The sequence below is a fragment of the Rattus norvegicus genome, chromosome 10 (assembly GCF_036323735.1).
Source record: "Rattus norvegicus strain BN/NHsdMcwi chromosome 10, GRCr8, whole genome shotgun sequence".
Classification (NCBI taxonomy): Eukaryota; Metazoa; Chordata; class Mammalia; order Rodentia; family Muridae; genus Rattus; species Rattus norvegicus.
Window position 1 is genome coordinate 82,589,293 of NC_086028.1, and position 70,085 is coordinate 82,659,377.

At 50.0% G+C, this 70,085-nt stretch overlaps 3 protein-coding genes across 10 annotated transcripts in view; all 3 read right to left on the reverse strand.

Moving 5' to 3' along the window:
• Positions 1–5,961, reverse strand: part of Tbx21 (T-box transcription factor 21) — a 16,503-nt gene extending 10,542 nt beyond the window's left edge. The window contains exon 1 of the mRNA NM_001107043.1: positions 5,330–5,961. Coding sequence (NP_001100513.1) covers positions 5,330–5,817 — 488 coding nt within the window. The 5' untranslated portion in view covers positions 5,818–5,961. The remainder of the gene's footprint in view (positions 1–5,329) is intronic.
• Positions 5,962–27,685: 21,724 nt separating this feature from the next.
• Tbkbp1 (TBK1 binding protein 1) lies at positions 27,686–42,877 on the reverse strand. 8 transcript variants are annotated; one of them, XM_039085315.1, is made up of 10 exons: positions 42,746–42,877; positions 40,722–40,975; positions 40,287–40,409; positions 39,972–40,076; positions 38,782–38,962; positions 37,869–38,047; positions 37,718–37,779; positions 30,981–31,099; positions 30,116–30,834; positions 27,686–29,164 (listed from the first exon to the last, which is right to left on the reverse strand). In XM_039085315.1, exons 2-10 carry the CDS (start codon positions 40,944–40,946, stop codon positions 29,036–29,038), a joined length of 1,842 nt encoding a protein of 613 aa, XP_038941243.1. In that variant the 5' UTR covers positions 40,947–40,975; positions 42,746–42,877; the 3' UTR covers positions 27,686–29,035. The 8 variants fall into 8 exon arrangements, with proteins under 8 accessions (XP_038941243.1, XP_063124564.1, XP_063124565.1 ...); XM_063268494.1 differs by having other exon boundaries at positions 40,287–40,466; XM_063268495.1 differs by lacking the exon at positions 42,746–42,877 and adding an exon at positions 42,338–42,509 and having other exon boundaries at positions 40,287–40,466.
• Positions 42,878–52,789: 9,912 nt separating this feature from the next.
• Kpnb1 (karyopherin subunit beta 1) overlaps positions 52,790–70,085 on the reverse strand; it is a 28,775-nt gene continuing 11,479 nt past the window's right edge. The window contains exons 9-22 of the mRNA NM_017063.2: positions 69,562–69,663; positions 66,467–66,691; positions 64,400–64,591; positions 62,683–62,813; positions 61,950–62,097; positions 61,632–61,703; positions 59,717–59,861; positions 58,113–58,195; positions 57,478–57,585; positions 57,030–57,173; positions 56,810–56,915; positions 56,009–56,123; positions 54,581–54,742; positions 52,790–53,695 (exon numbers count right to left, since the gene is read on the reverse strand). Of these exons, the coding sequence (NP_058759.2) occupies position 53,695; positions 54,581–54,742; positions 56,009–56,123; positions 56,810–56,915; positions 57,030–57,173; positions 57,478–57,585; positions 58,113–58,195; positions 59,717–59,861; positions 61,632–61,703; positions 61,950–62,097; positions 62,683–62,813; positions 64,400–64,591; positions 66,467–66,691; positions 69,562–69,663 (1,734 nt within the window). The 3' untranslated portion in view covers positions 52,790–53,694. The remainder of the gene's footprint in view (positions 53,696–54,580; positions 54,743–56,008; positions 56,124–56,809; positions 56,916–57,029; positions 57,174–57,477; positions 57,586–58,112; positions 58,196–59,716; positions 59,862–61,631; positions 61,704–61,949; positions 62,098–62,682; positions 62,814–64,399; positions 64,592–66,466; positions 66,692–69,561; positions 69,664–70,085) is intronic.

The window sequence follows — 70,085 nt, forward strand, 5'->3', positions numbered from 1 at the left end:
TCGAGTGTTTGTTTGTTTGTTTGTTTGTTTTTAAAGTATTATATTTAAAAGGGTTGGGGATTTAGCTCAGTGGTAGAGCACTTGCCTAGCAAGCACAAGGCCCTGGGTTCAGTCCCCAGCTCCGAAAAAAAAAAAAAAAAAAAAAAAGAAAAAGAAAGTATTATATTTAATAGAAAGGTTGTGGGGCACACCTTTAATCCCAGGACTCTCGAGGCAGAGGCAGGCAGATGTCTGAGTTCAAGGCCAGCCTGGTCTACAGAGAGAGTTCCAGGGCTACTCAGAGAAACCCTGTCTCCAAATCCCTGTCCCCCTCAAGGGGGTGTGAGGACCAATGAAAAAGACAAACATTACATTTTATTATTTTTACTTTGTACGTGTGTGTATGTCTGTGTGTCGGGGTAACCTACTCCACAGGGGCTTGTGGAGGGATCCGAACTTGGTCTGTCAGGATTAGAAGGAAACACCCTGACTCACCTCAGACTCTTCTTATTCTCAATTTCCCTCTCTGAGCCCCACTTGAACCACCGTCAGCAGGCATCCTCCACCCTGCTCGTCACTCAAAACCAAAAGCCTCACTACCACTGATCCCTACTAGTGGGTGAGCCCAGGGTGGGTGGGAGAGGAGGGACCAGGGACAGACTGAGTCAGCCCAGGAACAACGGCTGAGGGGCTGTGGCTAGATCTGGGATGGAAGAATTTTTCAGAAAGAAAGAAGGCCGTGGGTGATGTGGTAGTGACTTACAGGTCACTGAAACCCACAGAGGGACAGGCCAGTTTGTCAAAGCAGGAGGACTGAAAGGAGCCCAAAACTCTACAGCAAAAGGAAACACCCCAAGACCTCCCAGATCACTGGAGCTCAAACTGAGAAGAGACAGAGACCACCTGGTTTCGTGGGACTGAATTGACGGTGGTACGCCCTGTCTTCTTTCCAGGATGGGACCGTGGGATCTGATCTGAAGAGAGGCATCAAAGGGAATGATGGGGAGTCACTGCTCCATCCCACAGGGACCCAATGTCATGCAGTGTGTCTTAGGATCCAAAATGTGAGGATTGCCCCTACACACACACACACACACACACACACACACACACACACACACACACACACACCATGCTAGCATACTCTTATAAAACACTCAGAAGGCATTTAGGAATTTCTCTTTCACGTGTGTGCGTGTATGCACTTGCATGTATGCATGTATGTCCATGTCAATGTAAAAGCCAGAGGACAACCTGAGATATCATTTCTCATTTCTCATGCACTGTCTGTCTGTCTGTCTCAACACAAAGAAAGGGCTTTCATCAGCCTACAGGTCTCTGATTATCCTAAGCTGGCTGGCCAGGGATTAAAAACACCACCACTTCTGTCTCATTGGCTAATTTTCTTTTGCTTTTTTTTGTTTTTTGTTTTTGTGGTTTGTTTTTTGAGACATTTCTCTGTGTAGCCCTGGCTGTCCTGGAACTCACTCTGTAGACCTGGCCTCGAACTCACAGAGATCTGCCCGTCTGCCTCTGCCTCCTAAATGTCCCAGGTCCTCATGTTGGCAAAGCAAGAATTTCATTGACTGAGCCATCTCTCCAACCCTGATTGATTTTTTTTTTTTTTGGTTGTTTGGTTGTTGCTGTTGTTTTCTGGCTTTTAATTTTTCCCCACCAGATGCTGGAGGCCATACACACATGTCCAGTGTATGTTTGGAGTTCAGAGAACAATCTATTGGAGTCGGTTCTCTCCTTCAACCATTTGGGCCCTGGCAATCAAACCCACAGGTCAATCAAACCCAGGTTGTCAGGTGTGGCAGCAAGCGCATTTACCCACTGAGCCATCCTGCCAGCCCATTACTTTTTTTTTTTTTTTTTTTTTTGTTATTTTTTTTCGGAGCTGGGGACCGAACCCAGGGCCTTGCGCTTCCTAGGTAAGCGCTCTACCACTGAGCTAAATCCCCAGCCCCATACTTTTTTAAGTTCCCCTTTTAAGCCAAGCATGGTTACAGTGCACACTTGTAATCCCAGCATTCCGAGGGTGAAGCAGGTGGGTTGAGAATTCCAGGCTAGCCTGGGATACATGAATAAAGATCCTCTCTCAACCAAACCAAACAACCAAAATTCATTTTCAGAGAAACACAAAGATTCAAAGCAGGAAGATCGCCAATTGCAGGCCAGTTCTGATGGCACGGCAAGATCCTATCTTGACATACCCACAATGTGGCAAACGCCCTTAATGGCATCACTCAGGAGCCAACAGCAAACAAATCTCTATAAACCTGAGGTCAGGCCCATCTACATAGTGAGTTCCAGGCCAGCTGAGGCTGTATGGTGAGGCCCTGACTCAAAAAGAAAACAAAAACCAAACAAAATAACTCCCAACAAAAAAGACCAGATCAATACTGAACAGTTTTGAAGCCGATATATTTTTATATCTTTATATATTTATTTATTTTTGGTTTTTGGGGTTTTTTGTTTGTTTATTTGTTTGATGTTTTTCAAGACAGAGTTTCTCAGTGTAGCCCTGGATGTCCTGGAACTCACTTTGTAGACCAGGCTGGCCTTGAACTCACCGAGTTCTGCCTGCCTCTGCCTCGAGAGCTGGGATTGAATGTGCCACCATGCCTGGCCTTTTATTTTTATTTAGTGGGATTTGTCATAATAAAAAGTCGGTTAAGGAGGTTGGGGATTTGGCTCAGTGGTAGAGCGCTTGCCTAGCAAGCACAAGGCCCTGGATTCGGTCCCCAGCTCCGAAAAAAAAGAATAGGACCAAAAAAAAAAAAAAAAAGTCGGTTAAGGGTGCGTCAGCAGCAGAGTGCCTGTGTGTGCTGAGATAGTTACAATAGTAGCACGGGGGAGGCAGAGGTAGGAAGATCTGGAGTTCAAAGGAAGCCTTTGCTATATAGCAAAGAGAAAGAAAGGGCAGCGGTTCTGGGGATGACGACTTACTATGTAGCACAGGCTAGTTTCCAATTATGGGCGTCACAGGGGTGCATTACCGCAGCTGGTTTTAAAAAAAAAATATTAAAAGTCTAGCATACGGGGTTGGGGATTTAGCTCAGTGGTAGAGCGCTTGCCTAGCAAGCACAAGGCCCTGGGTTCGGTCCCCAGCTCCAGAAAAAAAAAAAAAGAAAAAAGAAAAAAGAAGTCTAGCATACACTAGTCCCCAGCTGCAGCACTAAAGCCAAAAGAGAGAAATGGGAAGAAGGCAGGGGTGCAAAGGGGAGAGAACAAAAGTGGTCACAGGAAAACATCCAGCAGGAACACACAGGAGAGGAGGCCACAGAGTCAGATATAGGTAGAGTGTGTCCCTCTGAATGCCTCCCCTAGCAGCCCTCAGACAGACAGGCCCCAGCCCGGCTCAGCCATGGCTGAGGTTGTAGCTGATATTCTCTCTGACTGGAGGGAGGAGCTGAGGCCTGCAAGACATTGAGAAGTCTGGCCAGGCCCCAGGATGAGAGGGCCTCCTGTTGCTAACACACTAGGAAGCCCCACAGTTAGAGGCCCCACCTAGTCTGCTTTAGGACAGAGCCTAAGCCACCGGCTATCCCAGCACCTCAGTGTTTGTGGTATAAAATGAGGGAGGAGAAGGCCAGGCCTGCCTGGCTCACCATGGAGTAATGGAAGCGAAAGCACATGGGTCCACCACGCAGGGTTTCCAGACAGTGTAGGTGGCTGTGGAGCCTGGAGAAAGAGGAGCAGACAGGTGCCTGGTCCCAGCTGTGGAAACCTCAGAAGAGTCCCTTACTGTCTCCGGGTCTGTTTCTCTCTCTATGCAGTGAGAGACAGGAACTTCTAGATCCTTCCAGTTCAGCCATACTCTAGGATCAGAAACCTGGCCGGTGCCAGAGACACTCAGAGAAGGGTTGGGGGAGCAGAGGAGAATGCTCAGAAGTCTTTGGAGATAAAGAGTGAGCCAAAACCAATGGTATGGCTCAGCCTCATCTCATTCCTGTGAAGAACCACTCAGTAGGCTTGAGGCAAGCCGTAGCTAGCAGCTATCTGCTCTGCACCCTCCATGATACCCCAGTGTCATCTGGAGGGACTATAGTCTAATGCCTCCTGGGACCCAGCAAGGGTTTCTGTGCCCCCTCCCACGAACCCCACCCTTGCAATCTCTCAATTACCTCTTGAGTCTCCATCCTGACACCCCACATCCTAACTCACTAATGGCAAAGTCCTGGCTAGCCCCCACTGAGAAAGGTAGCTGCTTCTTCCCATAAGACACAAGAGGGTCCACTCGGGTGTTGCACACTAAATGACCCTCACAAACTGCAGGTTTCTCTTTCTTTCTTCAGCAAAGAGACTCTGTCGGAAGCAGCAGGCTGAGCCACAAACCATACGACTAATTCAACAGCCTCAGGGGACCCCCCTCTATTTTCTCCTAGGTTGGACTGGTGAGTATCTGGGTGAGGAAGTGGGCAAATTTTAGGAACTAGCTTCAAAGGGCACAGCTTCAAGACTGGACACACAGCCGCGACTGGTCTTGAACTTGGCATGTTCAGGACTTGGGCATTTGTGCCTTCATAAGTTTTGCTGTTTCCCACCGCTCTACACAACACACACACACACACACACACACACACCTCCTCTCTCTCTCTCTCTCTCTCTCTCTCTCTCTCTCTCTCTCTCTCTCTCTCTCTCTCTCTCTCTCTCTCTCCAGACATATGATCTCAAAGTAAGACCGGAAAAGAAACTTGGCGACCGCTTCTCCGTGTCACCAAATCCCAGTCTGCTCCCCCCTCCCCCATACACCAAAGCTACCCTAAGCACAGCCGTAGCAAAAGAACAGGCACACTGATATCTCAAAAGTATTCTGCCCCCAACACTTCAATTTCCCATACGTAAGGACTGAGAAGCGGCCAGCTCCTGTCAGATCCATAACACATGCTCCCCGCTGTCCACTGCGATCCCAGACTGTGGCAAGGAGCAAGTCTACACACACACACACACACACACACACACACACACACACACACACACACACACCCCGCCCCGCGCCCCGGGCAACTCTCGGCGAAGCGAGAGTCATCCTTTCCTCTGCACCAAAGTAACTTTTGCGCCCACAGCATCATCTCTGTCCTTTTTGAGCCCTCTGACGGTTGGTGTGATGATACTCTCAGCACCCGCGGCTCTCCGGAGCTTGAGGTGCCCTCCCCGTAACTCTGCTCCCCACCCCCACTCCTCCCCTCCTAAAACTGAAGCTCGGACTACGAAGACTCAGCAACCTGCAGCTTCATATTTTGATTTAAAAAAAAAAGAGGAAAGTCCTTATTCGGGCGGGCCACGGAGACTCCCGCCGGCTCCGCCCTGCGAGCTCGCCGCGCTCGGCGCGCACCACACTCACCGTCCTTGCTTAGTGATGATCATCTCTGTCTGGTGCTGGTTGAACTTGGACCACAACAGGTGGTTGCTGAGCGCGACTCTCAGCTTCCCCGACACCTCCAACCCCGCGGGCAATGCGTAGTCCTCGCGGGGCCCTGGATAGAGCCCGGCGCGCGGGTCCGGGGCAGCGTAGCCATCCACCGGCGGGTAGCCCTCCGCACCCGCGGGCGGCGGGAAGGACTCGCCAGGCCCGGGGAAGCCAGTCGCCTGGGCCCGGGGCGGGTAGGCGTAGGCTCCGAGGAAGCGACCGGGCGGGGCAGGCACCAAGGCGCTCCCAGAATAGGACGACCCCAGGCTGCTAACTGCCCGGCGATCGGTCGGGTCCTGTGCGCCCGACTCCGGATAAAAGAAGCGATGCTGCTGGTCCGCTCCGGTCCCCCGGCCCTCGTCACTCGGTATCGGCTCGGTGCCGGTCAGCATGTCTCCGCAGCCCGGCTCCACGATGCCCATTCGAGGCGGGCTGGGCGCCTTCCCGCAGCCGTCGAAGAGACCCGAGGGTCTTTGGGGCTAGGGCGACGGGGGGCGGGGTCCGGGGACCAGTGGAACTCCACCCGAGCCGGAGCCGGGACGCCTAGCTCCTGAGCGCGCGTTGGATAGGCGCGCAGCTGCTCCTGGGCTTTCTTGGCAGCAGGTCGCTGTCACTAGCTGCGCGGCGGCCTTTGCTGCGGCTTTATGAAGCTCCTTGGGTCCCCTCACCCCGCCACCTTGGCCCCGCCCCGCCCCGCCCCCTCGTGGCTAATTCAGCGTGAATTCGTTTCTGGTGAGGACTGAAGCCCCCACCCCGAGCCCCAAGTGGGGATCAGTAAGTCTCTTGTTGCCCTGAGTCTGGGAGAGGGTCAACCTGCCACCTGCAACTCGAGCGGGTTTTTCTCCCCAGGAAATTCCGGCCCGTCCTGGAAGGCACAGCAAAGGCCCTTTCCCCAGATGGGACCGTCTGAGAGCAGTCTCACCGCTCTGGCCACCTCAGAGCTCCTTAGACTATACATATTCAACAGATATTTGTTGCTGCCTCCTGTATGCCCAGATTTTGTGTCTTTGCACAGTGTTTGCTTGGTGTCTCTTGCCCACACTCCCCAATATACTCGTCCAACCACCACGGGGCCTGAGGATGTTATTGGCCCCTCTAGCCCAGGAGCATACTTGGAAGCTGTTGGATAACAGGCTCCCAAAAAGATTGCACCCAAAGCAGCCCACCGTGGGCTGGGCTGGCTGAAATGCCCCTACAAAAGCTCGTTCACGTGGCGTGGAGTAGCAGCCCCCGAAAGACACGGGAAGTAGCGCTTGGCTGTCAGTGTTCAAAGTCCCAGGGCTGACTCTGACTGTGACTCGGGTGTGTAGGACCTGGGTAAGTCACTTCCTTTGCCTGAAAGTCCCTCAGGCCTGATGGGGTAGGCTGGGGAAATAAATATTCGTATTGGGGAGGGGTGGTGCCTCTGTTTCCATTCTATTGTGTCTGACAGGTAAGTAGTCCAAGCTGGCTGGCAGATCACCCAACGCCTGCTCTGATCGCTCAACGCCTGCTCTGATCGCTCAACGCCTGCTCTGATGGAGACAGACAGTCCTTCCTTGGAAACTAAGGTAAGTCATGCATTTTGAGACAGTGTCCCTAACCTCACAACTGAAAACAAATCCATTGGGAGTTTTCTTTTGAAATGAAAAGCATCCTTGGGGGCTGGGATGGAGTTGACTGAGTATTTGCCTGGCGTACACCATGCTTCCTGTCCCATCCCAGCTTTCCTGCGACGGCAGCACTTGAGAAGTTTAAGGTCATCTTCAGCTACAATTTGGGCCAGCCTGGGTTACATCCTATCTCAAAAGTAAGTAAATAAGAAGTTGGTCGGGGCTGGGGATTTAGCTCAGTGGTAGAGCCCTTACCTAGGAAGCGCAAGGCCATGGGTTCGGTCCCCAGCTCCGAAAAAAAAGAACCAAAAAAAAAAAAAAAAAAAAAAAAAAGAAGTTGGTCATTGGGCTCAGTGGTTAAGAGCACTGACTTCTTCCAGAGGTCCTGAGTTTGATTCCCAGCAACCACATGGTGGCTCACAACCCTTCTTAATGGGATCTTCTGGTGTGTCAGAAGACAGCTACAGTGTACTCATATACATAAAATAAATTATTTTTTTTAAAAAAGAAGTAAAACATCATTTAAGAGTTACTTGTAGGGGTTGGGGATTTAGCTCAGTGGTAGAGCGCTTGCCTAGCAAGCGCAAGGCCCCGGGTTCGGTCCCCAGGTCCTTAAAAAAAAAAAAAAGAGTTACTTGTTCTCCTGTGTATGTATGGGCGTCTGTGCTGACATGTTCAGAGTTCAGAAGACAGCTGTGTGGAGTGAGTTCTCTCCTCCCATCCTTACGTGGGCTCAGGATCTCAGGACACCAGGCTTGGACAACAAGTGCCTTTAACCGCTGAGCCATCTTGCTGGTCTCGGTACTAAAAACATCCTGTATAGAAAATCTAGGCAGTGAAGAAAACCAAAATTAGACAAATCACCCCCAATACGAGTTTCCCAAAGCAAACAATATTAACGTTTTGAGAATACCCTTCCAGATACCTCTCTTGTATAGACCCCTCTGTGTCTCCGCCTTTTGTACCACACAAATGTCTAATTTTACATAAACTTCACAGTCTGCTTTATCACATGGGTTCTTGTTTTTTTTATCCACTCAGCAAGGTGTAATGGATTTTTTTTGCATGTCAAATATATAAAGCTTGGGGCTGGGGATTTAGCTCAGTGGTAGAGCGCTTACCTAGGAAGCGCAAGGCCCTGGGTTCGGTCCCCAGCTCCAAAAAAAAAAAAAAAAAAAAAAAAAAAAATATATATATATATATATATATATATATATATATATATAAAGCTTTACATCTTAAAAATGCTCCAAAAAATACTTCCACACAGTTATTCTGTGAGAGAGGGACTTCTTCCCCTCATCTCTGCCCCACCCCACTTCTCCCCTGGGGTGTGACCTCATCACTACATTTCTGTCCCAGCCCAATAGGGCTTCACCCATAGGGGCCCAGGGGGACACTCTCCTCCCAACTAGAGCTGAACCAAGAGACAGGCTGCTAAGGGAAGGTGAAGCTAGGGACCCCAGGAGGCAGACATGACCCAGGGAAAGGTGGGGGTAGAAAATCAGCGAATCTCTTGTGAATGAGGCCTGGATACAGAAACCAGGATCTGGCCGCCTCCTCGTTTCCTTTCCCCCTACTCCCCATGTCTTAGAACATAAAGGCTTCTGTGTCATTGGTCAAAATGAGGCGCCATGGCTTGAAAGAAGGTGACCTTGGGACCCTTGGCTACCTGTTGTGAAAAATAGATTTCTGAGATTCATTCAAATGACTGATTTCCCCAGGAGGTGTAAAGTTTGAATACCGAGAATTCTTTGGGGGACCCTTTTTGCTAAGTGTCCCATGGTGAAAGGTCAAATGGAGTCTTGTTCCTTAGCCTTTCCCTCCCTCATCTTCCATGCTGATCCTCAGGTCAAGTGAGCCATCCCCCTGCCTCGGAACAGAATGTTCTAAGCTCCCAACAAGCAAAAGGGATTGTGACTGTCATAACTGGGTGGCCCTGGGAGCACATCTCCGGAAAGAGGGGGGCCTAAGTATGGTCTCCCCATAGCCCGATGGGTTGGATAGAACCTTCCTTATTAACCTCAGATTCCTCACTGCTCGCACCCCCCACTCCCTCTAATTTCTTCCACCCAAAAAAGAAAGTGCTTGTGAAAAGCGGGGGCTGAGTGGCCCTGTGTCACCACCGCCAGTCCCGCCCCTCTGCCAGCTTGGGTGAGAAGAAGAACCCTGGCAGCGACACCTTCTCTTCCACAGCCACCTCACCCCCTTCCCAGTCTCCAGGGCTGGAGAGGTGGGAAGCCAGGATTAAGGAGAGGAGGCCCCTTGGGATCCCCTCTCTTCCCTGTGGCTGCTGCTACCAGCCCCTCTCTCCTTCTGCCAGCACATGCTACCCACAGGCTGGCCCTGGGTAACATGGGAGACAGAATGCTTCAAAACTCACACACCTTGCTTGCCACAGAGCTAGGGCAGAGGGTCTGAGGTAGATGACCAGCCCCTCGTTCCTTTCAGAAGTCAAGTAAATGAAAGCCAGCCGAGGGATGGGGGCCTGGCTTAGTAGCAGAGCAGGAGGTCTATATGCACGTACATACCTGACGTGCCTGACATGTGCGAGACTATGGTTCCATCTCCGGCAACACGCGAAAGAAAAGTGCTGATACTCTCCTAGAAAAGATCTGGAAAACAGGGAGCAGGGAGAGACTGCCCCAGAGGCTTACAGGCGGCCCTAAGCTCTTCTCCTCTCCCAGTGCAAATGTGCAAGACTTCCTTCAAGTCTAAGGCACAGAGCATCAGGGACCCTCTCCCAAGGCCACTCAGCCCGGCCATCCCTCTAGGCCACCACCTATCCCAGCAAGCTGACATGTGGATTTCTGGGACTTGCCCCTAGACATGCTGATTCTGGGGCCTGACAGTGAGTGTCCTGAGTTAAAAACTTGAGATGACAATGGCCTTTGGGGATGCCTCACATCCCACTTCCAGTTTCCTCCCTCTTCTTCTCTGTTCTCTCCAAGTCGGCTGTGCCAGAAATTTCCAGTGCCAGGGAATAGTGGGTAAAGGACAACAGAAGCCACATTGCAGGCATTAGAGTCCTTCCTGGTCGACACTCTAGGGCCAGATTCTTCCTGTTTCTCAGATGCATCAGTGGGCCCGTCTTCTCCTGACACATCTGCAGGACCAAGGCTTCCACTCCAGGGCTGCAGTGAAGGACAGAAACGGAGTAGGGGTGGGTAGGACTGGTGGTCCAGAGCTCAGAGCACCAGGAGCCAAGAGGTCCCTGCCTTTGGAAGCACAGACGGTAGAAGACTGACTGGACAGGGTGCTCAGAGGAAGGAGTCCCTGGCTCAGGATGTGCTCATGAGAGATTCAGAGTCAAGAAACCATGAAGCCAGAACCTTAGCTGTGACTCAGTAAGAAAGTCTCGGGCCCCGGAGGGGAGAACCAAGAAAGGGGGATGCCCTCGAAGCCAAGACCTCAGAAGCTAAAAGGCTTTGGGGTATCAAAGGCCTGACAGAGGGAAACAACATATTCCACAGGTGGCTTAGTGGGAACCCCCTCACTATCTGGGTGACTTAGGACCGTGTCCTGACAGCTCTGGTTTCTGTGTCAGTGAAGATCATTCATTAGGACTAGAAAGGCTGGGAGCCTTGCCCTAAGGCAGGAAGGGAATGGAGGCCCTGGATTGTCCGCCTGTCTTTTGCTTCCAGTCACCTGTATCTTCCCTTTCTTCCCTCTGGCTTAGTGGATCCTCCACAAAGGGCCCCTCATATTCATCTTCCCATCTCTGCTAGGGCCTGAGGCCAGAAGAGAACTCCTTGTTCAGGCCTGCCTCCCTCCTGACCTCATACACCATTTCCTGAGGGTTGTGATAAACTAAGCCCTGGGGACTTTGAAAACTCAATGTAGAATCAGTCTCCTACCCGCCAAGAGCTCCTAGCTAGGTAAGGAACCATGCACTCCTGACTTCTCCTGCAGCCCACTTGTCCCCAGAGGCAGAATGGCAACCCATAGGGTCATGCACATAGACATGCCAAACACAGAGTCCTCCTCAGCCCTCAGCTCCACTCCCAGGTCTGCTCACATGGCACTGTTCCATCCACCCTAGAGCCCTCCCTGCTCTGGGCCCAGACTGCCGGTCCTTCAGAGAGCAGAGAAATGGCATGGCCGGAACCATAGGCTTAGCAGGGAGGGGGCAGGGCAATGGCCAGCACCTGGAGAGCACACCCCACCCCCCAACAGTGACAGCTGCAAGAGGTCGGAATCCCCAGTAGCCAGTACCCAGGGCTTACTCCAAGGTCAAGGGCTTCAGGCTCTCATATCTGGGTTGGGGGTCACCCTTTGCTACTCCAAATACCTCTCAAGATGGGTGCCTTTTACCCTCTGGTCCTGGACAACACCTCAGTCCAGAACTGCGTCCTCTTTCCCTAACTTTTCCCATGCCTCTCCACCAACTTCCCATCCTGAGGGATGAGGGTCCCCTTAATGGTATCACCGGAGTAACTCTGTAATCACAGGGACTGCCAGGGTACTGAGGGTGAACACAAGCTTTAGGAAGGCCCTAGGGGAGATGGTGCCCCCTCCCCCTCAGAGAATCTGGCAGGCAGGCCTTAATCTCAGCAGGAAGCAGGGTCTGGTTACCAAGGGTGGGGGTGGGGGAATGCCAGGGCCTTGGGTAAAGGGAGCCTGGGAGGAGGGAAGAGAGAGAGAGAGAAGCCAGGGCAAGGTTGGAGAGGCAGCCTTAACTCCTGTGTAGCTGGACTCCTCTGTCCCTGTCTCCTCAGGAAGCTATCTATCTTCCTGAACAGTCCAGCCATGCCAGGCTGGGCAAGCTTCACCATCTGCGTGGGCCCTGGTTTCTCCCAGTCCCTTGAGCTGCCCTAGAGTCTGTCTGTCTGCAGCTCTCTCTGTCTTCTTCCTTCCTTCATTTTTTTGAGATTGTGTAGCCTGGCTGGCCTAAAACTATGTAGGCCAGGCTGGCCTTGAACTCATGGAGATCTGCCTGCTTCTGCCTAATGAGGGCTGGGCTTGAGCACCATGACTGAAGCGTTTTCAGTTGTTGCTTCTCGGCCACGTTGACCTGGACATCTCCAGATCCTTGTGTCCCATCTGGGACTTTGTATGTTGCTGCCACATCTACCTCTAGCTGGATCTATCGAATGGCTCCTGTCTTACCAGCCTTGGTGGGATTTGTCTATAATGCCAGCACTTGAGAGGTAGAGACGGGATGATCAGGATGCAAGGTCATCTCAAACTACATATCAAGTTGAAAGCTAGCCTGGCTCTCATATCAAGCTGAAGACCAACCAGCCTGAACTACAGTATACACTATCTGAAGATTAATTAAAACCAAAACAACGATAAATACTGTAGGCTTCCAGGCAGTCCCACTAGGCTCCTCCTCCCAGGGACCTAACAATGGCTTGGATCCTCGCCTGACACAGGACTGCGTGCTCGAGCGTGCGTGTGCTTGCACACACACACACACACACACACACATCCAGCTTTCTCTGTCTTCCCGAGTGTTCCCAGCATTCCCTCTCCCCACTTCCTGTCCTTTTCTGCCCCCCCCCAACTTCTCTTCCCTCATGAGTCTGCTTCCATTTGTCTGTCTATCTACATGTCCATTCATCTGCCTCTGTCCCTTCTCCAGGTCCTCGTTCTTCTCCCTTCCCCCAATAAACCCTCTTTATACGAGCTCCATTACATGGCATAATTATGCAGGGACACACCTTGGCATGGGCCCATCAGGTCCCCCCTCGCCACATTATATTTCATAACAAATATGCCTGCTGGTGTCCTGAGCAAAGGGTCTCACTCTGTCCCTGCCTTTTCAAGTCTTCCTGTCATCCCTGGTCCCACGAACCTATTGTAGTCTCTATCATGGGTTTGTATGTCTGTCTGTCTTTCCATGTATCCCCAAGTCTATCAGAGCCGCAAGGCCACCCCAACTGCACTGTACAGCTCGCCTGTATAACTGGGACAGTGCCTTCTTTTTGAGGCCTCTCTCACACGCAGACCCTTGGCTTTGCCCTTCTTGCTAATGTGATAGGATAAGTTGATACAGAGCAGCTGATAGTCTGAGGGAAGAAGGGGCAGCATGTACATGCTGGGGGAGTGATCAGTCTCTAAGGGTGTATGGAGCAAGCTGGACAGCCTGAGACCTGAGGATGGGGCTCTCAGGGGGCATGGAGTGGTGCCATTGCTCAGGGGATAAGGCCTGAGTCACAGAGAAACTTAAGGTGGGCGTGTAGTATCACATGCCTAGAATGTCAACACTCAGGAGGCTAAGGTAGGAAGACACCGAGTTCCAGGCCAGCCTGGGCTACATGGTGAGACCTTGTCTCAAAAAACAAAGAGAAAGGAATGAAAAATGGGCTCAGTCAATAAAGGGTTTGTTTTAAGAAATGAGGAACAGAGTTAATTCTCCCACACCTTTGCGCTAAGCACAGCATTACCACTTATGATCCCAGCTCTGAGAGAAGGAGGCTGGAGGATATCTGGGACCCAGGGACCAACCAAACTAGTGAAACTGGCAAGCTTCCAGATTCAGTGAGAGACCCTGTCTCCAAAAATAAAAGAGTGTGTGGGTGGGGAGGGTTGGAGACATGGCTCAGTAGTTAAGAGCACGAACTACTCTTGCAAAGGACCCAGGTTCAGTTCCCAGCACCCACATAGCGACTCACATAGTAACTCCAGTGCCTGAGGATCTAATGCCCACTTTTGGCGGTCAAGGGCACCACACATCCATATAACATATATATATATATATATATATATATATATATATATATATATATATATGAAGACTAACACTTGCAAGCATTGGAAAAAATGTTTAAATAAATGTATGTGGAGACGCAGTTGAGGAAGATGTGTAACATTGACCTGTGGCCTCCACAAGCACCCACATAGTGTACACAAACACACACACACACACACACACACACACACACACACACACACACACACACACACACCATAGGGAAAAAACTGAAGCAGATTGGAGTGAGGGAGACCCAGCAACAGACAGAAAGACAGACAGGAAGCTCTGGGTTCTGATCCTAGCTATGCCACCGACTCCATACGACCTTGGACCTGTCCTTTTCCCCCGTCGTACCTCAGTTTTCTGTCCTGTAATTGAGACCCTTGGCAGAGACCATCCCCTATAATTCTGTGAGACCCAGAATCACGTCTCTAAATTCAGGTCTGGAGGCCGGAACCTTTACTTTCCTTAAAGGAGATGCCCCAAACTCCCTTCCAGTCTAGAATATCAGTCCCTGCACCTGCCATTCAGCACCACTAGGGGCAGGACAGAGGAAAGAATGGAGGTTAGACAGCAGGAAGGACTTCCTGCCGGGCAATAGGAGGGAAAGGAAGCCCCAGCTTCTTCTAACAGCAGGCCTCCAGGGCCTCCTCTGTTGAGGCTGGGGGTGGAGTAGCAGGGGTTGGGGGGGGCACTCAGCAACTGGGTAATTAGCCTTCGCTCTCAGGCCCTGAGGGGAGGGGCTGCTGGACCAAGAAACCAACGCAAACTGACAAGGGTGGTTTTGACACGCGGTGGAGCTGACGGGCCCGGGGGCCGGGGTTTGGTTTGGGAGGGGGGATCTTATCAAATGATTAAAAAATAGGTCAGAAGGAAGAAGCCACAGCCGGCACGACACTGGGTCCGTGGTGAGAAGGCCACACAGCTTCCCCAGGGCTGTGGGCTTTGGTGAGGTGGGGGGTGCTGAGGAGGGCTTCCAGAGGTGGGGGGGTTGCGGGGAGATGGGCCAGGGACAAGAAGATTGCTGGCCTGGCCCTGTTCATGGGTCGTTTGGAATTCTGCTTTTAGCCCCCCCTGGTCACATTCCTCCTTAAAGGAAGGACAGACAGCCTTGCTCTTCCTTCACTCACCCTACTCTAGTCACATCACACTCCCTGCACATCAACACCGGAGACCCTGTGTGGAAGTCCTTCTCACCCTCTAGTCTCTGGTTAACTGATGCAAAGACAGCTAGCCAAACTGCCTCTCCAAACTGCCTCCTCTCTACCGTCTCAGCAACTCTGGGCCCTGCCGGAGTCCAGTTTGACCCTCCGGCTTAGTAGGGCTTTCCTGTTCCTCTACCTTCCTATAAACATTGTAACAGTCAAGCCAGTCTCTTCCTATCAACATTGTAACAATCACAGTGGGTAAAAGGCAGAGCCTGAGGTGGGTCCCACGAGCCTAGGGCAGTTTGATGATCTCCAGCAAGCAAAGCAAACAGGCCGAGAGTCAGGTTTGTCTATCTGGTGGGTTAGGGCTCCACCCCTCCCTGAGGCTGGCATTCTTTCCCATAAGCCTTCACACTCAATCCCATTTCTTTTCTGAGTTTCCTGAAACGGAGAACAGTAAGGGCCATCCAGGGTCCTTGGATCTCTAGGTACTAGACTAGAAATAAAGATGATCGGAAACCAATAACCACAGTGGAGAGACAAGCCAGGCAAGGCGCCGCCATCTCTAATAAAGAGGACACCCAAGTCTCAGCTGCCACCATGCAGGGCACCCAGGGCCATGTTGGCATGAAAATGGATTGGCTAGATCTGACCTTGAGATTAACCCCACTTATCACCCCAGATGTAGATTCGCTGTGACACACAAGTCTGTGATCTCCCTGGGGCCTGATGTCTACATCAGCGACCCAGTACGTATCACAAGGCACCGTGGCAACCTCCTCCTGCCACAGCGTGGGGTGGGGGGTGCAGGGACTGGTGAGGTGGCCTATTAGTGCCCACCACCACCTGCCTCCCTTCCCTAGTACGGGTCTGTTTTTTTCCCTAGCGCCAGATTCTGACACTGTGAACCAGGGAGGGGAGGTTAGCATCAGGGTCAGGCAAGTTCTTAGCAACTGAAGCAATAGTTGGAAGTTGAAATACCAGCCATTTGTTGCCCTGCAGGGAGAAGTGTTCCACACATGCGTGCACTGGCCTGGGCTCTGGGGCCTTGGAATGTTCGTGTCCCAGAACACCTGCTACCCTGGACATACCACCCTATCTGACTTCTGCTTCCTCTTATCCTCTTTCTCAATGATTTTGAAAACAAAACCCCAGTTTTTCTGCTTGTCCTTACCCTCATCCCTGTACTCATTATATTTGAGTTGGTCAGGAACCACTCTGCCTGTTTCTCAGATGGCAGAAAGGAAACAGAGGCACAGAGAAGGTATATATGTTCTCAGGATCACACAGCTGCTAATGCCATTGCATCTCTGGGACGCTGAACCTTGCTCACTGAGGTGTGTGTGTGTGTGTGTGTGTGTGTGTGTGTGTGTGTGTGTGTGGTATGTGTGTCTGTGTGAGTGGTGTGTATGTATATGTGGGTGTGTCTGTGTGTGTGTGTGTGTGGTATGTGTGTCTGTGTGAGTAGTGTGTGTGTATATGTGGGCGTGTCTGTGTGTGCATATGTGTGTATGTGTGTGCATATGTGTATGTCTGTGTGAGTGGTGTGGGTGTGTCTGTGTGTGCATATGTGTGTATGTGTGTGCATATGTGTATGTCTGTGTGAGTGGTGTGGGTGTGTCTGTGTGTGCATATGTGTGTATGTGTGTGCATATGTGTGTGTCTGAGTGAGTGGTGTGGGTGTATGTGTGGGTGTGTCTGTGTGTGCATATGTGTGTATGTGTGTGCATATGTGTGTGTATGTGTGGTGTATATGTGTGTGTGGTGTGTGTGTGGTGTATATGTGTGTGTGTCTGTGTGTGTGGTGTGTGTGTCTGTGTGTTTGTCTGTGTGTGTGTGTGAGTGTGTGTGTGTGCGTGTGTGTGTGTGTGTAGATGACGTTGTTGCTATTTCCATTCTACAAATGAGATACTGATCCTCCTGCTCAGGGTGATAAAGGCTTGTAATGCAAGCGCTGAGGAGGCTGGGGTTGGAGGGTAGCTGTGATTTCCAGGCCGGTATGGGTTCCAGAGTAAGACTTCGAATCAAGGTTCAGGAGGGAGATGGCATCACGTCCTCAACTCAGTTGTTTGTTTACTGTATTCTTCTCTCCTTTCCAGGTGTCCTTTCCAAGGCAACCTTGGCTCAGAGTCCTGTGGAAAGGCAAGCCTCTAAACCCTCCTTAGATCACCTTAGTCCTTTCTGCCTGCTGACCCTGCCGAACTGGACCCTGTTACTTAGCAACTCCATCACCTTTATGAACCGAGGGATGACAGGGTCAGAGATGGGCACAGTCACAGCTGAGAGCAGATCCGACAGGGTGAGCATGCAGGAAGTTGGGTCCAGATGGGAAAGGCCCTGGAGTCCTGGTTTCTTGGAGCAGGAATGGGAAACAGGGAATGCTCCTGGTTCCCTTAGGAGGTCTGCTCTTGGCCAATGAGCCCACTATCTGCGGCAAGCCTAGGCAGCCCTTGGGAGTAGGTGATTCTCGAGGGCCCTGTGGGACATGACACTACATTCTCTAAGGCTGGGACACCTTACCCTGTCCTGCTGGCCAAACCCTTCTTCCTCCCTTTGCCTCTCACCCTGGGACCTGTGAGCCAGTGATTAAGAGGTGGGAAGCAGAATCAGCTGCTGTGTTTCTGTCGGTGCCAAAGGACTGGCTGCCATTCTGGGGTGGGAGTGGGGGCTGAATGTTCCCACTGAAGCAGCAGAAGTAGCCTGGGGACAAACTGGAACTTGAGAACTATTGTTAAGGGGCTAGAGAGATGTCTCAGTGGTTAAGAGCATTGGTTGTTCTTCCAGGGTTCCTATGTTCAAATCCCAGCAACCACATGGTGGCTCACAACCATCTGTAATGGGATCTAATACCCTCCTCTGTCCTGTAGATAAACATGAAGACAGACCACTCATATACATAGATAGATTTTTTTAAAAGAGAGACTTGGTGTTTGGTTTGGGATGAGGCGGGGGATTGACAACATGTGGGGAGATTAAGAGTCATCACCCTTTGGCTCCAGATACTTCTCAGGATCTACACCCTTAGCATGCTATTTTCCTTCTGTATACAAGACTTCGAGAAAGATCTGAGACAGTCTTTTCCTTGCCCACGGGCTACAGGTTCTTCCTCGAGTCTAGCCTTAATCCATTACTTAGAGAGGGGTGGAGGAGGACAGAGATGAATCGCAGTTTCTTATAAACCTGGTGGCTTCTTGTTCTCCGACAGTACAGTGAAGGAGCCCTGTGGTTCTGGCTTTGAGTCAGCCCCCTGGCCTGGGCGTCCCCAGTGCCATCTCTCTCCGCCCCGCCCGGACTGGAAAATCAGGCTCACGCCTGTGCCCGAGAGTCAGTGCTTCCCCACGCCATCTCGCTTTCCGCTAAAAGGAGGTGTTTCCTCGAAGCTGGGAAAAGTCAGCCACGGGGAGGCGGGACTCGGGGGGCACGGGCACTAGCGGGGGTGGGCCTACCTGCCTTCCTGTTCCTCTCCTGCCCCCTCCTCAACGTAGCTCCCCACCCCCTTTTAAGAGCTCGATGCCTTAGCGCCACTAACTAACAAGTGGGGGGAGGAGCTTCCACAAGGAGGGCGGAGCGGAAGAGGGAGCTAATACACTTCAAGTGTCATCGAGTGACGCAAGACACAGGTTCATACTTAGGTTCCTGGTCCTTCCAACATCCATAAAGTTCCTCCCAGTTCGGGGCTGCCCCTCCCCCTGGTCCCCTGGTATGGAGATGTTAAGTGTCCCCCACCTACTGAAGGAGGAAGGCCCACTCACTTGGGAGGGAGAAATTTGGAGGGTAATTTGTTTTGTTGAGACAAATCCCATGTAGCTCAAGCTGGACTCGAACTTGAACGCCTGCTTGTCCTGCCTCCCAGGTGCCAGGCTTCAGCGGTTGATGAGAAGTGAGTACTTCCCATCTCAGAATTCTGACTCTTCTTCCCCACGGGGCGTGTGGGGGTGGGGGGCGGGAGAGAGGGCATAAGGTGAGGGAGAGGGACACCAGCACTTAAATGGGAGTATAAGTCACAGGTTATGTCCCACGGACCCTCCACTTTCTTGTTGTTCCAAGGCTCCATATATCACCCCCCAATCATCAGAGGCAGACCCCAGGCCCTAGATGAGGCACGAGAGTCTGGGTCCCACTCCTAAGGGAAGCAGGGTCCTGCAAAAGGAGTGAGAGGCTAGGGAGGCCTGACATTTAGCGTAAAGAGGCTGAAATAGAAAGAAAGATGGAGAGAGAATGAAAGCAGGAAAGTGGTGTGAGAATGGGAAACTGAGACCGAGACCGGTGGACAGTCAGAAAGAGAGCAGCACCCGGGCACTGGAGGGGACTGTGGCTTAGGTTCCAGGGGAAGGCAGAGCCCAGGTTCTGCTTCTGCTTCTAACAGGACAGACACACCAATGTCCAGCGTGGACGGTCACCAAAGCTATATCAAGAAGGAGATATGGGGGGTTGGGGATTTAGCTCAGTGGTTAGAGCGCTGGCCTAGGAAGCGCAAGGTCCTGGGTTCGGTCCCCAGCTCCGAAAAAAAAAAAAAAAAAAAAGAAGGAGATATGGGAACTAGGCTGGCTCAGAGAACCCCCGGAATCTGGGTGGAACCCACTTCCAGACGATCCCTTCGGATCGCTGGAATCAACTGCTGCGGGGATCCTCCGCAGGGGCGGGGCAGGCACTCTGTGTGGGCAAGTCCTGGAGAGCAACCCCCTGATCCCCGCTGGGTTCCGGATTCAGTGTTAAGTCGTACTTTGAGAGGATTCTTATCAATAGAAATGGCAAATTTACGAAAAAGATGTCCTTACAGAATACGGAAATGTTACTTCCTCCCTTCCTGCTCCCAGCATTGTACCCCAGGAAGGCCGGAAGGGAGGCCAAGAGTCCCAAAAGAAAAAGGAAAGTGTCTCTCTCCACCCACCTCCCCTGCACTCAGGATCAGCTTGCAGATAGACGGCCCTGGAAAATCAGAACTCTGGACCTCCGATAGGCCTCAACCAGGGTGGGGACTGGGCATGCGCAACCTGGCTTCTGCCACCCGCACTGCTCCTCCATAAAAGACCATCAGCAGAACTTTCCAAGAGAGGGGAAAGGTCTGTCCAGGTAACACAGCCAGCTACAGAAGCTTAGAGAAATTCCACCCTAAGGGTCTGGTCCTAAACTTCAGCAGTAGCCCTGGTGCTTGGCTAGTACTTGGGCTTTAGGCAGAGAATCCACCCTACCTGGTCCTGTCCTCATCAGGGGCTGATCCTTGAGAACTAGAGCAGGGACCGACAGGCAGGTGAAGATTTGCTTTTCCCAGGACCCTGGTTTTCTCTGGCCACATCCCTTCCTAATTCTAAGCTACAGGACTAGGAAGTTAGGAATGATGTTACCACCAGCCAGGAGGTGTCCGGGATCTCAGGATCTCTTAAATGCCCCCCCAGAGGAACCTGAAAATTTGGGGGTCTAGCGAGAGGGGTTCTTAACCCCTTTAGTCATCCTCGGAAGCCAAGCTGAATAGCACTGACTGATATGCACTCAACCACAAGCCAATTTTGTGGTTTCAGTTTTCAGAAGGCAGAGTGAAGCGCTGGCGGCCCTGGGCAGAGGAGTGGGCTGTGTCCCGTATGGTGTAACTGAGGTCAGTAATGAAGAATGTTCACAGTTCAAGATCACACAGTCAGGATGGGCTGTGACACTAGCAAAGCTTCTCCCTCCCCTTCCCATACCTCTGGTAACTTTTGCTTTCTAAATGCTGGGAGAGCTCTGTGCCAATGCCCCTCCCCCGTCCTTTCTTCCTTCCCTTCCCCCTTACATTCATTTCCTTTTTCCATTCTCTCCTTTCTTCTCCCTTTTCTCTTACTGCGTTCGTTTTTTTTCATTTCCACTGTCTTCTCTTTCCCCTTCATTCTCCTCTCCTGCCATCTTGTCAGGAATTCTCAATGTTCCCAAAACACCATTCTTACCTCCTAATGGCCTACAGGAAAAGAGATGGAGTTCTAAAAAAAAAAAAAAAAAAATCTCACTGAATAGAGTCTAGAAGAATCTAGAAGTGCAGAATGCCAATATGTCAGCTCTGGAAAATAGATCACCATGGGGCTGGGGATTTAGCTCAGTGGTAGAGCGCTTACCTAGGAAGCGCAAGGCCCTGGGTTCGGTCCCCAGCTCCGAAAAAAAGAACCAAAAAAAAAAAAAAAAGAAAGAAAGAAAGAAAAGAAAATAGATCACCATCTCCTAGTCCAGTTTCTTCTTGTCTTCATGCTAAGAGTAGAGGCTGAGATACGGCTCTGTCACACTCCAGCACATACAGCCTCATCCTCAGACCATTCTGCCAAATGCAGGTTCTCTCTCCTTCCCTCAGCTTTCCAGGGCAGGCCAGACATTTGGCCTCATGACTTCTAGGTCTAGAATGAGTGAGAAGGCACTAGGTGCTTATGAAAAGGTTGCAACCCCAGACATGGAGTTTTAGCAATAAACAGCACCCCAGTGCCTTACTCCTGGAAGCCATCCTGGGGTAACCAGTAGCCTGGGGCATGGTAGGAGGAAGCAAGGTTAAAGAGACTCGTGTGACTATCAGTTATCCCTCGTGGCCCAAGGGATGCAGGAGAAGAGAAAGGGTAGAAAAGTGAGGTAACCCCCAACTCCCAGGAAAAGCTGGCCTGAGAACTCACTGGTGCCCAGGTTCAGCAGTCTCAGGGGCTTCCAGCTCCCTTAGTCATGTGATTTCTATTAAAGACACTGGAGTGGGGGTTGGGGATTTAGCTCAGTGGTAGAGCGCTTGCCTAGCAAGCGCAAGGCCCTGGGTTCGGTCCCCAGCTCCGAAAAAAAAAAAAAAAAAAAAAAGACACTGGAGTGGTGGCTGCAGCTGGCTCTCACACAGCAAGAACACGGATGTGTGACTCTTCCCACCATCTGAGTCACCGGTCAAGTGGAGAGCTTATAACTAAGTGTTTATCGGCACACCAGTGGATGATGGGGTCAGCCTCAAACCCAAGAGTGCCACCACACATGTGTTACTGTGCACTCTTTCTGGTGTCCCTGTGATACTTGAGACATACCTCAGTGGCACTGTGATCCAGTTGAGTGAGAGACTGTGTGCATGCCACGTGCACAAGAGGAAATGTGTCTTGCATGTGAGTGTCCTGGAAGGAGTGCTCGAGTGTGTGGGTGCATGCATGCATACATGAGTGCACTTGTGAGTGTGTGTGTGTGTGTGTGTGTGTGTGTGTAACAGTCTATTCAGGGTCTCACAGTAGAAGTGTAACAAGATGAGTCTAGAGTGTCTACCTGGACATCAAGGGGAGGAAACCCATTTGTACCCACTCTGAGGGACAAGGACAGAGTGTGCCTGCACTCACATGCGTGTGTGTGTGCATGTGTACACACACATACACACACATACACACACATACACACACACACACACACACACACACACACACACACACACACACACACACGGTTCTGAACACAAAGAACTCCTAGAGGGCTGCATGCGCTGGGGTCTCTGCCTCTGGGAGGCAGAGGGGTACTGAGGCAGGCAAGGGGTGCTGGTGCTCCGAATCTGAAACACAGCCGGTGTGCAGGACATACCACAAAGCCCAGTACAGGGGGCACTAGCCTCTCTCTTGCCCCTCACCCATGCTGGGGGAAGCTATCTCCTTCACACCATCTCCTCATCCTCCCTCTCACCTCCCATCCACAGTTGCTTTTGCTATCTGTGGGGGAAGGAGAGATCAGCTTCTGTCACACCCACAGGTCAAGAGCTCCAGGAAGGGGAGGGGGTGCGCCTCCCTCAATGGGCTTGAAGCAGGAGTCTTGGCAAACTGATCTCCTCAGCTCTTTTCCTGGAGCGCATGGCTTCATCATCAGTTCCTGCCTTTAGACCTTCATCTGGCTGCCAAATAGCCCTGCAGACCTCTTGCTCCAGCACACGGAGGAACCACTGTCTCCTTCACCCGGGGCTGCAAAGCCGGAAGAGGAAAGGCTTGAAGACAAGAAGCCAGCAGGGAGGGCCTGCTGTGACAGGAGATCCTCTGATCCCATGGCCTTCTAACTAAAGGGTCTTACTTGTGGTAGGACAGACATCCCTGTGCTGGACTTAACGTTATCCCTCCTGTCCAGAGCCTTCAGACTCTGCTGCCTATTGTGTTCCTTCCCTCTGTGCCCCACTGTGCAGGTGCCAGGCCAGCCTTAGAGAGAGGACACAAGCCACTGTGGCCCATCCAGGGTGAGGGCTAGCATCCTTCGGGCTGCTGTCTGTACTCCTTTGTCCTTTCTAAAGCCTTTCCCCGAGTTCCTTCTATTGCAACTGGTCTTGAGTTGGGAGATGGGCTTTCTCACCAGCCCAGCCAACCTTCTTCAGGTGAATCCATGCCTTTAGGGCGATAAACAACCAAACTCCAAAAATGAAAACAGAAGCCTCTAGCCACACTCTATCTACTTGCTTTTTCCTCCCTTTGCCCCAAGTCACCACAGAAACCCACAGGGCATTAGAGCCTCCATCCCAAAATGAGTCAGGGCCCTTGAGAGCTGAGCTGGGGTACAAGAGTTTCCCCTTTGTGCCAAGCAGGGGCTCTGCTTCTTGATAGCACACTCCATCTAGTCCCCTGGAGGCCTAGGAGCAAGACTGGCTTCCCTAGGGAGGGCTGTGGCTTCTAGACAGTGGCCTCCCTGAACACCCACCCAAGGCCTATGTCTGCTGCTGAGAGGGGAAATGGCTCCAGAGTGCCTATGGAAGACATTAGGGAACCCAGAGTGTTCAGCCTGATTCACTATGCTCAGTCTCTGTCTCTGTTCTCCAGTACCTACAGGGACCTTCGAGGGAGGTGGTCAAAGGCTAGCTCCAAACCTCTTTGCCCCTCTTTTCCTGTCTCAAGTCAGGAACAAAAAGACTTAAGGGGGGAAGAGATAATGGAAGATACTGAGGCCCAGGAAGATGGATGGGAGAGTAGAAACTGCACACAGCTGGCTGACCCCTGGGGAAGCTGGCAGCCTCCCCCACTGCCCCTGCACTGCATATATTCTCTCCCCCCAAAATAGCATCTCTTGTGGGGGGAGTGAAGGGAGTTCTCAGTTCACTGTTCACTCCCCACAGTGCGTTCACAGCTCTCCCTGCTGTCTCTCGCGACCTTGTTTCTTTGCCCGGCCCTTCTGCTCTGCCTGCACCCTCATCCCTTACCTCTGCACCACCCAGAGTCCTAGGACCCCTTGCTAGAAAGACAGCCTACTGACCATGGCCCACCCTGCCTACCCATTGTCCCGTGTTCCTGTTCTCTGCTGTAGCTGCCCTTTGGGGGCAGAAGTAAACTTAACGTAGACAATTTGAACATTGAATGTGTTGGTGAGGGTTTAAGCCACAGGCTCTAAGTTGAAGAAAGAAAAATGGCTGACTGAGACAGGCAGGCAGCTCAATAGTAGAATTCTTCCTGCTGTGAGCAAGGCTAACAGGAGTGGTCCTGGTCCTTCCCTCTATGGCTCAACATGGAGATCTTATTTAAATAAAGATAGCCTCCATCTGAACGGGGAGCCCCAGGAGGAAAAGTTCCTGTGTGGGACTGCTACACTGTCTTGGGGCTGAGACCTCACATTGGTCTTTGGTTTCCTCTATCTCCTGCCATAGATTCTAACCATACGTTCTACTGACACTGGCCACACTGTTTCCTGTGTGGAATGGCCGCTTGCTTTTGCTCATGGACAGACAGACAAAACGTTCAGGCTCAAGATCTGGAATGATTCAGTCTGATGGAGAGGCAGGCTATGTATGGACTGGGGACCATGGACAGGGGCCCTTCCCAGCTGGTAGGGCTGGGGTCTTCACAGTAGCAAGAGGGATTGCAGAGACAGGGTTCGGAGGGTTCGCTGGGTAGGGATGTGGAGTAGTTTCAGGAATAGGGTGGTTCTAGGGAGTGTGGGGCTGAGGGCATCGAGAGAGGCTGGCATGGGGTGTCTGCTGAGTCTGAGAGTGGTTGAGCAACAGTGGGTACACCTCTCCCCCAGGCCAGCTGTGAAGCTGACCTCCTGTCCCCTGCACCGTGGGAGAGTTGAAGGCATGGAAAGAGCCCCCTCAAGTCATCCCCCGAGGGACCTACTCCCCCCTCCCTGTTATTTCTGGCTCCATTTTCTTGGTCAAGAAGGGTGTCAGTGGCAATGCAAATGAGGAGGTGCTGGAGGTGCTGGTGACACCCATCCTGTCCCCCAGCTCCTCCCTGCCTTCCCTCCGTGCCCACATTCACACAGTAGCCTGGAACATCTATGAAGAGCACCCAGCGGCTCTGCCCTTGGCCAAAGTGGCAGGGTGAGTGGCCAACGCTCTAGGCTGAGGTTGCATCCTCAGAGAGAGGCATCTGCTTTTGCCTTGAAGACGGTGGGTGTGGGCACGGGGTGGACATCCAATCCCTTCACTACAACTGCCCCTCCTGCCTTCAGGGCCACAAACGGAGAGGGTGTCCTGGTGATTGCATAGACTTGAGTGTGTGCCATGGACCAGTGCCTCAAGCTGGAGTTTCCCTCTCAGGCTGCTCCTGGGCAGGGCCCATGGTTTTCTAACACTCAGAACTGGCTCAGAACTCTCCTGGCGAATGGATGGAATTAGATCTCGTGGGAACTCATGGGTGGCCAGGAGCAGGTCTCTCTGGAGCACTGAAAATCTCACAAGTTACAGGAGTGGAGGTGGAGGAAGGGCAAGAAAGAGAAAGGAGTGATGGGAGGTCTCATGTCTTTACTCTTTGTCCCTGGCTGGTCACCTTGCTCCACTTCTCCCATTTGCCCTTTGCCCTTTGCCCTCCTTTTGCTCTTAATGTCTCATCCATGACCTCTGTTCTTTCTGTGGTGATCAAAGTTGCTCTGTTTTCATTCTTGCTGAAAGAGAAGTCCTGGTCCCCTGCATTATAATGATGTCAGGGAGTAAGGACTCCGCCCCGTCTTCATCAGCTGGGTGAGGTGTTCTCATTAACATGGCCCACTCATCCACACACCCCTCCCTTTAGTACCAATCAGCTTTTGCTCAGCAGAGGCCACAAAGAGCTGTCACCCTCCTCAGAAGATCACCTGACATAGCCTACCTGTGGACTTAGGCAAGAGTCTGCAAGATCTGAGACCTCCAGATGGGAAAATTTGGGGGATGGGCCAGAACTGGAGAGGCTGTTGGAGAGTCCCTGAGTGGCTTGACCTCTGCTAAGTACTCACCCTCACCTCCTGGTCTTTGGACCTGTGCTGGGGCAAGCAAGTGGGTCCACAGGAATCACTTCTAGTCTCTCAAGGGTCTCCGCTCTATCCTACTCAAGGGAAAGTTGTTCCAACCTTCCAACTCCAGCCTAGAAATGTCAACCTCCTGGTCCCTGAACCCTGCAATTCTCGGCCCCCTCCTGTTGCCCTCTGGGCTCCAAAGAACAATCTGTAACAAATGTCCCTTGTGATCACAATTCCGCTTGAAAGGTGGGAGGGATGAGGGTCGCAGGCTCCCCAGCTCCCCTGCTCCCAGTCCATTCCTTTCAGGAGTGTCAGAGGGAAGTCTGGCTTTGGAGGGGACCTAGAGGAAGGCACACTGCCTTTTCCCTCCCCCACCTTCTCTTTCCCCCCAGCAACATTCTTCTCTGTACTTGAGCTTTTCCTGAGTCCCTAGAAATCAGGGAGACAAGCTGCCAGAGTCTGCATCCAATGTCCCCACGCTCTCTTTACCCTGATGACAGGGGAAGGTCCAGGCAGGACACCTGGGCTCACTCCCACTCCAGCCACACCCAGGAACTACGTTCAGGTCACTTGGTGTGCCTGTGCCCATGTGTGGGCTCATTCTCAGCCCCTAACCACCCCAGGCCTCTTTTTTCAAGGCCCAGAACTTCCGTGTGTTCCTGGACCATCCCTAAGTCTCTGTGTCACAGGAGCCAGTGCTTCCAGAGCCATGGGGACCACTAAGGTGTCCTAGAACCTCCTTTCTCAGGGCTGTGAGCTACATCTGCAAGCTGCTCTATCTTTCCTGTCACTCAGGCAGGTCTTGGCTGCAGATGGTAGCCGCTTACGACCACACACGGGGTGGAGAGGTCGGCTCTTGCTGCATGTTCTAGAGTCAAACCTCAAGTCACTGATGAATGTAGACCTCCGTGTCCTGTATTTTCTTTCTAGTTCCATGGATTCAACCCAGGGCTCTTGTACATGCTGGCCAAAAGCCCTACTGTTAAGCCATACCCACAGCCCTTCCCCTAGTCCCCTTTCCTATTTTGAAGTGGCCATTGAGGGGGGGGGGGGAAGGCACATGGAAACGATAGGGTCGATGAATAAATAACTCAGATTCTCTTTTTTTTTTTTTTTGGTTCTTTTTTTCGGAGCTGGGGACCGAACCCAGGGCCTTGCGCTTCCTAGGTAAGCGCTCTACCACTGAGCTAAATCCCCAGCCCCCAGATTCTCTTTTTGACTCCACACAGGGGGCGCAGCTCAGGCTAGGGTAAAAGTCATGAGTTCGTGACCCAGCTCTGACCTCCCAGTTTGGGGTGTTTGAGGTAGCAGTTGAGCCTAAAGCCTGGCCCTGTTCTAGTAGTCTTGGAGACATGCGGACCCAGAACACGGGGTTATGTGCTGTTCTCCTGACATTCAGAAGTTTTCTGAGAAAAATAAGGGCTACCTACTGATCCACTAAGATGGCCCAGAGCTCTCGAACTTCTGCTGGGCAGACAGGCTGAGAGGGAAAATTCAAGAGCCCCTGCAGCTGATCAGGGATGGGCGGCTGCTTCGAACCTGTTCTCAGTGAGGATATGATCTGTGACCACCATCCAGCATGATCAACAGAGTCACAGAGTGTGAGCTGACCATACTCACCAGTCCCAGCTCCCCAGTGGCTGCTATTTCCAAGATCTTCGCAGTGAGGGCCAAGGCCCCATCCCACCCATGGAAGACAGCCCGAGCACAGATGGAACAGGTACGTTTTATTTGGACTTTCAACTTGTTCAGAGAGCACTTGGCTCTCTCTCCCCTCTACAGGCCCCCTTCCCCATGTCCCCTCTCTGGGGAACACTCAGGGTACAATGACAAGTCTCTGGAGTCCTTGGCCCCTTCCCTGCTGACGTACCCCTCACCCCCTGCACAGAGGAAGGAGGGGTGTGGGGAGAGGGCCTGGAAGATTTGGATCAGAATGGCACATGGGATGACAGTGGTTTTCACTGGCATCGGCCGGCCAAGGCCCCAGGGAGGCTCAAAGTGAGGGGTGGATTCATAGTGGGCAGCAGACTCCCTCAGGAGGCTCCCACCTCAGCCTGGGGCCCCAGCCTCCCACTCCCCTGTCTTTCTAAGGGGACGACTCTGAGGTAGATTTCACAGAGGGAATGGGGGGTGGGTTTGGGAAGGGGGTTAGCTCTTTTGAAATTGATCTCCACAGCACCCAGGTCCCAATCTCAGGTTCTGGCCTGGGAGGGAGGGGCTGATAACACCCACCCAGCAAACGCAGGCTGAGTCACACTTGGGCTCTGGGGAACCTGTGGTGTCAGGAGCTGCAGTAGGGGGCAGGGTGGAGGCATCTGCCTTGGTGATCTGCACCTTAGTGCCAGGGGCTCCTGAAGGGCCCAGGCCTGTGAGGCTGGTGCAGTCCCCTGGACTGAGGGTAATGGCCCAGGAGTCCTAGCCTCAAGGCAGCCCCTTTGGGCTGGATCATCCAAGGCCTGCAGGGTCCTCCCACCCCTCTGCCACCATTCCAGTTTCCCAGGGTGTACAGAGGGGGAGAACAGAGCTGGCCTGCAGTGACAACAAGAAACAAGATGCCTCTTTCCCCAGTACCACGAGCCCCAAGCTGGTCGGTCATGAGACAGAGGGCTGGCGTCGGTGTGCAGGGCGGGCTCTGAGACCCTACCAAGAGGTTCTTCCTGGAAGAACCCAGCCCAGGAAAGACAGACATTGGGAAGGGGCTCCCAGAGCTCTTGACACCTCTTCCTCTCCCTCCCATGAGTACTAGACTTCCTCTTGGAGACAACCCTGTTGAAGGACAGAAAGGCAGAGAGAGGTGGAGGGTATGTCCTCCTCATCCCAGACCAGATCCCCACTCCCCAGGAGGAACCAGGAAGATGTGGGAGCCTTGGTCGACCTCCAGGAAAGAGCCGGAGCTGGGTGGCGCCTGGACCAGGGAAGGCGGCACACACATCGACTCGGTAGCCAGTGGAGGTATCTGGGGGCCGCAAGGGGCGGGGCCCACGAGGTTCATGCAGCATTCAAAGTGAGAGTTCGGGGTGATGAGAGAGAACAGAGAAACAGTTGTGGGAGAGGTGCCCTAGATCTTGCTGTTCTCCAGGTGGGAGTCAATGTGTTTGATGAGGGCATCATCTGGGTACCCGACAGGGAAACCCAACTGGCAGAGGGGGCAACTTCGGATGTCGGAGCCCACCGTCTCCATCAGTAGCTGCAGGAAGAAAATGAAGGCACTTAGAGTCCACCTCACACCCCAGCCTGCTCATACCAGGGAGGGCTACAGCATGTGGAGCCTGGGGAGCCTTTCTGCAGCACCACCCTCCACATCCACTCCAGTCACAGCTCAACATTTACACTCTGCCCATAGGGCTAAGAAAGCCTGTAAGAGTCACTGCTCAGTGAGGGGCACGTCCGTGATGAGGGGACCACCCTAGACATGCATGCTTCCAGAGTGACTGGCACAGTCAACCTAAACCACACACAACCCCATGGTAATTTTGTCTGGCTTTGGAACAGATGTCAGGCCTTCCAAGTGGCAAGGGGCGGCTGTGACACTCAGGAAACATTAATTTGGTGAAAGGCTGAGCCCTGAAATGGGCTAGCATGCCGGACAGACAGAAATGGGCTAGCATGCCGGACAGACAGAAATGGGCTAGTCTTCTGGGCAGACAGGAAAGAGCCCAGGCTCTGAGGCCTGGGGGAGGGAACTGAATAGGTAGGCCTGTCCCTAAGTGGGTCCAGGTTCTGTCCCTTTTAGTGTCCCATCCTCTGCTTGCCAACAATAGTGTGCTTGAGCCACCCATCCCAAAATTACTTTAGGGTTGCTGCCTCTTCCTAAACCCCTCCTAAGGCAATAGCATCATTGTCCTCCTTTCACGGACAAGACAACGGAGAGAACTTGAAGGGGCTTCTTCAGACACTGTGCAATGGAGTCGGAATCAAAGCCGGGACTGTCACTTTGAGGACCACACTTTTAATAGTGCAGGTGGGGGTGGGGGCTTATTACTACCAACCAGAAAAGGATGGAGGGGGAGACTAAGCTAGGATGTGTTTGCAGGGTCGTCCCTGCCTACCATGTGTGAAGATGAGCAATAAGGTGCGACCGCAGAAAAAGGGCAGGCTCTTAAGATACCCAGGCCGAGGGAAGCAGGACACTACTCACATTGATGGATGGCCAGGACTGTGCGTGCTCAGCGTGGGCATAGGCGGTGGCCGCAGGTGACTCTGGGATGGGGAAGCCCGCACAGAATGAGGCGCAGCGGATGGTGCTCGCCTCGGGACTGGGCGGGCTGGCGGGCATGGCCCACTCCTCTTCCTCCGATGGCTGTTTCTCAAAGCGCAAGCGGATGCCCTCGAAGGCTCGGCGCGGGCTGAGCGGCCTGCCCGGGCCGTAGAGCTCTCCGCCATAGGCGCGGGGCTTAGGGAGCGTGGCAGCCTCGGCCTGCAGCCAGGCGGGGGAGGCAGCAGCGTAGGCCGCCCCCTCCGCTAGCTCCGAGTAGCTGCGGCGGCCCTGGAAGCCGGCCTTGGCGTGGTGGCTGGGCGGCTTAGCATAGGCACGCTCGGCCAGCGTCCTCTCCCCCGGTGGTGGCGGTGGCCGGGGCTGCGGGGCCGGGCAGCTGGGTGGCACAGGCGAGCGGCGCTGCGGACTGGGCGACTGGCACGACGGCGGCACCGGCGAGCGGCGCTGTGGGACCGGCGACGGGCAGGACGGCGAGGCGGGCGAGCGGCGCTGCTGGGGTGAAGGGCACGGGGGCACGGGCGAACGGCGCTGTGCAGCGGGGGACTGGCATGGGGCACAGGGCGGCGGTCGGGCAGGTGGGGAGGGTGAGGGGCACGCGGGGGCCGGGGAGTGACGTTGTGACAGCGGTGAGTGCCTTTGGCCTGGGAAAGACAACGCAGGACAGACTGGATGGAGAGGCAAGCCAGGGGCTTATGAGGGCAATGCCCATCCAGGGAGTGGAAGATGACTCCTGGGCCCAGCACCCCTGTTCCCACATCAGGGACCTGCAGGGCTCAGGCAGTCTCACCTGCATTGCGGGCCTGTTCCTGTAGCAAAGTCCTCAAGATCCTCCCCTGCAGGGAACTCAACTCCCGAAGGCGACCCAGCTCCTCGGTCAGTTCTGTATAGGCCAGTGCCAAGTTCACCCTGAGGTCAGAGGGCAAGGGGTGAGGAAGAAACGGGATGTGGTTCTGCCCTGGCTCTAGAAAAGAACTGCTCTGCCAAGCACAGTTCACACCAACCCCAGCTACAGGGATCCTCTGTGCCTTTAGATCTACCTTAAGAGCTGCCTCTTCCAGGGAGCCTCCCTCTGCAGGGATCCCACACTGGAGCAGAGGTCCCCTGTCTAAGGCAAGGGTGTGGAATAGAGAGATTCCAAGATATCCCTGGACTGAATCTCATGTGGGGACTGACCATACCTCATGTGTGAATGTCTTTCGGATTTGGGCAGAAATTGAGATTCCTAAGAAAGTCATACTGAGTTTACACAGCGCACACACTAGCACAGGCCCCTGGTCACAGCCCCTGCCACTCAGGAGGCGGATGCAGGAGTAGGAGGACTGAGAGCCTGGGTACAGATGTGGTTCAGGGTTAGGCTACTGGGACTGTGCTCTCAGTAATCTGGGGACACCACGGTGTAAACCTGCTTTTAATCCAATCACAGTAAGGACTCTGGGAGCTAAGCCCAGTGCTCAGGGAAAACAAGGCCTACTGGTTGGTTGTTTAGGGAACCCAGTCTCAGGCTCCATGGCCACCACCCCACCGAATCTCAGGCCCCATGTTTGTGAGATGCATCGTCTGCTCCCCCACCTTCACTTCACAAGTCTGGGAAGAAGCGATGCCTTCCTATCAGAGTGGGAAGTCCAGGTGTGTCCCATACCAAACTGGGGACTGCTCCAGAAAGTCTCGGTTTTTAGATTGAAAGCAATCCGAGGGCAGGAGCTGTCTGCTCGAGTCAGACTAGGGGCTTCTGGAAGACAGGGTCCTGCTGTGCACACAGCAGTGGGAGCCAGGGGGAGCTCGGGACAGTGCAGCTGTGGAATGTCATGTCTACCCACAAAGCACAGTTGCTATCCTCATCCACCTTCCCTGCTGCATCCCAGGTGACAGATACAGGTCATCTCCTTCACACCCTGCCTGGGAGATCTCACCTGCCACATTCAGTTCTCCAGGCCCCTTGCTCCCTGCTGGCTCCCTTGTCAGGAGCCACCCTAGTTTCCACAGCCCAGTGCCTGACACTCTCCTTGGAGTGGAGGGAAAATGGAGCTACAAGAAACTGAAGAAGCTCCTAGCTCGGACCCTCTCCAAGATGACACCGGGGCCCTGAGCAAGCTGATACAATCCTCTTAGAGCCACAGGTCACCCTCACAAAGACTGAGACCCTGGACAGACTGAGGCACTCTGACCTCCTCCTGACACCCCGCAGTCCTTAGGGACATGCCCTTTCTCTGGCAGCTCTCTCCTCACACACCAATAGTTGAATAGGCTACGTACCAGAATGACTCACCACAAACACTGCCAATTCAGTGGAAAAAAATCTCAACTTGACAACACAACCCAGAGCCTCACACGTGCGTCTAAATACACACCCTGCTTCCTGACTTCCTGGCCACACCTGAGAGCCTTTTCACCGTCATGACTCGAGGGAGGACAGGTCATGTGAGCAGCAGCACATGCAGCCCTGGGTGATGAACGCTGATCATGGGCCAGGCTTGGTGCTGGGACCTTTGTTTGTCTTCATCACTACTCTAAGCCAGTGCACCTCACAGGTAAGAAAGCCGGTACAGAGGTAGTCACTTGGTCATGTCCTTAAAGCTCCGAGAGGATCACCGGCCTCCCCAAATTCCAAAGTTCAGGCTATCAACATTACTCTTACGGCTCCCAAACCTCAGGGACGTGGGGGAAATCAAGTGAGAAAGCAGAAGGAAAGGGAGGAGGAAGAGGCCCAGGTGTTCAGAGAAGTACGTGTGCCCTGGGAAGAGTGAAGAAGGCTGACAGGCATACAGGGAAAGGGAAGGTCTTGGTGGTCGCAGAGCAGTGACTCGAACACTTGCTGTTGGCACCTCAGCCCTCTGGGTTAGCATCTTTAGAGAAGCCGGAGTACAAGTCGCAGAGCTGGCAGGAAAGGGGCTCCCTCTCCTTTTTGACTTAACCTTTCATTCATCCTTCTCTCCAGTATTCCAGGGATCTCAAACCCCTCCTGGAGGCATTTACCTTCACCAGCACTAGTAAAGCACCTACAAACCGGAAGGCCCAAGACTTGAGCACCTTCTCCCAAACCTGTCTGCCTAAGAGCCGCTTCTGAGCCACACAGGCTCCCTGTGTCAGTGTAGGGAGGATTCAGTGGGGCCAGAACTCAGCCAAGTCATGAGATCAGCTTAAAGGCTGGGGGAAAGCCGGGTGAGGGTGCAGCTGGATTCTGTGATCCTGTGACTGTGGACACAGTTAAGGGTCAGAATGAGAGGTGGGGGGAAGTCAGGCACCGCTCAGAATAAGGCTTGGAACAGAGCTGGGTGTGTGAGGAAAGGGCTGCTCTGTGGCAGAGCCATCACTGGATGCAGACCTGGGAGGAAAGCAGAACCGGCGTTCCCAGCCCTCCTGACCTCTTCCATCCTTACCCATGGCTGCCCCTCGCTGCCCCAGCCACCCCACCCAGCAGGGGAATTTAGGGGCCAAACTTTCCACCCACCCACAGGCACACCCAGCATCAGTCTTCCCGCCTGCCAGACCCTCAGGGAGGGGACCACAGGCACCAGGCCGTGGAGCGGACTTGAGGTTGCGGGCTGGCGGAGGAGGAAGTCGCTTTGCAACAAGCCAGTGCTCCACCACTTCCTTTCCAGAGCCTTGAGCCCTTCATGCTCCTCTGCTCCTCGACCAGCTATGACTTGTGGTCCCCCGACCCCAGCTCTTCATGGCACCCTCTACCAGGCAGAGCCAGATGGCTGTGTGTCCAGAAGCTTCCCTAGATACAGCGGGGCTGAGCAGCCCACGGTGTGGCAGGAACCAGGGTCCCTGTTTGCCCAGGCCTGTCCCTGCTCACACTAGTCGCATAATTAACAATGTCCCCCTTTCACTTTCAAAAGTGATGCAATCTGGTCAACAAATCACATGGTCACCGTCTTATAAAAGCCCTCCTACCTGCAGAGCCACGTGGGCCAGACCAACAGTGATCCTGGTCACTCCACGCTGGGACCTGCCTGGACTGCCGGTCCCTGGTTCCCCAACTTCTTAGTGCCTCATGTTTACCAGAGTAAGATGAAGCTCTGTAGGGGCGGCACCTGACCTGGGGTCCAGTCTAGACAGACAGGTGTGGACGAGAAAGCCCGAACTAGGGCCTCGGCCTTTAAGGTGCAGGATTAAGATTTAGTATGCTGGATGCTCATGTCTATAATCCAAGCACATGGGGAGAAGAGGCAGGAGGACCATCATAGGTTAAAGGCCGGGCAAGGCTACATAGTGACAGACTGTCTCAAAAAAGACAAAAGTGCCGGATACAGTGGCCCAGGCCTTTAATCCCAGCAGAGGCAGCCGAGTATCTGTGAGTTCCAGGCCAGCCTGATCTACGTAGTGAGTTCCAGTACTGCCAGAGAAACGCAGTACGACCCTGTCTCTAAATAAATAAATAAATAAATAAATAAATAAATAAATAAATAAATAACCCAGTTGAACTTGGAAGGTAGAGCTAGGGGAACAAGGATGTAAAGGCATCCCCAGTTATGTAGCAAGTTCAAAACTACAGGAACCTCTGTCTTAAAAAACAAAAACCAAACCAAAACTCAGCCGAGGAACAACAAAAACCACGCAGTGATAACTGATAAGGTGTGCAATGTCTCTACAGGGAGAGGACGCCAAGAGCCGCTCTCAGCTCCGGGCTCAGCTCTGCACAGGGTGGAAATGCCTTCTGAACCCACAGTCCATCAGACCAGCAGAACCCCTGCCCACCCTCAGGGTGCCCTGCGGCTTCCAGTGCTAAGTTCTTTGTGCTCTGGGTATCAGGCCTGAGGAGACTTAAAAGAAAGGAAGTAGAGAGGGTGAGAAGCCTGAAGGAGGCGGCCTTGGGCTTACTGCTTCTGGGGGCAGGAGGCTAAGCTCAGGGTACACGGGGGTCTCCGACTTCCGTCCTGACCCACCCCACACTGCCCTTGACCTCTGTGCAGAGTTTCCATCCTCTCTCTTCTGAGTTCACACTTCCCCACCACTAACCACAGCCCACGCAGAGGCTTGTGGGTGGAGAGAGGGGGGTGGGAGGAGTGGGCGGAAAAGCTCCCAGGTTGCAACCTGAGCCCCCCACATTAGGAAGGAAGAAAGGGCTGTAATTCATGATTTTCCCCTGGTTATCTATAGTGAACCTCATCTTTTCACTGGGCCCCTCACCAACAAAAGACCCCTCTGCCTTCCAGAGACACTGTCTACTTAGAGCCCTCTCTAAAATGCCTCTGTTCCCCAGCATTTGCCATACTTTCAACAGCCACACCCAGGAATCCACAGCCCCAGAGGGGAGGGGACCAGGGGCATCCTCCAGATGCCATCTTGACTGGGACCTTCCTGGGTCCTTTCCTCCCTGAACATCCTTACAAGTTCTGTGAACGCCATCACACCCCCCCCCTTGCCTTCCTCTGTGACCATTTGGCTCCTGGGGCTGTGACCAGCAGGAAGCAAGCTATGCATTAGAATCTTACCCACAGGTCAGACCTGGAGGGCGCCAGCCTAGTATGTCTGGCCTGGCGTCAGTCTTGCTTGCTGGGAGTCACTGGAGGTTAGAGTTTGTGGGCAGGGGGCTGAGAACAAGGGATTGCCACCTCCAAGGCTGCTCTTAAGCACAGACAGCACTGGGATGGGGTTCATACGGGCAACTGTGAAAGGAGCTGTTTTAATGGAGGATCACTGTGTTCATGTTGGCTGCCCCAGAGAACAAGCTGAGTCTGAAGGCACCTTCAAGATAGGAAGAGTTATACCTAGAGGCAGGCTGGACTCAGGAGCTGCCCCCTCTCCAGGTAACTTGGTGCTAGCATTTCATTCCCAGGAAAGCCCATCAATGAGATTCCCACTTGCCATGGAGTCAGCAGAAGTAAATAGAAGAGGAGGATTGCTGATCCTGGGAGCCAGAGAGAGGTGACTGAGCCATCTTTAGGTAGGAAGACGGGAGGAGCCCCAGTGAATTGCCTGTTATTAAAAAGGCTGAGTTTATAAGAAAATAAAGCTACCAGGAGAGTAAGGACTTCTTCCGAGAATTGATTCTCCCACGCTGGGGCTGTCCAAAAGCATACAGGCTAAAGGGAAGAAATGAGCAGGCAGGGCCTGCTAGACTGACGGAGATCCAGGGGGCCTGTGGTAAAGGAAGCCACACACAAGTCTAAGAGGAGCCCACCACGCGGGAGAATTGCCTTAGCCCGCTCCCTTAGGTTGGAAGGGAAGGGACTGCCTTGTCTAGAACAAGCAATGTTTGACAGAGCTTCGGAAACACCTTTGGGGATAGTGTTATCTGTCCCTCGTCCCTCACACACACATATCCCTGGCCCCTGAGGATCCTTCCCTTTTTGCCTCTTCCCAAGTTTTACTCCACTCTCACATCTGACAGCAATGACTGACTGACTTCTGAGCCCTGGAGGGGATCCCAGGGTCCAGAGAGACAAAGGCTAAGTCAAGAAGGCAAAGCCTTTCCTCAGCCCAGACAGAGTTCCTGGGCTCATAGCCTACGTGATTATATGTCAGCTGTGTGTGTGTGTGTGTGTGTGTGTGTGTGTGTGTGTGTGTGTGTGTGTAACTTTCACTATGAGAAGGGGGGCTTGGAATCACTGACCCCTCATGGTGCCTTTGGCATAACCTCTGGGTTAAGCAAAGATCTACACTGTCAGTGTGTGTGTGTTCCAGGTTTGAACAAATGGGGTTCAGTGATCCCAGAGCCCCAACCACAAGCTAGGGTGGACCCTTCCTACCAAGCTCCCTCCCAGGCCCACAGAAGCCTAGCTGAGGGAGGGGTCTCCCCCATCAGTCTCACAACCTGGATTCTCACCCTCTTGGCTGTCCTTCATCCACCCAGGCGCTCACCCTGCTGGGGAGAGGAAGCAAGGGGGTACCCCTGGCTGGCTAGAAGCTGAAAGGAAACCTGTTGGGAGGGAGGGTCCTTGAGACTCTGGGAACTAGTTATGCTGTGTGAGGGAAGGCTAGCTCCTCCCTCTCTGGGCCTCAGTGGTCTCTGGTAAGGAACCTGTACCCCTCACCTCATCTGTCGGAGGGGAACTAAGCACAGGGAAGTTTAACCAGTTTCTCAGAGGATAAGCTGTGAAAGTCACCAGGCTCCCTTGGTGCTCAGCACATCCAAGGCCCCACTGTCATGTTCCCCACAGATAAAGATATTTTCTACCCGATCCCTCCCTTTTAATAAACAGACAAGGCAGGTCAAATCCCAAATGAGGGAGACCACCTCCCTCCTCTCCAGTCAGAGTGGGTAACCTGACCGGCTGAGTTTTGTTTCTGAAGTAGAAAACTTGGTATAGAGAACACAGAACAGAGCGGCAATGCCACTGAATACATCTCCCACCCCACATGGTGAGAAGAGATGGGCCTGGTCCAGACCCAGAATACTTCAGAGCCCCTCCCCGTTTCCTGTAACAGGGGCAGGGTGGTAAGCAACCCAGGCACCACACCCCAAGACCTAGAAAGACAGGTCACTGAAATCATGTGGACAGACGGAAAGCAAACGAGGGAGACCTGAGAGACCCCTAGCGTGTGGGGTTGGGAGGGCAAGGGCTAGATAGGACTTACTGATCGTCCCCAACTCTCTTTACCCAAGCCATGCCACATTCCGACTGGTTGGAGGCCAGATCCTGGGGAGAAAAGTAAGAGGTCAGAGCCAGCCTCACCTCTGTCCAGACCCTTTCTCGGCTATTCTGTGCAGCTCCAAAGTTCCCTTTACCTGGGCCCGGGTCTCCTGCAGCTGCTTCAGCTCTCCCTGAAGCCGCTCACATTCTGCCTGGAGTTGCTCCTCCCGGAGCTGAGCTCCCCGAGCCTCCCCCTGCGCAGCCTCCAGGGCCTCTTCCAGGCGTCTCCGCTCCAACTCACTCACACTTACACTGGTAGGGCCAGGCCAGCCTGCTATCAGGAGACAAGGTGATGTCAGGCAGGCTTTAGCTGCCTCCTCTGACTCCCAGATCCACACAAAGAGAAAATGGAGGACAGGGACTCAGTCCAAGGTACTGAGAGGAGACAAACACCCAAGGACCAGATACTATTACAAGGGAAGTAAGGATGGGTTCTGGAAGGCGTCTCAGATTAGAACCAGCAATCAGAAGCATTCTCAGGGACCTCTACTAACCACACAGCCTAGGGGGACTGAGTGGGGACGCCCTCTGCTGGCACACCCAAGAATTGCATGATCTAGATGGCCAAGGGATGTCAGTGGGAGAACTTGTGAAAAGTGTAGCTAGGGTGGAGGAACAGTTGGAGAGGAGAAAGGAATAATTATGAATAAATTTAAGATACTTAAGATATGAGTCAGGTGTGGCGCTACATGATTTTAACCCCAGAACTGGGGAGACAGAATAAGGAGTATTATCCAAGTTCAAGGACAGCCTAGCATACACAGTGAATACCAGACTAACTGGGGCTGTGTAGTGAGACCTTATCTTAAACAAACAAACAAATTGGAAAAAAAAAAAAAGGAAAAGAAACAAAAAGAAAAGAAACACAAAGAAAAGAAACAAAAAAACAAAAGCAACATATTGGATTGAGGCTTTAGGCAAGCCAGGGGTGTCCAGTCACACTGAAATGGGAGTCACAGCGAGTTGCAGACACAGCGAGCAGGAAGGTAGGGGTCGTTGAAATCTCACCATGACCCAAGGCAGGTCCCCCTCTCAGAGCCAGATAGTGCAGGTCCAGGTCAGGACAGGCTGTGGCAGGGACCGCTGGGGGGCTCAGGCTGGAGAAAGCTGCATCCCGGAGGCCTTGCTGTTGCTGCAGCTGTTTCTCCAAACCACAGATCTGCCGTAGGTGTGTCTCTACCAGAGCTCGCTGCAGGGAAAGACAGAGGAGGGCCAAGCGTCCATACAGGGTCAGGGAACCCTATGGGCTCCCAAACCCAATAGTCCCCCACGCTGGGTAATCATCACTCTCCAGACTGGAGCACAGACAGCTGCAGTGTCCCACACTCACGCTCCAAGTGGCCACAGGGGTGAGGACTCCTGTCCCAGTACCTGCAATGCAGATGTTTCTAGCTACTGTTGCTGCCAAGGTCAGAACTAAACCTCCTCTCTTATCACACAGGGACATTCACGCAAACACTGGGCTCCAGGTCCAGCCACCTCACTTCCTCAGGAATGTAGCTTGCATTTGCATACAAGACTTAAATACTTCTAGGCTTTGTCTACCTCCTGTATAAAATGGGGATAGCAGTACCACGCCTACCTCTTTGATTGTTGTGAGAGCTAAAATGAGTAAGTGTGCGTGCGTAGAGGGATAGGAACACTGCCTGCCATTCAGCAAGTGCCTCACTAACAGTTCCTGGCTATAAAAGGAAAATCGTCTTACACAAATGTCCCATTACCCTCACAGTGGCTTAATGAGATGGTTTGCCATTTACCCTGCTTTTCAGATGAGGGGATGAAAGCTAAATAATTTGACCAAGGTCACAGCAAGGAGTTGACAGAGACCTTGTCTCTTGACGCTGCCACTTGCCCACACACAAATGGCCACATGGCGACTCTCACTTGTTCTGGGAGCTATCTAGTGCTCTGGGCTCCCAGACTCTGTACCATAGATATGGTTAACGCATTGTGAGAGCCAAATGCATACACAGCATCCTAGCACTGCGTAGCCCAGAGGACAGAGTCACCCATGACCCAAGTGATACTGTTTTCTTCACACGGGAGGCAGGCATTCACAGATAGGGACGAATGGATACAGGGAGTGTGTACACAAGCAGGGTGTGTGTGACACACGGGCAACACACACTCACAGGGCAGGAATGCTCATATAGAATCACACCACGTCGGGTACCTCGCCCCCACTCTCTGGGTCTCACCATCTCCCCCAGCTCTGTCTCCAGGTCGCTTTTCTCCACACACAGTTTCTCGTAAGCCTGGATCATCTCCCCGAGCTGTTCTTCCTGCTCCTTATTCTTCTGCAACTGGGTAGATTCAGAGAGGTGTGCTGGGGTCAGGGCCATCCTTGACCGGGAGTGGAGGGGCTCCCCAAACTCCCTAACCCCATTCCTAATAGAAATAGGAAGGGCTGAAGCTGATTGAGGGAGGGCAGAGGCCACGATGGGGTTGGGGGCAAGGTGATGGAATCAGGAACCTAAGGGAGCTGGGTTGATGGGAAGATAGCAAGTCCTCACCTCGTGTTGGAACTGATTGAGCCGTTGCTGCAGACTGACCTTCTCCACCTCCAGCAGGGAGCCATCCTTGATTTCATACAGAGGGAAGCCATGCTCTTCTCCAAAATCGGTGATCAGCGGATACTGTGGGAGGTTAGTCCTCAGAGAAGCCTGGCTTCCCATCCCATGACCACTCTGTGCCTGAACCCCATAACATACTTCAGAGACTCCTCTCCCTTCCCTCTCCAACAGGACCCACCACTCCAAAGCTGAGCTCCTCCTCCACCCCTGAGATTGGCTGCAGGAGCAGAGTTCCTCATACCCAAAGCAGCCACTTCTTTAGGGACCAGCCAGCCTCCAGTTCTGGCCACCTCCTTGGACCCTTGGGATCTCTTCCAGCACCCTCCCACCCTCGCAGCACAATTATTCAACTCTCCATCCCATCTGGGTTCTGACCTTAATCTCATAGACTTTGAGGCGACGGCGGAGGGTGGCATTCTCTCTCTCCAGGCCTCCTAGCCGCTCTTTGATATCTCCATAGGCTGTGATGAGAGCAAAATGGGAGGCAGAGCACATGTCCCCTCCCAGTGACGGGTCTCCAGGACCATCCAGCCACACCTCACTGGGCCCCAAGGCCTCTTGGGTCAGGATGCTGATGTCATCTTCAAACATGGACTCCATGGTAAGGGCTTCAGCCCACACTGGGCCTCCTGAGAGAGCAGGACAGAGTAAAGAGGATCGCCTGGTGTTTGTTCCCAACTCTTCCAGGCTGGTCTAAGGAACCTGTGGTAGCTGTAAAGCTTCAGCTGGGAGACAGATCTCACCTCTCTCTCTCTCTCTCTCTCTCTCTCTCTCTCTCTCTCTCTCTCTCTCTCTAAGTTTCTGCCCTGTCCTCTACTGTGACTGCTTATAGAGGAAGGAGCTGGAACCAGACAGACCTCATGAGTGGAGTCAGGGGACAACTGATAAACAGGGCCAAGAATCAGCAGCAGGGAAGGGCTCTTTCTAGACCCCAAAGAGACCTGTGGATGGGAGGGCTGCTGTCCCAGCATTGGCACAGCCCTGAACCTGCCTGGACTACTCGGCTTGGTCTCCTCCCCAGACCTCCCCTTTTCCCAAGTACCTCGACAGCCGCCAAGATTCCCATCCCAGGCCTCTGTCGCCTGTATCTAAGGAAGGCCAGCGCTTCTGGACGGCCAGTCCCGCCAGTCAGCCTGGCCTCTGCGGCCCCCGCCCAACTTCCTCCCGCAGGATCCCAGAGTTCAGGAAAAGGAAGTGCCTCCCCAAGTGCACCGGGGCTGTGGCAACCGTCCAGGCGCAGCAGACCTACAGGAAGTCCTTGGCTGAGTGTCAGAGGCAGCAAACTGGGCAAGGGGGCCTAGGGGAACCAAGACCATTAAGGGAGATTCCAGCTTGTCCTATTGTGCCTGCACTCAGGGAAATGGGGAGTCCTGGGAGGGGGGCAGGAATGACTCAGGGCTCCCAAAACGAGTAGGCAGCGAGGGGGTGCGTGTGTACTTCTCCCGGCCCTGTTTATGAATGTGTGGCTGTGGCTGGCATGTGGGGGGGAGTGTGTGTCTGTGAATGAGTGTAGGTGTGCCGCCGTCAATGAGCGCTTTTGCGGGGCGGAGGACCCGGGTCAGCGCGGAGTTCAGAAGCGACCAGAGGTTGTGTGTGTGCGCGTGTGAGCACGCGTGCGTGAGCGTGTGGGTAGGGTGGGCACGTTCGGGCCGAGTGTCACGTGAGGCACTATGGGAATGTCCGAGGTGTGTGCGCGCGCTGGAGCGTGTGTGCGCTTCGGCGAGGGGGCTCGGTCCGAAGGCGCGAGTTCCGACAGTGCAGGCCTCGGCCCCCTCCCCCAGCCTCGGCTAAGTGCCGGAGAGACGCGTGTGACAGGTCTGAGTAAGGAGCGTGTGCGCCTGTTTGTCGGGCTGGCCCCACCTTTAACCCTCTCTTGCCCACGCCACCCCCCTCCCCCTACTCCGCCGGCCAGCGCTCACTACACACCCCACCCCCACCCCTGCCCACGACCTCGGGCCACCCCCACTCGAGGACTCCGTGTCCCCACACACCCCTGCCGTGCGACCCAAGCTGCCTTCCTCCGCATCCTGGGGCCGCGCGCGGAGCGCCCGCGCAGGCTACTGGGGAGGGGGCGCCCGTACGGGCCAGGCCCCTCCAGCGGTCCCTTTAAGAGCGGCTCTTTAAACCCCTCGGGCTCGGAGGACAGAAATTGTCGCCCCTCCCCTCCGTGGGGCAGAGACCGCGTAGCCCCCTCCCCCACCGCGGCCGGGCCCCGGGCGGGCTACTGAGCGGCGGCGGCCCGACCGGCCGTAGGCTGCGGGCAGCGGCGCAGGACCCTTCCCCACTCTGCTCCCGGGCGAAGCGCCCGCCCACCTGCGCCCCGGCCCCGGCCTCCCGCGCCCCAAGCCGCCCCGGCCCGCCGCGCCCCTCCCCCTCCCCCGGCCCCGGCCCGCACTCACGGCTGCCGCGGGCTCCTGCTCGCAGTCGCAGCGCACCCCTCCGCCGGCTCCCTCCCCTGACCGGTCCCGGCGCCCCCACCCCCTGGCACCGCGCGCCGCTCCGCGCCCTGCCGCCGCCGCCGGGTCTCTCCCCACCCCCTCCCCTCCCCTCCCGGCCCCCTCCCTCCCGCTCGCCCGCCCCGCTCCTCCTCCGCCGCCGCCGTCTCCTCCGCCTCCTCCTCCCCGGCTGCTCCGGGTCTCTCCAGCTGGGCCGTCGCCCGGGACCCCGCGGTTGCCACCACCACGTGGCGAGGGGCGGCGGCCCCCGCGGTGCGGCCGGGCTGAGGCTGGCAGCGCGCCTGGCGCCCACCAGCTCCCCGCCGCGCGGCCTCCCCTCCCCGCCGACCGGCGCAGTGTCTGCGGACTGTGTGCTGGGGCGCCTCGGGGCAGGAGTTGGGGTTGCACATTTTGGGAAGAAGTAGAGCTGTTTATTTGGGGGAAAATATTTTTATTTTTTATTGGTCTTCGAAGAAGAAACATCACCAGACTATCTACTCTTGGCTCTCGGAGGAAGGGGCATCGATCTGATCTATCCATTTGAACACAGAGACATTAGAGTTAAATCTAACTTTGAAAGTGAGAGTGAACTAAGGAGATAAAATGTTCGTTTGGGAAGACGGACAGCCCTCCCAAGCCCTTTATTGACGCTCCCAGAGGCCAGAAAGATGAAGAAACATCATACCTCGCCCTTTACACAAAGATTTGAGCACCTGCCAAACTGCCAGGCGGAAGATAAGTCTTTTTTGCCACGTTCCCACTGCGTGACCTTGGGCAAGTTACTTCACCTCTGACTTAGACAGGAGCTCATTCCCGACAGGCCACCCCAATGGGGAAAGAATAGGGATCAGACGCCAAGGTGCCCTGAGAGTGCCTGGGAGATGTTAATGAGTCATTTTCGTTCCCCGGTGGATTAAGAACCGTGGACAGAGGCAAAGCCAGCCTGACTGCTGCTGGGAGAGCGCCAGAGGAAAGGAAGCTGAGGGCCCTTTGCCTTGTCAGGGAGGTAGATGCAAATCCCAACTCCGTAGGCCCGGCATAAGCTAGGGAAGGGGCTGTGGTGGCGTCAGTATTTAGCTCGGAAGACTCCCTGGAACCCGCATCCACCTTTCTGGCTTCTAGCAGAATGCTTCTGAAAAGGGAAGGATGAAAGAAAAGGTCTCTTGTTCCGTGTGAGCTTTTGAGAAACAAGGGCAGTTGTCATCTTCCCCACTGTAGAGAAACATGTTAGGCTTGGGTAAACTGTTCCTCCCAGGACGACCAGCCCCAGTCTTGACACTCTTCAAAGGAGGGGATTCTCACTGGCTTGGCCTCCTGCTGTCCTGCTCCCTTTTATAGTCCAGAACACAAAGGCAGGTCAGCTCTTTGCTCATCGAGCAAGCACCAACTTTCTTAGACCATATTGGATGACCCAACTATCCTGTAGATAGAAGGCAAGCTGATTGGAACATAGGTCATCCCCCACTCAGTAGACCCAAGGGCAAGGTAGGCGTCCTTTTCCTTCAGGCCCTAGAATGTCTCTTGTGAAGTAGGAACCATGCAAGACTGGAGGCCAGGCCAGGTGTGGAGTTGTCTCCACAATTCCTGTGAGCATAGACTTGGCCATCGAAAGCCCTCCCTTGCTGGAAAGGACAGTGGGTTGAGGTACCCTCTGAGTACACTCTCCAGGATGAGTCAGCCCCTGCCTGCAGCTGCTGGCTGCTCACAGTGCAGGCCTAAGTGAGTCACCTGGTGCCCTAGAGCCAGGTGGTTCTATCCTGGGTTCTATGTGGCTGGTGGCAAAAGCCCAAAAGAATTAGAAGACTGAAAACCTGCCCCCAAGTCTGGCCATGATTTCAGCATATTCTATTTCTAGTTCTTGTTCATGTTAGACAATTCTGAGGACAAGAGCACATCCCAGCCCATGGTCAGTACATCATTCAATAAAAATATTATAAAATTACTTTGGGGCGTGTTTTGAGACATAGTTTCACTCTGTGGCATCAAATGCAAAGCAATCTTCCTGTTTTGGCTTACTTTTTCAGGGAGAGGATTGACTTTAACAAAAACTCCTCAAACATCAATGACATACTGGATACTGAAGATACAGTAAGAAGTGTCCCCTTTTTTGTTGGTTTTTTTTTTGTTTTGTTTTGTTTTCATGGAACTTAAAATCTGGTTAGAACAATCAGAAAAAAAAAAGGAATTGGTAATTAAAACAAACTGGCAGGTATAAGCCATTAATACCAGCGTTTGGGAGACAGAAGCAGGCAAGGCCAACCTGATCTACAGAGTGAGTTCCAGGATGACCTAGGCTACACAGAGAAGTCATTTTGAAAAATAAGAACGCTAGAGACTGGGTACGGTAGTGCTTGCTTTTGGTCCCCAGCACTTGGGTAGCAGAAGCAATCAGATTAAAGAAAGTTGGGCATGGTGGCCTCCATTTGTAAATCCAATACTTGGGAGTCAGTGGGCTATGGGGTAAAGTCTCAAAACGCAAGGGCTGGGAGGGTAGTCAGTGTGACTGTAAGGTGCTGAGGCAGGGGAAGCAGTAGAAGCAGCAACAGAAGAGTAGTAAGGAAGGAGTGGCTTCAGGGTTGTCTAGGAAGAGCTGCAGATGACATGGCCTTTGAGGTAAATCCTGGAGGATTAGAAGACATGTTCTGAATTATTGAGTGAATAGAGGAATGAAACTGTAAGACTTCAAAGTAGGTATTTCACTTCTCTGAGAAAGCTGGGTTTGCTCAAAGTCCTTCTAAGAACCCTGAAACCGTCTGGGCTCATCTTATGAAGGCAACAGAAGGGAAACACCAAAGGAATGGACAGGGCAGGGAGGCGGAGTTGAGATAGAAGAGGGAGCTATACTGGGCACTAGTCAGTCTGTGAGACCTTCCTAACTGGTCTTCTTGGGTGTGGCAAGAGAGGAGACAGTGCTGAAGCACAGCCCTGGCAAGCAACCTTCCTGGAAACCATCAGAGAGAGCCTGTCTCTTCTCCCGTGACTCTTGCTCTGGAGAAAGATTCTTGTCTTTCTGTCCCATTCTTGCCCAAAAAGGAGAAGGAAGCAGTATTAGGCTGAATCAAAACCAGATGTCTCAAATAGCTGGCGGGCAAAATTGATTAGATGTAGGTAACAGTACCACCTTTGATGCCTCACTTCAGGCCTCAGGAAGTTAGGGACCCCGTGGAATTGTCATGGGCCACCATGGGTAGCTGCTGGCCCCCTGTGGACAGAGGTGAAGTCAGTGGGGGAAAGCAATTCTTGCCCTAACTTCCCATTCTTTCTGAGATTTGCAGCACTTCAGAGCGGCCATGGCCTCTGGGACCGGGTTTTGGAGGGAGACCTGGTATGTTGTAGAACTGTTTCACAACCGCCTCATTTTCTCAAAAAACGATATGTATTTTTATCCAAAGTCAAAGTCATTCATGTCCGTGGTGTGGGGGCAAACCTGGGCGTTTGTGCATGCTAGGCAACTGCTTGACTGGCGAGCACATCGCCAGCTCCTCAGTGGTATGTGCTGATAATCCCAACCACATGGGAGGCTTGGATGGAGGATTATGAATTCAAGCCCAGCCTGCGTGACCTTGTTATCTCTGAAATGACAAAAAATTAAATCTGGGCATAGTAGTTTGTAATCCAACACTCAGGAGGCTAAGGCAAGAAAAGAGTTTAAAACCTGCCTGGCAGGACTTGCAGAGACGGCTCCAGCCATTAAAAGCACCTTTGCCCTTCTAGATGTCTGTGTCCAATTCCTAGCACCCACACAATGGCTCACAACCATCTGGAACTGTAGTCCCATGGGATCCAATGCTCTCGCCTGGTGTGCAGATGTACATGCAGGCAAAACATCCAAATATGTAAAATAAATAAATAATCATAAAGAAAAAAACATGCCTGGATTACATAGCAATGTTTCAAATGACTGGGCTTGTTGAATTCAGTGAAAATAGGGCAAAGAGATAGCTTATCCGTTAAGAGCACTGGCTGCTCTTGAAAAGGACCTGGACAGTTTCCAGCACTCACACGGTGGTTCACACCTGCCTCTAACTCCAGTTCCAGGGAATCCAACACTCTCTTATGGTTTTTCCAGCACCAACCATGTACATGGTACACATAATCATGGCACACATACATAAAATTAAAAAATCTTTAAAAACACAAGGCAGGGTTAGAGAGATGATTCAGTGATTAGGAACACTTGTTGCTCTTCCATTAAGAGCTATTTCATTCCCTGGACCCACCCAGTGGTTCACAACCATCTGTAACTCCAGTTCCAAGGAAGTCAATGCTCTCTTCTGGCCTCCTTGGGCATCAGACAAGCATTTAGTGCACAGACACACACACAGGCAAAACACGAACATACTTAAGTTAAAAATACTTCAGTTTTTTAAAGAAGAAAGTTTTATTAGCTGGGTAGTGGCGGCACACGTCTTTAATCCTAGTGCTCAGGACACAGAGGCAGGCAGATCTCTGTAAACTCAACCAGCCTGGTCTACAGAGTCATCTTCAGGACAGTCAGGGCTACACAGAGAAACTGTCTGGAAAAAAGAAAATTTTATTAAGCTATTGAACACCTTGTATTTATTACCCATTAATATGAGCCCAACAGGAAGTGGATTTGGGGGTTTACTGTATATCTTTATTGCCTGTAGGGTCTGATCGTCATCATTCGATTGATTTGTTATCTAATTTATGTTCAGAATCTTGTGAAATTCCTATGCCTTTTTCAATGAAATGTTTTACAAAGAAACTGAAGATTAGAAAGAGCTAACTGGGGAGCTGGAGAAATGGCTCAGTGGTTAAGAGCACTGACTGCTCTTCCAGAGGTCCTGAGTTCAAATCCCAGCAACCGCATGGTGGCTCACAACCATCTGTAATGGGAACTGATGCCCTCTTCTGGTGTGCCTGCACTCATATACATAAAATGAATGAATCTTTTCTTTTAAAGGGCTGTCTCACTAGACTGCCACTGCTATGGAGAAGTTACCCGGAGAGTCTTTGAGTCTCTCACCCTCAGTATTGTGACAGGCATCCAGATCTCAGGCCTGCAGGGAAAGCTGAAATGCATGAAGACAGCTCACTTTTGTGGTACATGTGGCCAAGGAGCACTTGAATAAAAGGTAGCCCAGGCCTCACAGGTTTTCCTGTCTGGGCTGCACTGTGCAGAATCAGCAGGTAAGGCCGGGGTAGTTTTTTTTTTTTTAAAGATTTATTTATTTATTATATATAAGTACACTGTAGCTGTCTTCAGATACACCAGAAGAGGGAATCGGATCTCTTTACAGATGGTTGTGAGCCACCATGTGGTTGCTGGGAATTGAACTCATGACCTCTGAAAGAGCAGTCGGGTGCTCTTAACTGCTGAGCCATCTCTCCAGCCCAGGGCCGGGGTAGTTAAGAAGTGTTGCTTACACAGCATCCCTCTGGCCTTTCTGCCTACCAGGCACCAAAGACTATTTCAAGAAGCTTCTGGCTCAGAGGGGAAATGGAGCAGAGGTAGAGATGGTTTAATTCAGACTTCAAATAGGAAGAAAGTTGACCTTAGGTGAGAGAGACAGACACACAGAGAGGCAACCAATGCCCCTCTCCGCAGCCCTAGTGAATTGGGTTTGGTAGTTATACTATGTATATAGCTCATTGCCATGACCCCAACACTTGGGTTGGTGCAGGATAACGGTAGCAATTCCCAAGGCCATATTGGCCATCCGCAGCCCTCTCAAACTGCACTTACAGGGGATCTGATGTTCTCTAGCTTCCTACAGGTATCTGAATGCATATCTGCATGCTTTTGGTACACATAAATACACACACACACACACACACACACACACACACACACACACACAATCTTTTTGCTTCTAGGAAATAGCATCTCACTATGTCACCCTGGTTGGCTTAGAAGGATGTGGATCAGGTTGGAGTTAAACTCAGATTTGTCTGTCTCTGCCTCCTGAGTTCAGGGATTAAAGGTATACACTTAGCATATGCAGCAAGAGTATTTAAAATTTGTATATGGATATGAGTATTTTGCCTGCAAGTACGTCTGTGCACTCCATGTGCACCTGGTGCCAGAGGGCATCCATGTCTCTGTGAATTGAGTTACAGATGATTATGAGCCACCATTCGGGTGCTGGGGATTCAACCCAGGTCCTCTGGAAAAAACAGCCATCTCTCCAGCCCCCAGTCTTAATAATAAAAAACCCCACATTTGCAGTTTTTAGCTCATGCTGTTAGTAGCACACATCTGTAACCACCATAGTATTCCAGATGCCAAAATCTCAAGTTTGAGATCAACCCAGCAATGTAGTAGGACGGTCCTGTGTCACACCACTAACACAGAAACAACATTGCTATTGTTATTGTATGATGTTACTGTGGCATACTCATGCCAGAGTATGTGTGCAGGTTAGAGGGATGGATTCTCTCCTTCCGCCATGGCACCTAGCTGAACTCAGGTTTAATGTAGCAAGTGCCTTTACTCCACTGAGACATCTTGTTGCCCCAACACAAGGAGTCATCAGAGGTGTAAAATAATTCTTACTGTGGAATTAAAACTAAATGGCCTTGGGATTGGATTTCAAAAAATACCCATATTCATACACAGATTCTGCAGGCAAACTGGGAAGCTGACAAGGTTCTTAGCTCCTGTGTTCTCAGCTGACATAGTGTCTGTGAGGTGCCTGTTTCAGGCCTGACATCATAGGACATGTGTAATCAACAGCTGGAAATTGCAATGATTCTATGTGGAACAGTTGAGTCTTTTGATTGATGTAGGGGTACATAAAATACAAGTGAGTAAAAAAATTAGCCATACTGATAATGCCTAGTCACTGACTGCCATTGTATCATTTTACTCAAGGTTAAGAGGCTAGTCAGAGGGGCACACCTTTGATCCCAGCCCTTGATAGAGGCAGGTGAATCTGAGTTCAAGGTCAGCCTGGTCTACAAAGTGAGTAACAGTCTATAGATCAGAAAAAAAAGATAAAACAAAAAAGTGCATTAGCAAGCCTACAAGATAGAATGAGTAAACACATTTAAGATGCATTTGGATGATGCTTGGGAAGAAGAGGCTACCACAAAACAGCTGCAACGCAGGCGCAGTCTTTAGGGTAGTACCACAGTCCGGGTCCCTGTGCCCTTAAGTCTGCTCCTTACACTGAGTGGAAACAGGAAGGTTGCTGTGCCACTTATGATGCTGCCCCCCCCCCCCCAAGCTGGGTTCCAAACCCAGGGCCTTGCGCAAGCGCTATGATGCTGTTTTTTTTACTTCAGGTTGATTAAACTGAGTGAGGACCATTCAAGTGGCTGTCACATTGTAGTCAAGAACTTCCTGGACAGCAGTCTGAACTGGACACATACCTGGTTTTTGGCCAATGGCTATGGCTTGTGACAAGTTTCTCTCACACAATAACCTTCACAATCAAAAGACAGAACTGATCCCCCTGCACACATTCATTCATTCCAGTTTCTACTTTTGATTATGACATATGGAGACAGTAGTATATAACTTGTAAGTACACGTGTAGGCTAGGTGTCAGAGGTTCCTTATGGAGTGTGTGGTATAGAGGGCCACATAGTTACTTTAAAAGAGGACAGTTAAGTCAGCAGGTGTCACTGTGCAAAGGAGAGAGGAAAAGATCATTTAAACACAAGATTCAGGTAAGAAAGGGAAAGAGAAACTGGTCACTGCTGCAGGCTAAGTAAACAGGAAGTTTGGGTGGGCTACTAACACTGAGGTCTTAGATTTTGGGAAGTCTGCAGGAGACAGGACAACCTCACATCCTCAGTTGGGAGCCAGCTTGTCTTTGCCTCACTGAGGACAGTTCATCTATATCATTAATGCCATTTAGTCCTTTTATATACTTATGTCTACACACACACAAATACACACAGGCACACGCATACACTCTCTCTAGCTTCTTCCAAACCACTCACTTCACTGACACAGCAGTGGCATCTGAAACAAAGAACGAAGCAGCAAAATGTTGAAAATAAAAATAAAGCGGACTTTATTCAGAAGATAAAGGTGGTGGTATCAGTTTTGGTTAATAAAGTTGGGCTCAAGTGTTTTAACAGGTCTTTAATGCCTTCACAGACTGGCATGCCAATGGCATTCTGAATGCCAATTACAGATCGATGCTATCAAAGCTGATGGAATTTGGACTTCTTCTAAAGTCAGACTACACACATCTTAAAATATGAGTAAGGAGACTGCTTGGTTCTGAACATTAGAACACCATACTGAGCAAGTCCCTCCACTTCTCCAGACCCTAAGGCAGGAGTACAGTTGCTTCTGACAGCTACATCTTCAACATATCAACAGAGAGGGAGGACTGGGGTAACTGAGAAAAAATGAAAAGCAAAATTAACCAATGTAATTGGTGCAGGCAGCTGCCACTTGTGGCAAACCCAAGTCTATCTGATGCCCATTTTCTTCACATTTGCACTGACATCTTCCAAGCAGACGGTAACTACATTCTTGAAGGAATGTGCCAAGACTCAGGGTGGGGAAGGCCCAGACAGTGAGTGGACAGAATGCACTTCGCATTCAGTTGCCTTAAATGGTACCAACTGATTAAGGACAGACACCCAAACCATAGGAAACAGTAGCTGAAGGTAACTAAAGGAGGATTAAAATGCATAACCAGTGCAGAATAGAACAGCAAGGCACCAAGACCACAATCCAATCTGCACATTTCCCCCTTTCCCGCACTAAATGCATCTGGGAGAAAGCATTAGTAACAGCATTTGTCAACTGCTTCCCTGGAACAAAACACGACAAAACACACGCAAGGTCTTGTTTTCATCATGGTTCTCGATGTACTTTATTCCCCTGCTGTCTCGCTAAGCAGCCCACACAGGACAGAAACGGGTAGCACTGAGGAATGATCAGATTGTTTTTTCCTTTCCCCCAATATTTCTGCCCCCTTCCCTAATCCCTGCTCCAAACCTATTTAGTATCAGGAATGGTTAGTAAATCTGAAGAAACAGCGAAGATGGAAGCCGGGCATTCAGAGGCCTGGGCCTCTCCTCACTAGGGCTTGGACTCCCAGTGACTGCTCTGCTCATGGGGGAGCATTTCTCCTTCAAATACTTTTTTTTTTTTACACTGGTTCACAGATCAGATCGGCACTTTGACTCTGAACCTGGCACCAAAAGGCACAATATCTGATACCCTGTAAAGAGCTACTACAGATGCTGCGTATGGACAGGCAAACGGAGCCAGTCCCACTTAGGAACGGGCTCAGACAGGGAGGGGAGATGAAAGGAGTGTGGGAGAAAACCTAAGCCAATACCTTTTACTACAATGAAAATGTAGGTGGGAATGAGGGTCGTGTGTTTCTTCCACACCACCAGGAAGCAAGAAAAACTTCCTTGGTGTCTATTTTTTTTTTTTTAAAGCAGCATATTCAAAACGCCAGCAAATCTCCTAATGTCTGCACAAGCCAAGAGGGCCAGTTTACTGAAACGCTTTCTTATTGCTGAAAGACTCTAAAATTCAGGGTGCCTTGTTCCTGATTTATTGTAATCACAGCACACCACACTTTAAAAAAATACTAAAGCGTGCGAGCAGGGGAATGTTTGACACCATTTTATTAATCTTCAACTTCAGTGGAAAAATAGACCTTTTTCCTGGTGCCATATTCATCACAACAGTTGTATTTAGTGTGTGTGTATACATATACACACACACACACACATTGTCTTACTGGTTAGTTGGTTTTGAAGTGCAGCAAAAGACCAATATCGCATTGCAGTCAATCAAAGAAAAAAACAGAAGGCCAAGCAGTTTCCAAATGGTTATTTTATCAGATCGTTCAACATTAAATTTTCGTCATTTGCAATTCAAAATAGTTACCTGAAGTTTGCGTTTTGAGTGTGTATTTACTTTTATTGTACATCTGTTTTCTAAACTCTTTGGCACAGTTTTCTGGGGGCATTCTGACTGCCACAATACAAGTCAGGAGAGAGCTTGTTTGTGATGCCAATTTCAAGTATTTAAATTTGGTTTGGGTTGTGGCTTTTTCTCTTTGAAGTCTGCGTTTTATTTGTAACAACTGTACTTTTAATTTTCTATATCCTCTAACTCCAGAGTTTTCTTTTTTCCCCCCTCCCCCCATAGCTACATTCACAGCTGAACCATATTATCAGGAAAGGCGCCTTGATGAAAAGATCAGGACAGGAACTCTGACCATTCGTCAGTGTTTTCCCTAGAATAATTAAAATGAAACCAAACCAAACATAAACAGCGTCTTTCCTCGTTTTGTGAGACAGCCTCTTGTGCTGCATCAGTAGCCAGAACTTCAGTTAGTTTATGAAATGCAACATCAAACCCCTTTGTCTTCTGGGAAAAAGAAACTGCAATGACTTGAAGTTGAGAATGTGGGTACCGCCTCACTCACACACACTCATTCTCAGACTGTGAAATCCCCCACGCGCCTTCTCAAGGGCACATATACAGTACCAAGTGCAACGGTACAGTGAAGGTGGGCTCAAGACCCGGGCTCCATCTTTCTCCTCAGTAGCGGGGGCCAGGGTTGCCTTTCACAACACAGCCCCACAGGTGAACCCAGGTCCTCCTCTCCCAAATCAGTCATCCCATTCGGCACCGGCCAAGATAGGAAAGCTAGTTCTAGCCTTCCCCTGGGAAGAGACAGCTTTTTTTGTTTTTAATAAGTAAGTAAATCCATTGTTTCTCTGTTCCAAGATGGCTGATGTTATGTTTTCTACAAAGTCAGTGCTTACTTAGCTCACTAACAGCGCTGCTGCTGTTGGCTGTGGCAGGATTTTCAGTGTGGTGTTTTCAAGCCTCACTCACTCATCCTCTCATTCCCAAACATTCAGCATCCGTGCACACTCCTCACTTCCGGGTTTTTTCAAAAGATTGGAGATTTCCAGTGGGGGTCTCAGGTCATCATCCCAATGGTACCAGATCTAAAAACAAACAGATGAAGAGGTCAATTCTGAGGTCATATATATCCCCAACTCCTACAATCAAGTGGCCCAAAGTTAGAATGGGATCTACCAACTCTTTCTTTCTTTCTTTCTTTCTTTTTTCCGGAGCTGGGGACCGAACCCAGGGCCTTGCACTTGCTGGGCAAGCGCTCTACCACTGAGCTAAATCCCCAACCCCGGGATCTACCAACTCTTTAAGATTGGTAATTTATGGGGCTGGGGATTTAGCTCAGTGGTAGAGCGCTTACCTAGGAAGCGCAAGGCCCTGGGTTCGGTCCCCAGCTCCAAAAAAAAAAAAGATTGGTAATTTTTCTTCTCTTCCTTTGCTCAGTATACCTGCTGCCATACATAAGCATATCATATACTGTAGCTCAGTGGTAAAAGTGCTTACTTGAATTTGTGATGTCCTGAGTTCAATTCTCAGCAAACCAAGCAAATAAATGGTCACTCAAGGCCATACATACATGGAGGTGCAAGCCTTTAAACCCAGCACTCAGAAGGGAGGTAGATCTCTTGAGTTCAAGGTCAGGCAGGTCTAAAAAGCAGTATGTAGACCAACGGACTACACAGAGAACCTCCACATCTGCCATAGGTTTGATTCCCAGCACAAAAAGGACATGGAGAAGTGAGTAGAAAAAGAAAAATAAGGCAACATTTTATTAGGCTCCAAAGTATTTTCAGTATTTTGGTCAGGGAGCTCTACTGTCCTTCAACACAAGGACTCAATATTTGGGTTAGAAAAAACTAAGGTTGCCTGCTCAGGCACAGGAAATCGTACAGCCAAAATACCACTAGGCAGCCACTACCAGAAATCCTACAGAACAGGAACCCTTACGAGACCCGAGAGTGAAGATAAGAGCTTACCAAGCTTGGTTCTTCAGTTTCCTCAGTTCCTTTGTTGCCCACGTAGCAAGGGTCTTTGCTTTGTTAGTCTTCGATCTCCGCCCTTCAGTTAATAGTTCATGGATCATTGGCCTAGCTTCTACTAATTTCAGTACATCCTTTCCAAATGCTGTACACAAGTCCCTGTGCAAAACAAATGCCCAAGAATGACTTCCTGGCCACACCAGGCTGAGGCAACAATGTATTTCTTAGCATTCATTCACTTCTTAAAACTTTAAGGGCTGGAGAGATGGCTCAGCGGTTAAGAGCACCCGACTACTCTTCCAGAGGTCCCGAGTTCAATTCCCAGCAACCACATGGTGGCTCACAACCATCTGTAAAGAGATCCGATGCCCTCTTCTGGTGTATCTGAAGACAGCTACAGTGTACTTATATATAATAAATGAATAAATCTTTAAAAAAAAAAAAAAAAAAAAAAAAAAACTTTAAGAGATTTCTGTAGTCAACTGAGTTAAAGACTTGACCACGGTTAATAGAGTGTGATGGCCCAACCCTGTAACGTCAGTAACCAAGGAAGAAATTGACAAGAAGCAAGAGTTCGATGTCAACATGGGACACAGTGCAAGACCTTCTCAAAGAAGAGAGATAAATTAATTAATTAAAAAGGGAAGGGGTGGGGTTGGGGATTTAGCTCAGTGGTAGAGTACTTGCCTAGCAAGCGCAAGGCCCTGGGTTCGGTCCCCAGCTCCGAAAAAAAGAAAAAAGAAAAAAAAAAAAAAAAAGGGAAGGGATTAGAGAGATGGCTTAGAGGTTAAGAGCACTGGCTGCTCTTACAGAGGTCCTGAGTTCAATTCCCAGCAACCACATGGTGGCTCACAACCATCTGTACATAATGAGATCTGGTATCTTCATACACACATGCAGGCAGAATGGTGTATACATAATAAATGAATAGATCTAAAAAAAAAAAAAAAAAAAAAAAAAGGAAATAGCACCAGGCCTTTGAGCTGTCAAGCTATGTCCCAATATTGCCTCAGGTTCTCAGAAGAGCTATGTGGTGGCTCAGGCTTAGTGGGTAAAGCTGTCTGCTGTCAAATCCCCAGGACCCACATGGTATAGAAAAGACGTGAATCCCTCAAGCTGTCCTCCGACCACCACACACATATGCACATGAGATAAATAATAATTTTAAGGAGTTGTTATAAAAAGCCCTAGGAGATGCTCCAACAAAAAGTCCTTCGGTCTGGAACAGACCCTTTGTGAGAAATCAACAGACTGTGGAGGACTCTGAGGGCCCTGGTACAGCTTCCTGATGGAGGGCCATAGTGTGAGGCCCTGAGTTTCATCACCAACGTTGCAAAACAAAACCTCAAGGAAGTGGGATGTTGTCGTTTGCACTCCTAAAATTTTCCCACACACATATGCTCTGTGGAAGAAGGAGTAACTTACCCTATCAGTCCAGCAGCACAAGCTACCACTCCATCCGTATGATCCTCATCTCCAGCAATGTGATCAATAAAAGACAAAATAAATTCTACTCTGGGTTGCACCAGCATTACATCAGCTATAAAGGAAAGAGGAGGTCTGATTAAACTGTCCATGTCAGACAGGACTCTGCCTCTTTTCAATTTAGCCCTGCCATTCTACCCCAAATGGAAGGTTCCAGCTGGACAACCAGCTAAAACTTGGTGATAACCAAAGTTATTCTTCAGGTTAGAAAGATATCCATCAAATGCAGAGGAGAGAAACAGCCCTTCTGTAATCATACAGAGCACACTCCTTGTGGTACTGAAGAGTGGAACAGACACAGGTCTATGCACAGTGGGGAAGAATTCCCACTCCACTAAGCTGCATCCCACGAGTGGAACACAGAACGAACAGAAGCTCCACCTGGGGCTTTGGCTACACAGCACCTGTGGCCCCCAGTCAGCACAGGGTGCCGGCACTTCTACCCTTTCCCTAGCGGCCTCATTAGATTCACAAAAAAAGAAAGCTACAAGTGTGGTTCATGCAGGGGTTTGCTACCACACCAAGTGGCCCTGGGTTTGCTCCCCTGCAAGAAAAAAGTACAGAAAAGTAGAAAGGTGCAGAAATACCAATGTCTATGTCACCTCCCCCAAACCACTCTCTTCATTAGGGCATCCCTTTTCTCTCCCCATATGCAGCAGTGAGCTACAAAGGTAAGATGCAGTTCATTTGGCCCTGTGCACCCTGGTCAGTGGATTTTGGGAGCTGGGCTATATACTCAACGGTGTACGTTTTCCTGGTCTCCCTTCAATCCCTGGACGATTCCCGTATAAGCTTCCAAGCAGCTTTCTCTTAGCTCATTCAGATAATCCACCATGTCAAAGTCTGACTGGAAGAGAAAAGAACAAAACCTCCGTCAGATTCATCTTTTGAAGAAGTGTGCCTATTGTCTTATCCTCTCTGAACTAGTCCTGAGAGATGACCGGGACAGCTCCAAGCTTACCTTGTCCACTTGGGCTTGGGAGGCCTGCTGCAGTGTATTCAGTACAACCTCCAAGTATTTCTTAAATTCTCCACCAATGGCAAGAGCAATGTCACCAAACACAGACAGAATCTGTGGTTTCACAGACCTGTGGACATTCTCATTCTAACAAGGAAAATAGAAAAAGGAAACTTAGAAACACCAAATCTTGTCTGGTCTGAAGATGCAAAAAACTTAAGAGAAAAAAAAATTACAGGACAGAGAAATTATGTATTTACTTTACCATTTCCTCCAAGTAGAACACATCCTTTTAATTAACTTTGGATCTGTCTATGAAAATAAATAATTCTATTCTTCACAAGCTAGCAGAGAGTGTTCTAGGAACCTATAGCTCCTTGCCATGGACCTTAAATTTCTCCCAACTAATAATTCCTTCAAAGAATGACTAATTAGGCTGCAAAATGCTTACCCCCAAGTTCTCTAGGAGCAGCTGCATCACCTCATCACAGAAAGGTAAGATGTTAGACTGCAGGGCTCGGCACAAGTCTCCAACTAAGCCAACAGCTGCCAAACATACCTGCAAAAGAACCAACGAAGCGATCATCCAAAAAGAAGAGGCTGCCAGACAGACAGCATGATTTTTATTTAGTCAACGTCTCTCACAATTACATGATCCAGAATCAAAGAAGAAAACATCCTTCCCTTGTGGAGATTATGTAGCTTTAACCGGACTCAGCAAGACAAGTAGCACTGTGAGTACCACAGGAAAGGATGGTGGTGGTAGGACATGGAAACAGTACTGCTCTTTCTTTAGGGCAGTGATCACATAACTTGGCAGCTGCCCTTTAATTAGGACCATTCAGGCGGTCACCTTGTAATCTCTATCTGGCAGATCCAGTATCCTGCTTTTCACAGACTACCTCCAGTGCAGATAGTAACGCTACAAATAATGCAAAAGGAGAAACCACTTGGCTTCGGAAACCTGACTTTTTCTGTACTACTCTACTCTGTATTAATGAGAAAACATGACTTTGAGGTGTGGGATATAACTCAGTGTTTAACAAACAAAACCCACAGATAGTATTTTGAGGAGCAATATCCTACCTGGTATTCAGCATAATTTTTCAATCCAATGCCCAGGAATGGTTTAAAGGCCTCCATGTACTTGAGGAATTCACCACCCAACACTGTCAATGGAACAAACTATTAGGTAGTCATAGTAACACAGAACATGAGTGCAAGAACCCAAACAGAGCCACTGCTCAGTCTGTAGAGTATGTGTTGATTAGTATTTCCATAGCGAAAGCATTCAAGTTATCTCATATTAGCTAAGTTTCGCAACTGCTGGAAGGGCCAAATTCATAACCCTTAGAAAAAATGCCAATGCTTCTCAAAGTGAGATTTTACTATAGTTAAAAGACCGAAGTAGCACTGCTATCAAGGAAAGGGTCTCTGACAAAGCCAGAGACACTATTTCATGTCCCCCCTCCACTGGAAGGTCTTCTACTCAATTGTACCAAGGACTGAACAAGCCACACCAAGGAACACAGCCGCAAAGGCAGGGGTGTATGTAAGTCCATGGTATAGTACTTGCCTAAGATAGCAAGGCCCTAGGTTCAATTCACAGCAGAGAATGGACGAATGGACAAAAGCAGCCTGAGCAGAGCCTACAGCAGCAGGAATGGGCCTCACTCAACCCACCACCACTCTAGTGTTTTGTGTTTGTGTGCAGGGACCAATAGAGGTTAGAAGAGGAAGTTACAGGCAATTGCACAAGCCACCGCACATGGGTGCTGGGACTCAAACTCTGGTTCTGTGCAAGAGCAGCAAGCACTTTTAACCATTCAGACATGTCTCTAGCTCCCATTTTTGTTATTTTGAGGCCTCATCCCAAAGCTGAGGTGTCACCAGAACTCAAGATTCATGTTCACATATTCCAGGCTGGCCTCGATCTCCTATTACCACTACCTGAGGCTGGGAAAACAGGTGTATACCAACCCCAGAGCTTCCTGCTCATTAAGCAAACACTTTGTAAACTGAACTACAACCTCAGCGTCTCCTTGTTCTCTTTTTAACTTTCCTCTGAAGGGACTCACTGTGTGTCATATGCTTGCACCAAGCTCCGATTCTGCTGACCGCCTCTACGATATAACACTACAGGCATGCAGTTACCCCTAGTGGTAGACACAGGCTCTTTATTCCAGAAATAAAGAGTGGTCCTTAAATAATGGTCTTAGTACTAGTCACCCCTGATGAAGCATTACCAAGTTAGAATGTGTTCTCTCAATGTTTCAAATGCCCTTAAAAAACAAGTCTAAAGACAATTTGTCAACACAGTTCTGTATGGTCAGACAAGTAAGGATAATAATAATAATAATAACAACAACGACTAATTCCTACAACAACAACAACAATGACTAATTCCTAAAATTCAGGTTCATCTATACCACACCAAGCCCCACGATCTATTAGCCCAAACCCAGAGCATTATAGTCCACACCCAAAGGTATCAAAGGCAGGAAGGAAAGAAACCAGAATCTGTCTTCTGTTTCTCAGCCCTCAAAAAGAGAAAACCTTAATAAAAAAGCAAGTTACTGTTCAACGGGAAGGAAACCTGATAGAACCTTTGATGGGTACTGACTCATGGTGCATGTGTCAATCTGCCCTGCACTGTGAAGATACAGCCCCGTTTCCCACTGCTCACCGACCTTCCACCAGTGTGCTGACTGCCATCAGGGCGTCTTCTTGCACTCCGCCAGACCCAGCTGTGCTTTGGAACATCCTTAACAGGGAGGCCATGACCACATCAGAGATCTGCAAAGCATCTTGATGCTGCACTTTCCGGAGAACATTCTATGAAATGAACAAAAATTAATATCTGTTAATTGAAAATCCCCAAGTCAGAACACTACCCCATTTCTCTAAAAAATAAAAACTTAAGTCCCTATTTTTTTTTTCTTTTGCAAATGCCAAATAACATTTCCTCAAGGCTTTTACACATCAAGCCACTGCACCGCAACACTGATTGTACTGATCTTTTCTATGAGTTCACAGGTCAGTCGACAGCTGAATCCTACAGAATACTATCATCCAGGATGTACTTATGTCTCAGAGAAGTCCCTTCGGTCTCCTTTTGCTGACAGAAAAGGGATAAGCAGAAGTGACATTTTATTTCAGTTTTCCCAGTCACTAGTTGAAAAAGACTGCTCTCAATAAAGAGCACTACAATGGGGTTGGGGATTTAGCTCAGTGGTAGAGCGCTTGCCTAGGAAGCGCAAGGCCCTGGGTTCGGTCCCCAGCTCTGAAAAAAAGAACCAAAAAAAAAAAAAAAAAAAAAAAAAAAACATAAAAAAAAAAAGAGCACTACAAATGCCACATTAAGTAATGTCTCAAAAGAAGACCAAGTTTAAGCCTTTCTGTCTATATGAGAACAGTAAATGACTCCTGACCTGTGTCAGGGCCATACTTTAAGTAAATAAGCCATATGAGACCCAGCTACAACCAGACAAAGACCAAGAGTAAGAGCTGCCTACACATGAAAGGTATACAGTTAGAAGAGAATATTCTGGGGCATTTCCATTGGCACAAATGACAAATTAGATCTTTCAGGACAGACAAAAAAGTAATTTCTCTTCAGCCACTGTAGCGGTATAATATACAGTGCACAACTGGATCCCGCAAGTTCCCCCCCCCCCCCCCGAGAATCCATGCACTCTAGCTGTTTTTCTGTCAGTCGCTTTCATACACTGTCCCTTTGGCGGGCTGTTACCATGCCTGACACACACATCGTGTTCTGCAGGCCTTGCACCGGTGTGGACTCACACCACACTAGCCCCAAGCATTCTATAGCCTAGCACGGCTTCCCGTCATGGACTCTGCTCACACTCCCAACAACCCAGTGAGATTATGACTCAACAGACTGTAACCCAACAACCAGATTTATATGTTAATTACTCAATGTACAATACATACACACAATTAACTTACAACCAATTGATAAGGATATAAACCGCCCATCTAGGTAAGATATAATTCGTTCATCTGGACACACAAAATCCTATACACATCCATCCCTTAATAGTCATAACAACCTGTAAATGTGCAGAGGGAAATCTTAACATCCACCTCTATGTTCTCTTAGCTGCTCCCTCCCCTCACTCCTGTCTCCTCTCCTCTATAAAACTTTTCCCCCACCCATCCTTCCTTCTCGTCCAATGACAGGTCTCGTTCTATCCTGTACTTGCCTTCACCTGCGTAATGACATCAATCTACAAGTAGTCACAGAGAGTACAACCCTTAGTCAGAATTATCTCACTATTTCAGAGCCCTGTGTGCCCATGAATCTGTAATGCTAACAAAAAAGTTCTCTTCCTTTATTGTAGTAAGGAGGTTAAGGAATTTATAGAGATGTCTCAGTGGTTAAGAGCCCTGCCTGGTCTATGAAGAGAACCTGGCTTCAATTCTCAACAACCACACTGGGGTTTACAACCATTTGAAATTCCAGTGCGGAGACTCAGTATCCTTTCTGGCCGCGCACTCCATAGACATAGGGCACAAACATATACGTAGGCAAAACACTCATACATATAAAAAAGAAAAAAGGGAGTGACAGTGCCATCATACCTGAAGAGTTGCACAGAGTAGAGACTGGAGGTCATTGAATTGGATCCTGTCCGACGTGCTCTGGATGTGGGACTGAAGGAAAAGAAGAAACAGTGCTCTAATGACACACTTCCACTGCTGCACTCCTAAGAACACCAGCCGAACCTCTGCAGTGAGCAGTACAGCCAGAAAGCAAAGGTGAGCACGACAGGCAGCAAGCTGCGAGCTTTTTGATTTTGGGTGCTGGTGATTGAACCTACAGGCATGTCCAAGGACACGACACTTTTTGTGTCAGAAGCACCTCCACCCTGCCCAGGACACAACACTCTGCAGCCTCACCTCCATCTGAAGCACCTGCTGCAACCGTTCCATAATGACCAGGGTGGTCTTCTGCACCGCAGGGTAACAATCCTTGGCACTGTTTTTTACAATTTCCATTAGAGATTCATATGCAGAACTTCTCAGGTTGTTCTGGTGTCCATCAGGTCTGCAAGGACACAATGCAAAAATCTTACAGCCCCAGCCAAGAAGGGATAGAGGAGTTCGTAAAGCAGGCGATATTTCCCCAACAACAAAACCAGAAGTTGGATATGTAGTTCAGAGAGAGAGACACTGCATATCCCAAATAACTGTGAGGATGCAAAAATCGTTAGTAGTTGGGTATGGTGGCACACACCTTCAACCCCTTTGGAGCCAGCCTGGTCTATAGAATGAGTTCCAGTACAGCCAGGGCTACACAGAGGAACTAAGTCAAGCCTATTGCGTTAATACTATGCTTATGGTATCCAGATTTGGCTATATTTATAATGAGAACTAGTTTTAGAAGTACTTATTGTGCAGGCTTGGTGACCTAAAGGTGACAAAACAGAACCAACTCCACAAACTGTCCCCCACCTTCATGCCTGTACCATACACACACGTCTATTCTCTCTCTTCCTGTCTCTCTGTCTTGATAACCAAAACTCTCATCAGTTCTAAAGGACACGGGCTTCACTTCTTTGGATCCACTGTCTTCATCCTCCAGACAACAGGAGTGAGCTGTGTATCACTCCTTCAGTGGACTATTGGTTACCTGTCGGTGGTCTCCAGCAGCTTCTGAACTATAAGTTCAAAGGAAGAAGACAAGCAATAGGTGGCTGGTTCTTCCTGATCATCAGCTACATCTGCAGCTTCGTAAGCAGCTTCAGCCAGACTGGAAAAAGCCTGGAAATATACACAGAATTAAGATTAGTCCTAAAACGCTTGCTCTTATCCTCTTCCCTCTTTGTCCCTTGTCTCCCGATTCCCCTTCCCTCCACATGCTCATGACTGGCCTCTACTCTTCTCTTTCTCTATTTCTCTCCACTCTCTTTCACCCCCCCCCCAAGCCCCCAAAGATTAGTCCTAAAAGAACTCCACTGTAGGATTCTCTCATCCCCTCCACCTCCTTTAAGATATGTTGAAGGATCAGCCAGTGGTAGCTCTTGCCTTTAATCCCAGCACTTGGGAGGCAGAGGCAGGTGGATCTCTGAGTATTGGAGGACCAGCCTGGTTTACAGAGCTAGCTAGCTCTGTTTTAATGAAGAAAAGAGAAGACATTTCCCTATCTAATTAAAGCTCCACTTCTCCCCATCAAGGCCATCAAGAAAGGCAGTTCCTCAGTACCCACATCAGGTGGTTCATGACTGGTTCTAACTCTAGCTTCAGAATCTATGATGATGATGATGATGATGAAAAGTATGGGAGAGCACTTGTCCTGCAGGGAGGATCCAGGTTCAGTCCCCAGCACCCACAGTTGGCTTATAACTACACAGAACTCCAGTTCTGGGGAGTTGGGAGCACTGCAGGCACCAGCCGGATGCAAAGTATATATAAATGCATACAGACAAAACACTCACAAACAGATAATCTAAGTATATTTTTTTAGATAAATAAGATAAATAATCTAAAAAATTATTTTTGAAATGAAACCTTAAATGTTTATGTTGTAGGTGCCTAATAATCTGCCCAACTCTCTTTTTTTTTTTTTTTTTTTTTGATGCTACAATAATGCACTTTTAATGGTAAAATTCTTGACAGCACAATGTCTATTTGGCAAATCTTCTGTTCAAGCATCCATCCAGTCACCTCTGGAAAAGGTGCACCCACTGCACTGTCCACTTGTCAGAGGAGCCCTTGAAATTCAGAAATGAAGGACCTTGTCCAACTCTCTTAAGTGGCAGAATTCTTTCACTAAAGCCTACCATATCTTTTCTTTCCACTCTTAAAAAGGATTTTAGCCAGGTGGTGGAGACAGAGGCAGAGGCAGGCAGATCTCTGTGAGTTCAAGATGAACTTACTTCATAGAGTGAGTTCTATCTAGGACAGTCAGGGCTACACAGAGAAACCGCCTCAGACAAACAGGATTTTAGCCCCCACTCCTCCTGTCCCACTAGATCCCCAGTAAATTACAGAACCTACAGAGACTCAGCAGAGGCCACCCACCTCCTATGGCTATCCTCCCTGTCTTTTTTACTTGTTATAATTAAACAAACAAACCATCAACCTCCATTTAACCAGAGCTTTTCATCTAAAAGCAACGAGGAGACAAGCAAGGGCAGTCACAATGGTGCGTGACTGCTCTAAGTGCTGTGGGAACCCATCAGAGTAAGATAACAGCTCCCTCTGGCTTCTGAAGTTGACACTCCCTAAACTCAAGGCATTAGGAGACAGAATTCAGAGCAAGTCTTTCCATGAGATTGGTAACCTTTTTCTTCCACATCTAATGGCTGAGGACAAGCTTCTGTCTTCACCAGAAAGGAAATCCTTACCCAGCACACATTTGAAGCCACTCTGGGTTCAGCACTGAGACCCTCAATCAGACACTGTAAAAGGGGTGCCAAGTAGACATCATTGATGGCAGCTTCAGGCAGCAGCTCACAGATCCTGCCCACAGTCCATGCTGTTGTATCTCGAACAACTACACTGGGGTCTTTCATTAATTCTATCAGGGTGGGCATAGCCTGTAAGCACAATGAAGCAAAACAAAAGGAAATTCATGACTATCATTCAGAAGAAACGGTCACAGGCACTGTGGTGCATGCGTGCAATTTCAGCATCTGGGATACGAAGGCAGGAGAAGCCACCCTTGGTTATTAAGGTATGTAGAAAGTGTGGTGCCAGCCTGGGCTACAAAGATCTCATGTGAAATATTAACAACCACTGGCCCCATATAACGAAAGGATTTTAACTCAGAGTATGACGGAGATGGTTTAAAAATAGGTGTAAAATATTCTAAAACAAAATAGCAGTAAACAAAATGTGTGAAATGTTCTTTCCCATCACCAAATGCCAACATAGGACTCAATTATCAAGATGTTGGTGGATACCTTCAGGCAGTCTATATGTAACTATTTTTATTCAGGTAAAGACAAGAGAAGTAATCACAGAGGCGTTGCCTCTATCTTGACAGACTTATTTCTTTATGCACAAAGTTAAATTAGCAAGAGCTCTTCTGTCATTTATATTTCCACATGAAGACTATATTATTATGTAATGTCAATTTTGTTCAAAGACTAGAATAATACCATAAAAAAGATTATAGCAATGACTATATACCCAACACTTGGGTAGGGGAGGCAGGAAAATCTGGAGCTCAAGGCCACCTTCACCCACATAGCTAATTTAAGGCACATGAGACCCGACCCTACACACACACACACACACACACACACACACACACACACACACACACACACACACACACACACTCTCTCTCTCTCTCTCTCTCTCTCTCTCTCTCTCTCTCTCTCTCTCTCTAATTGCTTGGAAGGCTGGGTAAAGCCTGAAGGTATTCTGTGCCCTGGAGTTCAGTGCTAGTGAACATGGTAGCTTATATCTACACCCCCAGCACTCACAGGCTAAGGCAGCAGCCACCAATTCAAGACTACCCTGGGATATATGCTGAGACTGTGCACTCCAAAACCAACAGGAAACATTTACAATGTAGCATTAAAAAACAAAAACCTGGGGGCTGGGGATTTAGCTCAGTGGTAGAGCGCTTACCTAGGAAGCCCAAGGCCCTGGGTTCGGTCCCCAGCTCCGAAAAAAAGAACCAAAAAAAAAAAAAAAAAAAAAACCTGAGAACTGGAGAGATGGCTCAGCATTTAAGAGCACTGATTGCTCTTCCAGATGGTCCTGAGTTCAATTCCCAATAAACACATGGTGGCTCACAACCATCAGTAATGGGATCTGATGCCCTCTTCTGGGGTATCTGAAGATAGCTTCAGTGTACTCATATATATAAGTTAATAAACTTAAAAAAAGATCTAAAAAAAAAAATAAAATAAAATAAAAAAACAAAAAACAAACAAAAAACCCCCCCAAAAAACCAGGTCAATCTTTGTAGTAAGAACTCCATATCCTGTTGTCCAAAACTTACAGAAAGGAAGTGTTAAGAGTATTATTAGGTTAAGACTTTTCTTCGTTTTTTTCAAGTTTCTCAGTCATGTCTAAATTTGAAAGTTATATATTTACCCTTAATGACAAATAACTATGCTGAGACAGGAAATGTATCTCATAGCACAAGACAGCCTCATTATTATCCAGCTAAGGCTGGCAGCCTTGAGCAACTGACCTGCTAATCTCCACAAGAATGTGTGACTGTGGTTTTAGGTCTGTGCAACATACCATTCAATTAACCTTTGTGAGGGATTATTTACAGTTGTGCAAACGTGCAGACACACACAGACACACACACACTGCATTTCAACTCTAAAAGTGCCCAGGCTGGGGGTTGGGGATTTAGCTCAGTGGTAGAGCGCTTGCCTAGCAAGCGCAAGGCCCTGGGTTCGGTCCCCAGCTCCGGAAAAAAAAGAAAAAAAGTGCCCAGGCTTTACCTGTATGACTAATGGTTTAAGCTGGTTAGGCTCTGGTCCTTCCAAGATGCTGCCAAAAGCCATCACTGCTGCATCCCGGTACCGCCAGTCAGGGTTCTTGATGTGCTCTTTAATAAAGGGAAGGACATGTGGCACAATGTCATCTTCACAGCAGGTAGACAGGAGCATGAGGCACACCCCAGCTGCTTTGCAAGGGTTCCAGTCATCGTCGTCATCGTTTTCATCCTGGTTAGAGAATGTGACAGTAAGTAACCTTTCCTTGCATGAATTCACTTAGAAGGCTTGCTATATACTCCCAAATATCATTAGCTATTCAGGGAATAAAATAAAAATATAAAACACCAATTAAATTTTTTTTCACATTCATCACAACATAACCTATGTCACCCAAAGAAGCATATGGAAGAGTCAACTCATTTATCATGTCCAATGAGAATTAGCTACTTCAGCTACATCTAAGAATGCCCATGCCAGGGCTTGGGGACTTAGCTCAGTGGTAGAGGCCCTGGGTTCGGTCCCCAGCTCCGAGAGAAAAAAAAAAAAAAAAAAAAGAGTGCCCATGCTGGTGGAACATACCTGTAACAGGAACACTAAGGACCCGAGACTAACCAGGTCTACAAAGAGCCTGTCTCAAATCAACCAGAGTTGGGAATGTAGCTCTGTTGGTAGAGCTCTTGCAAAGCCCTAGGACTGGTTGTCAATTAATACATAAAGCAGACATGTCACAACACCCCTGTAATCCTAACAACACTCCTGTAATCCCAGCACTGGTAGAAAAAGGATCAAAAGATCAAGGTCAACCTGCTATATATAGCCAAGTTTGATTGAGATAAGCCTGTAGTACATGCAACCCTTTCTCAGTAAGAAAAAAATATAGCAAATATATTCCAAAGTAAAGACATTAAAGGTAAGAATTGCAGATGCTGGAGAGATGCACAGGGGTCAAGAGCACTGGCTTCTCTTCAATATCCAGCTCCAGATCCGATGTCCTCTCCAGGACTCCAAAACTAAGAGGCACAGAAATGGTGTACAGACATAAAGAAACAACACACGCAGATACACGCAGACATTTAAAAAAAAGAAAAGAACTCTGAGACATCATATGCAGAGAGAAACATGTACATTCCTGCACCAAAGAATTCTATAGATAAGAGTCCTAGGGGCTGGAGGGATGGCTCAGAGGTTAAGAGCACTGGCTGCTCTTCCAGAGGTCCTGAGTTCAATTCCCAGCAACCACATGGTGGCTCACAACCATCTGTAATAAGGTCTGATGCCCTCTTCTGGTGTGTCTGACGACAGCAACAATGTATTCATATATACAATAAATAAATTTTTGGGGCTGGAGAGATAGCTCAGCGGTTAAGAACACTGACTGTTGGGGGCTGGGGATTTAGCTCAGTGGTAGAGCGCTTACCTAGGAAGCGCAAGGTCCTGGGTTCGGTCCCCAGCTCCGGAAAAAAAAAAAAAACACTGACTGCTCTTTCCGAGGTCCTGACTTCAAATCCTGGCAACCACATGGTGGCTCACAACCATCTGTAATGGGATCTGGTGCCCTCTTCTGCTATGTCTGATGATAGCTACACTTTACTCATATAAATAAAAATTAATTAAAAAAAAAAAAAAGAGTCCTAGCAGTGTTACCTGAGACATCGCCAGATCCTTAGTAATAGTACATAAACATGGTACCAAGAAACAGTGTGATGAATAAAGTGAAGAGAGCAGAGGAAAAATTCAGGGCTCACATGAGACCTTCTGGCTGGCCCTATAGTCCCAGGACTTGGGAGGCAGAGGCCAGGCCAGCCTTGTCTACAGAGTGAAGTTCCAGGATAGTCAGAGCTCCAAAGGCAAACACTGTTGAAAAACTTAAAACAAAAACCTAAGAATGTAGTATGCACCCATCACTTAGATCTTCAAGACAGCTTTGATTTTGATTTTGTAATGAACCTTTAAAATTTAGGCAGTGGTGGTACGTGCCATTAATCCCAGAACTCGGGAGGCAGAGAGATGTGATTCAAGGACAATCTGGTCTACAGAACGAGTTCCAGGAAAATAAAGGCTACTCAGAGAAATTCTGTCTTAAAAAACAGACCAAAATAACACCTTACTCTAGTTTATAGATATGAACGAATGTAAATGAGTGTGGATACATACGAGTGCATGTATGTGCCTGTGGAGGCAGGCCAGAAGCACAGGTCTCCCTAGAGCTGGCAGGTGTACCTACTTGGAAGGAAAATGGGTCTTTGCCAAGACCAGTACTCACTCTTAACCCCTGAGCCACACTTAGCCATTGTAATAAATAATAACTAACATTAAAGACTTTGGATTAGAGTCAGGGGCTCTTTTGACAGAAGATCTCACTAGGTAGCCAAGTAAATTTGAATTTCTTTTTTTCTTTTTTTCCGGGGCTGGGGACCAAACCCAGGGCCTTGCGCTTCCTAGGCAAGCGCTCTACCACTGAGCCAAATCCCCAACCCCTAAATTTGAATTTCTAATCCTCCTACCTCCAGTTCCTGACTGAGTGTTGGGATCACATACACACACCACATACCTCATTTTAAATAGGACTTCATACATGATGGGCAAGGACTCTATCACTGAGCTAAAATTCCCAGCCCCTAACAGTATTTCTCATGGGTTAGGAGTGCTTTATTTGAATGTGAATGATTTGTGTCCAACTTCATCCGTTCTTAAAACTACATAAATCCAATGACTTCATGAAAATACCGAAAATACAAAACCAGACATTTAAGGGCCCTATGCGTAGCGTAACAATTCTACTCATTCCCTTCTCTTGGAGGCAGAGGGTGACAGGGTCATGTACATGCCAGGCAAGCTTCCTACTACTGAGCTGCACTACTGCCCACCATCTATCTTTATTGGAACTTTTACACAAAACACATGTCCCATGAGTATGAATGCCACAGCAGTCAGGAGATTAGAACAGTGTGAGGATTGTTCATAACCAAAATGTCTAAGATACTGAGGCACAACTCATTGGCTCAAGCAAGGTACTCGAGTCACTCACAGCATCAGATGGCTGCTGATGTCCTCCATGGAAGCTGTTCCACGGGGAACCAACCGGCCAAGAGGCTCACCTGTTTAGTTAGTGTCTGTGTGAGGATGGGCACCAGGTACTGCAGCGCTCCCTTGGCGTAAAATTTGCTGGTGTGCTCCGGGGGCCGTCCTTGTTCTGCTGCCTAAGGAGAAACACAAAGTAAATAAGCTCTTTTTTTTTTTTTTGGTTCTTTTTTTTTGGAGCTGGGGACCGAACCCAGGGACTTGCACTTCCTAGGCAAGCGCTCTACCACTGAGCTAAATCCCCAACGTAAATAAGCTCTTATGAATGCTACAGCCCCACAGTGAGAACTGTAACAGGTCTGTAAGGTAATGGTAATATTCACTGTGCTATTTTGGAGCTGCTGCCTATACGTTAACTTCAGTGAGTATTATATAGCATATTACATGCAGACCTATGCATTATATCCATGTGTATTACATTCCTGGATTGAGGATGAGGCTCAGCTGCTTCAGTGCTTATCTTGCATATGCAAAGCCTGTGGTTTAATCCAACACTATATGAATCAGTGGGAGAGGATCCACACTTGGGAGATTTGAGAAA

Excerpts from the sequence above, each read along its gene's own strand:
- Tbkbp1 (XM_063268494.1), bottom strand. The coding sequence starts at position 40,946 with ATGGAGTCCATGTTTGAAGATGACATCAGCATCCTGACCCAAGAGGCC. Across the intron at positions 40,467-40,721 it reads TCAAAGTCTATGAGATTAAG|GCACAGAGTGGTCATGGGAT; the intron begins GTCAGAACCCAG and ends TATGGGGTTCAG. Across the intron at positions 30,835-30,980 it reads GGAACAGGCCCGCAATGCAG|GCCAAAGGCACTCACCGCTG; the intron begins GTGAGACTGCCT and ends TGTCTTTCCCAG.